This window comes from Phalacrocorax aristotelis, chromosome 8 (assembly GCF_949628215.1).
Source record: "Phalacrocorax aristotelis chromosome 8, bGulAri2.1, whole genome shotgun sequence".
Classification (NCBI taxonomy): Eukaryota; Metazoa; Chordata; class Aves; order Suliformes; family Phalacrocoracidae; genus Phalacrocorax; species Phalacrocorax aristotelis.
This window is the reverse complement of record NC_134283.1, coordinates 24,342,631-24,403,578: the sequence shown is the minus strand read 5'-3', so window position 1 is coordinate 24,403,578 and position 60,948 is coordinate 24,342,631. Positions and strand designations below refer to the sequence as shown.

General features: G+C 48.7%; 1 protein-coding gene across 2 annotated transcripts; it reads right to left on the bottom strand.

The window, feature by feature from the left end:
• Nucleotides 1-7,922: 7,922 nt before the first annotated feature.
• On the bottom strand, nt 7,923-46,048 carry ADRB2 (adrenoceptor beta 2). Of its 2 annotated transcripts, none has more exons than XR_012662077.1 (2): nt 44,473-46,048; nt 7,923-11,517 (listed from the first exon to the last, which is right to left on the bottom strand). XR_012662077.1 is itself a non-coding variant. In XM_075102014.1 (2 exons), the coding sequence occupies exons 1-2, from the start codon at nt 45,865-45,867 to the stop codon at nt 11,483-11,485; spliced, it is 1,209 nt and encodes a 402-aa protein (XP_074958115.1). In that variant the 5' UTR covers nt 45,868-46,048; the 3' UTR covers nt 7,923-11,482. The 2 variants fall into 2 exon arrangements, 1 of the variants encoding a protein (XP_074958115.1); XM_075102014.1 differs by having other exon boundaries at nt 44,694-46,048.
• Between the last annotated feature and the right edge of the window lie 14,900 nt (nt 46,049-60,948).

The following is a 60,948-nucleotide window of genomic DNA, read 5'->3' as shown; positions in this document are numbered from 1 at the left end:
CAGCCTGGGTTCCAGCAGTGGCAGGCATTTTGAGTATAAAATATACTCTATTCAATGTTTCATCTCCAAGTCCAAGTCCTTCTGCAAGTCTTTCTTCTTAAATCTTTTTTCCCATCTCCCTGCTGTCCCAGACATCCCTCAGCTGGTAGGAACAGTTCTCTAACCAAGAGTATACATGCTTTTTTCTCTCTCCCTAGAGATAGTTTCTTTTTTTTGAGATTAATTAAAGTTACCTTATTTTCACGTTGCAGCTGCTTGCCCAGATCAGAGGGAGGAAGCTCAGCATGTCAGGCTGTAGCAGAGCGCCAGACCCTGGGTGTCAGACCATAAACAGGGCATAAGATGAGCAACCAGGGCATGAACCTTCCTTCCTTTGCCTGGGGATGGGGATCCACATTGTTGGCCATACTCAGTGCTGCTCTGCAGAGCACTGCCTGCCAGGCAGGTGGGATAGCAGAACTTTACCTGACTGCACATAAAGGCACCATGGGTTGATTTAAGCAAAGCAGGGGGATTAATGCTGGGGAAGCTAGAAGAGGTGGATGTGTACTGGGGGCCATACAAACCCCATTTTCGGCACTATCCATCAGGCATCTGCTGCTCCAGGACTGAGCAGTGCCAGTATGCCCACAGTCCCCTCAGTGCCAGTCTCCCCATAGGACCACAGCACTCTGCCCCACTGCACCCTGTCTCCACCATCAGCAGAAAGAAACTGCAGCCTGGAGGAAGAACTTGCTCAGAGCAGGTTAAAGTCAGTGTGCACCATGTGTAACAACTTCTCAGGGGAAAAGAAGATGGGCTATTAACACTCTGCATTAGTGCCAGTTCCTCAGGGACACCCAGGGCACCCACATTAATACCCTAGGAGTGCATAAAGATTCATGTGGGCACAAGAGAGTCTGCATCGAATGAATGAATAGTGATGAGGCCATTATTTTATTGGACTTTCTGGAAATGCCAGCATTCCCTATGCAGTATTAGAATAGCCAGCGGCAGTGTTGCAGGCAGGCCACGAGGACTCAGTGAGCTGCTGGGACCTCCAAGTGTCCAAACCTCTGTGGATATAGGCTCCTACAGCCTGAATCCATGCCCAATGGGAGGTAGGACACCACTCTGGTTCTGCTGCGGTACTGCATGAAGGCTCCTCTCTGGACAAGGATGGCTTGCAGGAGAGTAGGACTTGACACTACCTTTGTACTGAGGCCGATATCCTGTCCCTGATGGTGGCACCTGATGTCCATCACCTGATGGGGAATACACAAAGCAAGCAAGCCCAGGCCAAATGCACAAGGTTTTCCTGATCCTCAGCCAAGTTAATAATAGAGCAGGATTCAAACCCAGAGAGCCACGTTGTATTTTAAGCTTATGGCAATTGGTTCAGGGGAGCCATTAGGCTGCACACATCAGGCTGGTTCCATGGCCATGGGAAGGTGGGAAGGCTGCAGAAAGGCTATGCAGGTGGAAGAAAGCCCCCCTTTCATTGCTCTCTGATACCCTCGTCTGGCTGAATCTAGAAGCTCAACCTCCCAAAGGACAGGACAAATCAACCCCAAATGGCTCCTCTTTAGCTTTTATAACAAATGGGTGGAGTTTGGGACCAGGAGTGCCTAAGCTAGGAAGGAAGGGACATGAAATATCCTGGAAACATGCCCATGGATAGATGGAGACTCCATTTCTTCTCACCAGTCATGTAGAAGATTGCAGGGACCAGCACTGAGCTGGAAGGCTCCTTCTGCAGTCTGTGGCAAGCAAATGAGGTGTAGGTAGGCTTTGAGGAAATGCATCCCCTGCTACAAGAAGAGCAAGAAAGCAAAGCAGTTTTATAAAGGGAGGTACTGCTCAGGCAGCTGCTCTATCAGGCAGGTATAGAGTGCTGAGCTAAGGGAAATTCACAGCAAAGAGAAAAAAACATACTTTAAAAACATGTTTGCTTACTCCAAAGTTATCCAGCAAGTGGTTTCCTATTAAAAGTAACCTTGGAGATACAGCCTGCACATTGGCACGGCATCACCCTGATTGGCTCCACAGTCACCAGCTGTGCCATGGTGATGCTGCTCTGGTACATACTGTAATTGTTAATCAGCACTATACAACACGCAACCACCACATGAATCAATGCTTAAATAAGGACAGGGAAGTCTTGGCGGATGAAATGGGTGTTCATTTCCATTCTGGGGACAGGCTTGTTCTGCTATTCCTGAGAAATATCCTGGATTTCTCCATGTGCTGAAGTTGAAGCGTGGCAGTTGTGACTCCCCAGCTCTGCATCTGCTGAAATCTTTCCCATGACACACGTGCAGCAGCATCTTACAGATAAACCTGGCTGCTTCTATCACCCTGCCAGCACTGCATTGCTTCAGAGCTGTGGGGCTCAGGGGTAGCAGGGGTGTTGGCCACTTTTTTTTCTGGGTGCGCATCCATTACAAAAGTATGTTTTACGAAGCAATCACAAAGAGGAAGAAAATGGGGGCAAAACCAGAACCATGCACTTCCCGCGAGGTTTCAGAGCATTTGCCTCAGGGGAGCTGCTTTGCTTTCAGCCTCCTTATGCTAGCTTTATCTCCTTTGCCCAACCCCACTGCCTTTGTCCATCACACTGGTGCCATGTTTTGTCCATCCCTTTTTAGGCAATCCTTTTGGCTGGGAGAAACACACCTCAGCTGCTGGGGAGGCCAAGAGGAGGAGATTGCCCTTATCCACATGTTAAAAAGCACTGATGAGGCTTCAGGGCTTGGCACAAGCATCTTGCAGGCTAATGGTCCCCTCTCCCTCCATGAACCAAAAGAGGGGAAGGTGCAGGCAGAGTCATGGCCTCAGGTGGCAGAAGAAGTGGCATGTTTGTTCGCAGCAGGAAGAAAAAAAATAGTCTTTGAAAGCTTTTCAGGGACTTGCCCTGACAGTGTATATTTATTAAGGGTGCAAGCTTTGGAGCTCCTCTGACATCCATGGGTGCCACCACAAGATCTGGCTCCTATCGACAAGAAAATCCTCTGCTGTGAAGTTCATCTGTTGGTATTTCTCATCTGCGCAATGACTGTCCCTTTTCAGTCAACTTCCTTGATCCTAGAAAAAGCATCTCTTCCTCCTGCTTCCCTCCTTCAAGCACCCATTAGGGTCTCTGCCACTCTCTCATATCCCAGCCCCGTGTAGATGCAGGACACTTTACTCAGCATCACATGGGCAGAGAAGACTTGGCCTCTGGCCGGCACTTTTCAGCCATCCGAGAATTGCTGCAAACTTGCCATTATTGTCCCCATTGCTGTTGGTGGTGAGCTCTGTGCATGTTGCTCTGGACCTGCTCTCTCCATGCCTGAGAAGGTCCAGGTTAGCCCTTCCTGCCCCCAGCTGGGGCAGATCTTGTTGCTGAGCAAATCTGAGCCCTCTCTGTTTATAACAAGCCTGACTCTTTTGCATTTAGGGGCATGCTAATCCTTCCTGCCCTCAAGCATGCTCCAAAAATAGCACTGAGCCTCCAGTGAGCACAACCTCAACAGCAACAGGTGCTGTTCTGGAGCTGCCACAGCTGATTGGGTTGCTCGGAGCCCACCAGCACCCCAGCTGCTGGCAAACACAGGGTAATTTCTCATGCCATTATCCCATGGCTTGCTGCCAGGCACACATGGGATGCATCAGAGGCTGGGATGCAGATGGCTCCACAGGAGGGCAAGCAAGGGCTCCACCTCTTCTACCTGTCCTACCAAAAACCATACTGTGCCTGGCTTCCTGCAGGGTGTGGGATGTCTGTGCAGCACGAGGGCTTGATTGCCAGGTGGGATTCCCAGGCTGTTTGCCAAAACCATCCAGAGTTTGTACAAGGACCAGCATGAAGTACTCAACTACAGCCACAGAATAGAGAGCTGGAAGTGCCATTTAACTCTGGTTAGCCACAATTTGGGAATCAAAGAGTCAGATTCCATTAAAATTATCTTCTTCTCAAAAAAAAAAAAGTAATTTCTGATTACAATTTCTTAGGGCAATCTCTGAAACATGGCAAACTTCATTTTGGATTGACGTATTCATTTTACCTTGGTTTTCATGATAAAAGTGAAATGAAAAATTTAATTTCCTCTTTGTGTTGTCCCTGAATGCACTCATCTAGATGATGCTGAGGGTGTTCTTGTTTATTCCCTCCCATCCTGTTTTTTAAGAAAAGCAGTCACAAAACTTCTCCAGCTGAAGGGGTGTAGGAGAAATTGGAACAGTCTGTGCCACTTAGCATTAGCAAGGCGAAGGGGAAGAATGTGGCAATGGAGATGTGACTTATTTGTTTTTTAAAAAGAAACATCTGAAATGATTTTTCAAAGATGACATATATTCCCTTAAAAAAAAAAACAAAAACAAAACCTTCCCAAAAATCTGCCTTTGGAAGCGTGGTGCTCATTGTCCAATTGCTTTCTGGTTCTACAATTTTTGCATGTTTCTTGCAAGAAGCAGCAGCCAATGCTCCTGCTGGGCTTGCACAGCAGTCAGACATATGTGGGGATGCAAACAGGAATGTGCAGTTCCAAAAAGCAGGGCATTGCTCTATTCCTTGCCATTGGAGGCCTGGCACCAGGGGCAAAATAAACCTCTGCCATAGAGCCTGGTCCCCATTGCTGTACCAGTGCAGGGCCATTGAAAAGGCTGTGGAGAGCAGAGTGAGTGGCCAGGACTTGTCTGATCAAATGTCTCCAGCTGAGCTACTCCAAAACACTTTTGTAATCTTGGTAGAAAAATAGCCCGTCTAGAGAGGCAGCTTATCCTAGAATAGGATAGTCAAAATTTCCTGATGTTTAGCTGACCTCTGCTTAACCAGGGTATACACTTAGATGCTGTTTGCTTCCCCTGGGATGTCTCCTCTGCAGGTCTTTTATTCCCCTACTTACCCCTCCTTGCCTTTTTAGATCTTGAGCTTTGCAGGACCGGACCATTTTCCACATAGCTGGTGCGGTACTCAGAGCTGTGGAGCTCCCTGCTTCGGTTGCCTGGTTGCTATTGTCATTGCAAACACAGCTAATAGTCATCTTCACCCCTGGACACCCATACAACCCTTCCATTGGCTTGGGTAGGCTTTGAATGAGGATTAACTCTGAAAACACACTCCCCATGCAGGCTGCAGTCAAGACTAGCAGCGAATAGTTAATGGTTAACAAAGCATTAAATATTTCTCTACTCTTTCAGTTTCCAGCCACAACAGTATTTAGAGAAGCAGCATGATAAACCAGCCTGGTGTTTGTAATGCCTGGATACATTTTCTATTATTTTTTGTGTTTTAATTACCATAATTTCCATTTCTGTAACAACCCTTCTTCCTGTTTTTAATTTCCTGCTGTCAGATGACAGCCTGGTTTGTGCAGATTCATATTTTCATGATGAATTTCACTGACTGACGTGTACAAAAAGAAAAGCAGACAAGTAACCCATCCCCCATCACCTCCCTAGATGATGAGGCAAAACCATTCCCCTTAGCATCAGGATTCTGCAATCGAAAGGTTACCCCTTCTATCAATTTCCATGGATACCAAAACAGAGCATCTGGGATTTGAACATTCCCCCATAGTAATCAAAACTATGGTAAATTACCAGCATGAAGTTATTTAATCCAACATTTCCTGGGATTTGTGCCTATAGAATTGAAAGCAAATTAGTTTGGAAGACCCAGAAATCACCTTCTGCCTTAGGAAGGCAGAGTGGCGCCAGCTGGGGCTGTCAGAAGATGTTCAGGAATAATATTGTTGTGGTGGCAGCAGCACCTTTCTGGGTGGTGTCAGGCCAGGGAAGCATGACCAGGGAAAGGGACACATCCTCCAGAAGGCATATAAGGCAGGGAAAGTGCCTGCTGCTTATGCCTAACTATGTGATTTTCAAAAGGATGCTAAGAGTTGGAGGACCATTGAATGACGCGATGTGGCTGCAGCTGGGAGGCACCATGGCTCTTGGAACAGTGTGGGAACTGAGCCTCCCTTGAGGGCATGGTCCCCCAAATCCTCCTCCATTCTCCAGGAAAATCCATGCCTAGAAGCAACAGGGCGCTGCAGGAAGGCATCCTACAAGGGTTGCTGGGGACTCGGAGCCCTGCCTGTGTGGCAGCTAACAAAAAGTCCTTCGAAGTTGCAGCTGGAGCAAGCGAACACTTCTTTCCTCCTCTTTTGCTGCTGGCTCTACATGAAAAGCCCGACTTCTCTGTAGCCTCTGCTATTTGCCAGGTAGCATGAAAACTAGCCAGATGTGGACTTTTTAATTAACCTGTTTACATTTGCAGTTATAAGGCATCTCATCTGTTTCATGAGGTGATGGTGCCAGACCCTCAAATAAACAAACAGGTGAGAAAACAAGGAGCAAAGAGTGAATCTGATGCTGGGTGTGGGTGGAAAGGGATCATTTAGTTCCCAGAAGGATTAAACTGACTCGTAAAATAGCCCCATTCAGACAGCAGCATTTGTGAGCACTAAGGTCTTAGCTTAACAATGTTCTTTACCAGCCATTTGAAAAAGTGATTTTACATGCTGCTCTCAAGAGGTTTAAGTTGCCATAATTCATGTTCATACCTCTAACCATGAAAGGATGAAGAAAAGGTCTATTGCAGCTATGTGCTGCAATAATCTCTGTGCAGCTCTTTTCTCTGGATTGCTTTAAAGCTTTAGGAACTTTAGAAAGACACCTGGACAGATCCTGGGATGCTTGGAGGCAGTGGGGTTTTGTGTGCTCTTGGCAAATAAGGCTCACAATTTATCCAGTCCCAAAACCCAGGGCTGACCCCAGAACTCAGTAAATCCAGATACAAAGTCTAGGAGGTGGAGAAAATCCATCCTGTTAGCTTGCTGGAGGCCTGCAGAGGTTAGACAAGCCTCTTTAATGTGTATGGGTAGGTACTCAGGTCTGCACGTGGCTGGCACAGAAGTGCCTGAGCCATAACTGTCTTTGGAAATGTGCTTAGAAAGCAGGGTTGTGTTGCTGAGTTTTTGTAGTTCGCAGTCACACTAAGAAGTGGAGGTACGGCACCATGAAGACCTGCATATATTCATGCAGCAGTTCAAGGCTGTTTCTGTTCCTTAATAAAAGACATACCAAATTCCCATCAGCTCTTCATGCAGGTCCCACCAGAGGACTGGTCCCCAGGCTGTGTGAACCTGCAGCGTGCATGCTGCCTAAAGCTCCATGCTCATGGGCAGCCAGAGAACAGGCTGCTGAGAGACATAGAGCACAACCATTGCCTTGAACCTCTTTATATATTAGGGCCCTCCAGGCCCCCCAATGTTTTAAATTTGGGTGATTAATTTTCTAATCATGAATTCTGTTGGAAGTGTGTAATTTTGATTCTTTCGTTGCTTAGGGACCAAGTTCTTCCCCTGACAATTGCTTCTGAAAAGCTGTAATGTTGTCATTGCCACCCTGTCCCACATCACCGGGCACAACAGCTAGGGATTAAGATGAGGAACTAAGGAGCCTTCTGCTCTATCACTGATTTGAAGTTTAGGCAAAGAACCAGCCCTCAGGACCATACACTGCCATGTAGGAGACTCCAGATTCCTCTGTTGTCATCCTGTGAAACCCTTGTGAGACACAGCTCCCTCTTTCATCTGTCTTTTTTTTCTCCTCCTTGGTTTCTTTGACCTGACCTTCTCCTGCTCTGCAACACAGTGCCTGCGGGACTGGTACTACATGGACTGCCTTGCTGTTGCTCAGCTCCTCTCTAGCCTTGTCCCACAGTGCCTGGACATATTGCAATCCATTACCCATCAGCATCAGCAAGCTTCATGGACATGCCCTGCAACTTGCTCTGCTGCACTTTGTGTTTTGACTTCTCCTGGTTATTCTGCTTCCATTCAACCTCTCCCCCAGGTAGCACTAGCACCTCCCCACCGGCTCCCACCATCCAGGTGCAGTCCCTTTCTTCGGTACCACTCGATGAATAGAATAAAAAAGAAGAATGGGAAGAGGAGGACTTTTCATTCTTTATTTGTAGGAACAATTTGTTCAGTGAGAATAACAGAGCTCTTACAATCACAACGGTGCTCCAGCCAAGTGCTGTACACAAAGGCCCCCCAAGCAAGTGTTCCACATGCACTGAGCCTGCTGAGGCCCCGTGCTGCTCGTGGTGCGCAGGGATCCCTCCATGTGAAGCTGCGGCTCCAGCTCACAAATACGATTTCCAGGCAGGACAGACCACAGCTCCCTGACGCAGCATGGACCTCTGCCCCTGACCAATCCCAGGTACAGCTGCACAGGCAATATTGGAGCATCACCCACCTCCATTGCTCAGTTTGGGCTTTGCTGAGATGGAAATTTTGGTGTGTACTGTCCCTAGCAGGTGTTCACTCCTCGCAGTATATTCTCACTGCCAAGGCTGATGTGCTTTCGGACATATGTCTGTGTCTGCCCCTTTCCTGTGCCCCATGTGCTTTACAATGAGGGGACAGCAGCTCCATAGCTGCTGGGAAGACTGGGCATTGCCAGAGGTTCCAGCTGCTCCACTGGTGGGTATGGATCCCTGACAAACTCTGCATGGTTGAATTAACAGGCTCATTCTGTGCCGAACTACAGGAAGGACAGGGAGCAGCAGCAATCAGGGAGCCAGAGAAGTTCTTAGAGGAGGAAAGAGGAGTGCAGGTCAAGTGGTAGATCCTGACCAGGACATAATGAGCAACAGGTATTTGAAGAGCATCATTAGGAATAACGGAATGAAGTTTTCAGGAGGAAGTGCAGGTGGAATATCAATAGCAGCTCCTGACTTGGACTACAGAGCAATCCTCCAAAGGACAGCACAAAACCCTTCATGTCAGGGCATTTTAAAATAGACCTAGCACACCACCAAGAAATGTAATACATGGAACAAGCCTGAAGGGTCATAGGCAGGTGGGTTGGTAATACATCTCTTCTATCTCCAACTCGTACAACTCTGCAAGGAAGCAATCAGCAAGAAGCAGGTCACTGCTCTTGGGCCATGCTGGCATATTATCAGAACAAGTGTATCCATTTAATTTACTGCAACCTGCTTTTGCACATGAGAGGATTTGTGAGAAAAAGAACTACAACTATCCCATACGTGTCTCTAACCTGAAAACTAATCCCACGGGCAGTGTTTTCAGTACATAATATAACTAGAGCCAGCCAGGAATCTTCTGAGGATCAGGTTTTGGTTGGGAAATATTTCCCTTTGGCAGCCACATGGGTTTGGACAAAGCCTTGGTGGGGCATTTCAGAGGGAAGGGTATGGGAGAAGCCAGGTTTCCCTGGGGCAGCCAAGAGCCCTGCCAATGGATGCCCGGGCACCCTGGCTCCCTCCTGAGTGTGGGAGTGCAGCAGGGCACAAGAGTGCCTCCCTCTCCCAGAGAAACAGCTCCCCTCTGCACTGGGACACACAAGCTTTCCATAAAATGTGATACCTCACCATGAGTGGATGCTGCTGGTGTGCCAGTGTTTTAGCAAAATGGGTAGGAACAGCCAAAGCTGAGCATGAACAGCACAGCTACCACATTGTCTAGAGATGTTCGTGTCTGCTGGTCTCAATTGGCTGTGTTAAATGGGCTGGTACACAGATATATCTTTTGGACAGAGCAGAAAATGCTGCCAGGTGTTAAACCTCTGTGAGCGCACTAGTGGGAACTTGCCTGGCTGGGGATACAGCCGTCTATGAATGTCCAAAGCCAGGATGTACACATAGTAAGTTCATTACACATTTCATTTACGCTTCATTACGCGTTTCTTATTTCTTTTTTCTCATGCACTACATTTCTTCATTTGCTTCAGCGCTGGGAGGACACTATCTGGGCAAGCAACTTGCACAGAGATACATACCCTGCATAAGCACAGTTGCACCAAGAAAATCTGGCTAGAGGGACACTGCAGAGCTTATGCAGCCTACAGCTGTCCTGCTGTCCTTCCCAAAAAAGGTTTGCCCAGATTGTTCTTAATTCTTACAAGATCAAAACTGCACACTCACCCTAGGGGAAAGTATTTCTGGTTTAACTGCAGCCTTTTCCTCCTGCCTCATATGCACCCACCATGTGCATGCCTGACCCAGCCTGCTCAAGGCAAACACCTGCCCCTTTGCCCGCTCCCGTCACACAAACACACAAAATGCACACTCTCTCTCCCTGTCCTCTCTCGGCTGCGGATGTTTGTGGGGAGCGTGCTCTGTTAGCAGCTTTGCATCGAGCAGCAAGAAAATAAATAAATATGATTGCACATGAGGGAAGGGGTTAGCAGCTGGAAGCCTGAGAGAGAAGGTCTGATATGGGGCTCCTGGCACAGTTGAGTACCAGCAGGTTTCACCCAGGCCTCCAAGAGCAGCTTGGTGAACGGACACCTGCAGCTGCCCAGCTGGGCATGACAGTCCGCAGCTGGGACACCACCTGCAATTAAGAGGTGCACATTTTCCTATGGTTTTGAATGAGTTTTCCTACTATTTTCTGCCTGAGTCGCTGTCACTCTCTCCATCTCCTCCTCTGCTTAATGAGTCTTTTACAATCCAGGATGCAGGATCTGAGTATGCAGCAGGCCAGCATGGTAATTTCCACAGCTACAGGAGAGGGATGGATGCTCTGTGTTAAAACTTGGCCACCAGGTGTGGCTGGTTGTGCTAGCATGTGGTTGTTTGCAAGTAGAAGGTTTGCCAGGTTCAAGCCTTTCTCCTGTCTGAAGTCCAGGCATTATGGTTGTAGATTTGTTGGCATAAGGGAAAAAACAAAGACCACATTATATCTGCACTGTGCAATGTTAGCCCCATCTAGCTATGGCACTGCACTGGGCAGCACAGTTGCACACTGAGCAGGATTTGCCCTCTGCTAGTACTTCTGCTTGTTTGTGGGGGTCTGGGCTCCACCTCCACATGCAGTACACATAGGCCTAGAGAGAAAAAGAGGTAGACAGAGAAGACACAAGAAGGAGAAACAAGCACAGAATAAATCAAAGCAATCTTCCACGCTCCTTCTCTCTCAGTCTTGGTCATACTTCTGTTTCGTCTGGACCCCCAGCCAGGGCATGGACAGGCAGCTGTGAGCACGTCCTGCCGGTCTCCTGACCTGACCGTAAGGCAGTGACCTTGCTGTGCCTCTTCCAAACCAGCCACTGGAGACAGCCACGTGGTCCTGATACCCCCTTCCCTTTTGAAAGTGCTTTCCAGGAATGCTGTGCCAGGGAAACACCTTTGCACCTTTTGTGGTGATTTGGACGTTCACCTCCTTCAGTTCACAGGACTCCTGTAGTTTCTTTTCAGAGCTGGTTTTATATGCAGTGACTCCTGCAAAGTGCCTCTCTTAGTGCCGGTCCCCTATCTGTGTCCTCTGAGGCTAGTAAAGCCTTTCCTGGTCCCTAGGTTATCCTTCATCAGCTTCTCCTTCAGGTGATGCATGATGGGCTATGGGTTGGGACGAAGATATTTGCCACACTGCCAATCACTTCCCACAGCATCCCTAGGCTCAGAGAAGCAAGGCCATGCTCCCACTCAATCTCTTCAGAGCCCTCATGAGTTCAGGATGATGAGGAAAAGAGGTCAGCACATTCAGCTCTCAACCATTCCTGGACACCCAGGGATCTCTGTGGAACAGAGAAAGAAAGAAAAAAAGCAACAGTTTAGCACGATAGAGGTTGGGGTAAAGGAGGGATTCAGGTGCTGAAGCCAAGAGAGAGATTACACATTCACTAGGACTTGCTGGTCCTGCCTGGTGTATACCATGTCCACTGGCTCCATCTTGGCCTTCAGGCACCCTCCCCAGCTGCTGTTGAACACCCCCCTGAAGGAGTCAGTGGATAAAAGACGACCAGGAGCAGCCCACCCTCTCCATGCCCAGTGGTGCCCTGCCCATACATGCCACCACATGCCAGTGTGGATCCTCCTCGAGGCGGGTGAGCTTCTTCCCCCATGCTTTGCAGTGATGTTTCCACAATGCTGTTGCATTCCTGAGCTGTGTGAGCAGGATGATTGACCGAGGCATTCAGCAGGGGTTGTATCCCCTGGACAGCTGCGTGCTTTAGTACCCAATTGATGATTTTCCTGCAGTAGCTACCAAAAAGCAAATCTTCTTTGCATGAAATAATTGGAATAAACAGATGCATCTCTACATATACATTCAGGTCAGCTGCCCCAGAGACGGCAACACATTTCCTTCTGGTTTTAATATCTGTGAATCTACAAAAGGGAAGAAACAGGGTTTTTTCTTGATTGTGTAGATACCCGAAGGACAGACATGTTAAATGGAAAAATGGGAAATTAACCTTGAGATAGAGAAAGGAACAAGTACTAGATATGCCTGTGCTTTTATTTATTTGAAAGTGGTATTTTAACAAGTACATATCAAAAATTATGGTCGGGGGGGGGGGGGGGGCGGCGAGAAAGCAGCATTTAAAACAGAATGGATCTGCAGAAAGGAAAGAAACATCTCTGTTCTTTGGGAACACAATGCCTCTCTCAGAATAAATCTGGGTATCCAAAATCAAATTGTATTTCTTGTGCAAATCACAGATGAAGTTCCAACATGAGAGGGATGATTTACAGCAGTGTCAGTTGCCAGCATCTCTTTAAAAAGACTACTCACACTCCATCTGCCCTGCAAAGTGTATCCATCCTTCCTTCCTTCCTTCCTTCCTTCCTTCCTTCCTTCCTTCCTTCCTTCCTTCCTTCCTTCCTTCCTTCCTTCCTTCCTTCCTTCCTTCCTTCCTTCCTTCCTTCCTCACTTCCTTCCTTCCTCACTTCCTTCCTTCCTTCCTCACTTCCTTCCTTCCTCACTTCCTGCCTGCCTGCCTCCCACACAGCCCCAGTCTGTACTTCACTTTATTGCCAGGAAGGATTCTACTTTGCACAAAAGAAGGAAGAAAAGTCTTTCAGTTTTTGTGTTTCCTCCTAAAAAAAAACCTTCTGGCCTGCAATTACTTCTGCTGGTGCAGCCGGTGCAGTGAACTGTGGGCTGGGGCTGGTAATCATTAAACACCAAGCTACGGAGAAACTATTTTGCTAAATCAGCTGGATTTATAGGATTTGCACATGTTAATTGCTACTGTTTAGTTTTACACATAGGGCACTATGGGCTATCAGAATCTAAACACGTCACAACTGTAGCCCAGAAATCTTGCAGATCAGGGGCTCCTCAGAAAATCCCTGAGATTTCCCATGTGGAATAATAGCAGTTCCACAACTCCAGCAATTTCCACAGGCAACAGCCCCACAGTCATGCACTATGGGACAGAAGACTCAGAGTTTAACCAGGGAGAAAAGCTATACCCAAATATGAAATCAGTGACTTTCTGCAATGAGGCATGCTAAGCATGATGGATTTTTTTCCAGAGCAAAACTGGAATCTCTGTGTGATACTTCTCTGCCCTTTTTCATCAGCTTAAAGCCAAAGCTCTTAAAGCTGCTTCTTCGACTATCCTATAGATGGAGCTTGTTAGCTTACAAGGAAACTTGAACCATGCTGTAAGCTCCCAGGGCAAAGCCACTGTTGTAGAGTTCAAATGGGAAGGAGGAGGGAATTCTCTAAACAAACTGCACATCTGCATTCAGTAAAGAGAGCCGTGGGGAAGAGCAAGGTTATGTTTCTGGCTCTGCATCCCTCAGCCACTGTGATTTAATTGTCTCCTTTCCTAATTGGAAAGAGCTTTGCTCTTTGCAGTGGTGCTACTAACCATCCTCATCCCCCACAGGCCAGTCCCTGAGGTCCTGAATTTTTTCTTCCTAGGAACCCAAAAGAAGTCAATGTTTCTTGATATCTTGATATTTTTGACATGGTTATTATAACAGTGACTTTCTGGTATTCCAAATCCAAGCCACGCACATGAATTTTGAAAGAAGACAGAAGTCCAATGTCCTCTTCCTGCTGCCCCATTGGATGAGCTTCACATTCAAGCTCTGGTTTCTATGGCAATAATCACAGTTTTGTTTCATGACTGGTAAACTCTGCTGTTCCCTGCCAGCTAACCCATCAGCTGAGTTATTTACCACTAGACAGAACACAACGGATGGGAAAAGTGGGGCCATGCTCCCTTAGCTCTCTTTGCATCTCCACAGGGCCAATTTCCAGCTGAGTGTGTGAACAAGGAGGTGTGAATGACATACCTCCAGGCTGCCACAGGTCACAGGTCCAGCCTAAACTGCCGAAACCCAAGTCTGGAGCTCAGAGTAGCCATCTCTCCCCATGCCTGTACAGAATGGATATGGGAACCATTTCGTTCACCCAGCTAGGGTTCCTTAGGGCTGGGAGCACGCAGAATGGTTTTATTTGTCCTGTCTTTTGATGATAGCTGTGGATGGACCCTTGGATAAGAAGGGGAAAGGACTGCAATTCTTCTCCGGTTTCCGAGGTTCTCCTGCTGCCTCTCACCTCTGCCAGCACAGGGGAGGCTGAGAGATGGGTAAAGCAGGGTCTCAGCTTTTTTGAAAAAAGAAAGAAGGTGAGGGCTTATTCCCTGGCCCTGTCCAGCTGGTGGTTCACATGGACCCTGTTTTGACTTACTGGCTTTAAAGCAGTTATGCAACACATGGCTGCATTTCACTGTGTGCAAACCAAGCCACTCAGAGCAAATGTGTGCTATTGAAAACAAAGTCACTTATGAACAACTAAGAGATTAGGCAGATGCCAACAGAAAAGGGGCAAGGCCAACAGACTCTGAGGTGACCACTGGGTTCTCTAACTTCTTGAAGAGCAGCCACCAGAAACGCAGGCCCTCCTTGCCAAAGTCTCTTTAAAGAGCAAGGTTGTTTGGGAAGCCCTACAGCTTCAAAAGGAACTATCCACTTCTCGTCTCCTGCTTAAACCCACAGTCTGTGGGCTGAAGCCACAGCAGAGCAGAGAGAGGGGCCAGCGCTCCTTTTACAGCCAGGCTTTCACCTCCAGTCCTTGAGAGACAAGGTGGGAAAATCTACAGAAACAAGTGAGTAAGGATTAACCCCCTGAATGCTGCCAGCACAGAATGCCTACAACAACTGCTTGTGTCCTCTTGGAGGAGAAAAGTGCAGTCAGCTTTCCCACCCCTCCAGACTGGCTCTTAGCATCAGTTACAAGGGCAGCTCCTCCACATGCCTCTCTGTCTTCAGCCAGGACCAGCAGTTCCTCCATAGACTCCTGTCTGGTGTCTAGCAAGATATGAGGGTACTGCTGCCTTGCTCTTCATCATCATCATCATCACAACACAAGCCAAATGGTCAGATTCATCCCTATATGACTCCCCTGGAACAGTGACAGGCAATGAGCCTAATCACTTTACACAGGAGCATTGCTTTATCCTTTCTTTTCATTAATGACTACATGGAGATCTTTGAGACCCAAACTGTGGTGAAGGTACAACTCTTTTCCATCAACTTAATGCCAGTGAAATCCATGGATTTGCTCTCAATCATCACCACTGTACCCCAGAGCAAACCGAGGCCTGCTGTTCAGTAACACAGTGCTAGGACATGCTGAGCCCAACTACTTTTGCTCTTTTCTGGTGTAAATCAGCAGTGACGTTCTGAAGTCAAGGGAGTCTAACTTTACTTTGCACTGCCATTACGGTGCTGACGTCAGTGGAGCGATTTCAGATTTATGCTAGTGTCATTGAGAAAGGAATTAGACCTAATGAATTTATACCACTGTAAAACTGATGTGCAAGGGGAACTGGGTTTGTAGCACACAGCCCTGTCCAGGCACTGATGGAAGACAGGGCTAGCTACCCAAATAATGGCATAATATGAAGAATCCTTATTTATGGTCTCCAAATGTGTGCGCGCACGTAGGAAGGAGGTTTGGAAGATGGCAATTAAAATAAACAGCAGATCACTTATCCTAAACATCTGCCTCGTAAAAGCAGAAAATCAGATGTTGCCCTGGGATGTGTGCTATTTGCTGCTCTGAGCAACACAGAGGGAGCACAGCTTGCCTGACCTCTTCCAACATTTCCTTTGCCCTGAGATTTTAATTCCTCGGGGTTCACAAGTCAAAACATAATATTCAAAACAAAAGTTGACTGAAGAAACCTTGCAGCCTCTGCTCTTGATTGGTGCCTGTTCACCTGTGGGAAGTTTTGATTTGCTCACCAGACAAACATGATGACAGGGATGTACTACCTGCATCCCACAAAGCAAGGGATATGTGGAGACAGGCCACATGCATTCATCTTGCTAACCATGTAGCCAGCTGGATATCACTAATTTACATTCCCTTAATTTGTTTCAGTACAGACCTAGAAGACATGGAAGACTAATGATGAAATCACTTTTGGTCATTACTGATAATACATCCCAGGCTCAAGGTCAGCCATTCTGCAGGGTAAAGATCTGATGAAAAACTAAAAATGACCTTTTCAATCAATGGGAATTGACTATTGCCCACATAGTCACAGTGGGACTTTGAAATACCCCCTAAGGGACACTTCCCAAGGGGTCAAGGAAAGGATGAAGAGGGAAAAAAATCTGGCCCTAGGTTATAGATAGGCAGTCAATTGTCTTAGTGGTTTGCTAAGTGGTTTTGCAAATCTTAGAAGATTTGCTTCACTTAGTTTGTCACATGTACACTGTAGAAATCTCCATCTGAGCTAGTCATCCAGAGAAATGGGCTCCTCTAGGAGCCCAGTCCTCAGACTAATGTAGCTGAGCAGCTCTTCCCCTAAGCATCAACTGGATTCAGGGTGGAGTGACAGCAGATCAAAATGGGGTTTCACTCTATAGCCTTCCAGCAGTCCAGACAAACAAGAGAGTCAGCCTTGCTTTCCACAGTCTTAGCATCTAAATGGGGCTTTTCCAACCTAGTAAAGATTGGCACAGATTGGCTACAGATTCTCCCCTTTCCTTTCCTGCATCTTCAATCTCTCATTGGAAACTCTTGCTCTTTCACCGTGTTTCAACAACATATCATTTACCATTTGCCAACAATTCTTTCTATAACCTTTTATAGAATGATAGAATCGTAGAATCATTAAGGTTGGATAAGACCTCTAGGATCATGAAGCCCAACTGTCAAGCCAACACCACCATGTCTCCTAAACCATGCCCTGAAGTGCCACATCTACACGTCTTTTAAATACCTCCAGGAATGGAGACTCCACCACCTCTCTGGGGAGCCTGTTCCAATGCCTGAACACTCTTTCAGTAAAGACATTTTTCCTAACATCCAATCTAAACCTCCCCTTGAGGCAACTTGAGGCCATTTCCTCTCATTCTATCACTACTGACCTGGGAGAAGAGACCAACACCCACCTCACTACAACCTCCTTTCAGGTAGCTGCAGAGAGCGATAAGGTCTCCCCTCAGCCTCCTCTTCTCCAGGCTAAACCACCCCAGCTCCCTCAGCCACTCCTCATAACACTTGTCTTCCAGACCCTTCACCAGCCTCATTGCCCTTCTCTGGACACGCTCCAGCACCTCAATGTCCATCTTGTACTGAGGGGCTGTGCTGGTTTTGGCTGAGAAGGGGTTAATTCTCCTCACCGTGGGGGGTCGGGGACCCTTCCAGCTGCCGCGTGGCGGGGGGGGGGGGGCTGGGAGGGGCGGGGCCATGGCGGGGGCGGCTGACCCCGGCTGGCCAATGGCAGATTCATTCCATACCACGTGACACCATGACCAGTACATGAAGGGGGGGCAGTTACGGCTCGGGTCGGCGGGCGGTTAACAAGACTGGCCCCAACACTCAGCCCTGGGGAACACTGCTTGTGACCGGACACCAGCTGAATTTAACTCCATTCACCATAGCTCTCTGGGCTCGGCCATCCAGCCAATTTTTTACCCAGTGAAGAGCACACCCATCCCAGCCATGAGCTGCCAGCTTCTCTGGGAGGATGCTGCAGGAGACAGTGTCAAAGGCTTTGCTAAAATCTGGGTAGGTAACATCCACAGCCTTCCCCTCATCCACTAGGTGGGTCACCCTGTCACAGCAGGAGATCAGGTTGGTCAGAGAGGACCTGCCTTTCACGAAGCCATGTTGATTGGGCCTGATCCCCTGGTTGTCCTGCACATGGTTGGTGACCTCACTCAATATGAACCGCTCCATAACCTTCCCTGGTACTGAGGTCAGGCTGACATGCCTGTAGTTCCCCGGATTGTCCATCCAGACCTTCTTGTAGATGGGCGTCACATTGGCAAGCCTCCAGTCATCTGGCGCCTCCTCTGTTAACCAGGACTGCTGGTAAATGATGGAGAGTGGTTTGGCGACCAATTCTGCCAGCTACCTCAGTACTCTCGGGTGGATCCCATCCAGCCCTACAGACTTGTGAGTGTCCAGGTGGAGCAGCAGGTCATAAACTGCTTCCTCCTGGATTATGGGGGGTTTATTCTGCTCCCCGTCCCTGCCTTCCAGCTCAGGAGGCAGAATGCCCTGGGGATAACTGGTCTTACTGTTAAAGACTGAGGCAAAGAAGGCGTTTAGTACCTCAGCCTTTTCCTCATCATCATATGTTAGAAGTACAGGGTATGAAAAGAATCCTAGGGTACAAAATCATGAAATGAACCATCAGTTGCTTCTTCACAGATCAAGGTAAAAGAAAAAATGTGTGATAAGAAGCTGAGGTGTAACATAAGGGCACAAGGAAGCAGAATGCTCACCTTGGTTCTTTGGGTTCAAGGAACACCCAGAGCATACCCATGCCAGAGTTAGGCTACTTTATGACCATACTTACTTAAGAAAGGAAAAAATTACATCTCAGGCCTTTTAGTTTGCTGTAACACAAACCTGTGCCTTAGGGCATCTCTGTACTTGGCTGTACTAGGTGATGTTCTGGGTTATACATGTGGACGTTACTTGTTTTGTTGCAGGGCTGTGATACAGCATCTTCCCTCCACAGAGTTCATCCACAACTGCTAGGTACAAGTCACAGCCTTGGCAATGCCTGGCAGTGCCTTTGACCACTATAATGCATCCGTCGGCTCAGGGGAGGTATTTCTTTCCTGCCATTGTCCCCTGCACCAGTTTGTGCTTATTTTCTACTCCTTCCCTACGAGCTCTCCTATGGGACAGGGATCCAGGAGCTAATGGAACAAAGCCAAACTTTGGCACAACTTCCTAGTTAGTGTCAGTTCTTAGCGCATGTCCAGCTTGCTCCCCACTAGCCAGACACAAATTTAACTCCACATGTCCACTTGTTGGTAGTGGTATCAAACACCCCTGAAGACCTAAGTCCTCTTTGTCCTTTACCAGCAGTTGAAGAACACAGATCTCCCACCACTAGGATATCACTAAAATCTGCCAGGGTCTTGATGAAGATCACTGGCTTTAAAATTGATGCAGATGGCAGTCCCATCACTAAATCCCAAACCTGGATCTTCATTTACTTTGCTGAGAAGTAATGTCCTCATCAAATTCTAGGTTTAAAGGACTTATTTTTCCTGGCAGAGGATCATCAAAGGATCTCTGGAAAGTAGCCAGAATGTGAACAGCTGCAAAGCAACAGGCTTTTAAAAGTTGTGTTATCTTATTTCTCTCTCATTTGCTTGCCCCAGATTTTCTGAGGGGGTTGTTTGTTTCTTTTTATGAATTTTGGGGAAGTGGGAAGGACATTGTTTACTTTGCCTTTTTTTTAATTATTGAACAGATTGAAGGTGGTTCCCAATAGAGCAACAATTCTCTTTGAAACTGTTAAATCAAACTGTAAAATCCTGTAATCCCCCAGCAGGAGCTCTTGACTGTTGGAGATTTGGGAGCCTTGTGTAATGCTTTTCTGAGGTTTTATGTTTTTTGGAAAATAATGGTTTTCCTCCCTGTGTTTTCCTGACAATAGTGCAGTGCTCTAGGGCATGTGCTGCTATTGTGCACTCCACTCTTTGCAGTTGATAGACTTCACTCAAATGTTGCAACTGTGACTATCAGGGCAAGTGGGAGGACTGTAAAAAGGGAAGATACTTTCTGAAGCCTTAATGAAAGAGCTTTACACTGAAACATGAGCTACTGCATGTACACATGATGTAAGTGTAAAATATGTGGGATCTCACTATACTCTTGAGTTACAGAAATATGATTTAATGACTTCACAAAAAACCGCATCTTTGATGCTCTGCAAACCTGAAATTATGACAGAGGTAAGTGTGCTGTTATAACCCTGCATGTCAGATAATGCAGGCAATGCTTTTGCCTTGGTTTGTGGCACACTGTAATTTGGTGTGATGGCAACAGAGTGTAGACTTGTCCTTAAGCTGGGCTTACACCCAGTTTCTTATGCAGTTGTTTCAACTAATACAGACTTCAGACCAAAACAAACAAGTTAACAATGAGAAGAACATCCTTCTCCCTGTAGGAACACCAGAATACCCAAACTACACCCTCTCTCCTCCACCTGTTTCTGTACTCCACACCCTATTGAAGGAAGCTGCTGGGATGGGATTTCAGCTCCCATCCTGCCACAATCAAAGGACATAGCTCTGAGCAACCTGCTCTCACTGACCCTCCTTTGAGCAGGGCATTTGAATGGGATGACCTCCAGAGGTCTCTGTCTGCCCCAACTATGCTGCCATCCTGTGAAATACAGCAGGTAGGAGCGCTGCTGTCTGCCAGGGTCAGAAGGTGGAAACATGGAAAAGGATATACATGAAGACACCACCATCTTTTCTTTCCTGACAGCCAGCTGTGAAGTAACAAAGGCTACCTCCTAATTTTCCTGTGAAATGACTAGTTTGTGCTCAGCTGAGCTTGTGGGGCTGTCAAAAACACATTAGCTGCCAGGCTGGCATGAAGGAGCATTCCAGTGGCAGTTTCCCTAACGGCTCTTGAGGCTCCCAGTGAATTGCAACAGGGAGGACCCTTCAGTTAGGTGTCATTGGCATTTGAGTGGCAAGGTGTTGGCAACAGGGGCACTACCAGCTAAAGCAGACACCTAACACTGGCTTCTTCACAACTGTGTTTTTCCCCATTAATTGAGAAGTTCTTCATTTTCCTGGTACATGGTGATTTGTTGCTGTGTAATCTACTTGCAAATAAACAATCAGAATCAGCCTTTGATGGAAGCTGTTAAGTTGAAGGCAGCCGATGCTCTTACTTGTTTCTCAGGTTTGATAAGGTGGGATCCCACTTAGGGTCAAGTTTTTCCTCAAGGCTCTGCTGGTTTCCGTCTGGCTCAGGAGTATTTGAAGTGACAGGCTGCCAGCCCCAGGAGACAGAGGTGGACCACCACCAAGAGAACCAAATTTAAGGGCCATTGTGACAGAGGTTAAGCCCAGGTGCCTTGCCTACCCTGCTTTTAGATGCAAATCCACATATGAAACTAGCAAACAATGGTCCTTTGGATGAGAAAGGGCCAGGGATCTGACAAACATGACAGAAGTGGGTATCAGCAGGTTATTCAGTGCTTGTCTGTGAATGCCTGGAGGGGGTTCGCACTAAAAAAAGTCCCATGTTTAAGAAAGAAACATTTGTGGACGTTTAGCTTCAAGCAATGAAAATAATTCTCCAGACAGCATCATCCCTTGTGGAATTCTGGGCTGACCTCTGATTTCCTCCGACTGCTTCAAATGCTCCAAGGATTTCTGGGAAACCTTGTAAATGGATTTTGGGTGGTCTGTTTAATTGTTTTATGCAAAATAACCTGGGGTAAGGGGAAAATGCAGAATAATTTTTATTTTAGAAAGTCCAATATTATCAATGGGGGAAGCTCTCTGGTAATGCACCAAGCGCTCTGCCAGGGTTTTGTTTTCTACCACAAAAATCAGGTATATCCTCTCTGTACTGCCTTGTGACATGGGGAAACACTTACATGAGAGGATCCTTCTCAGCTCTGTTGAGGGAATCCACGACTTGGCAGCAGCTGCCAAAACAGTCCAGTGATAAATTTTTCTTAAAGGTCTGAATTGAAAGAGCAAACACAGGGAATAAGGAGTAAAGATGTCAATGCCAGGTGGCTAAACAGAAGCCATCATGAAGCCATTGCAGTGTTCCTCAAAGCAGCATGAATCCACCACAGTGTCCCTCAAAGCCACCTCAGTGCTCTGTTGGTGCAGGGGTCCAACAGGTACCAAGCAGAAACAAATCTGCTCCTTTTCCCTGTAAAAGGCTTCCTCATTACTGAATAAAGTGGGAAGAGTGAGCTTTTCCCATGCCTAGCATATCATTGCTAGTAAAGAGGGACTGAGCCAGAATCAGAGAGCCAATCCACAACAAGCGAGCCAGCTGGAGATAAGGGAATGGGGAAGAAGGTCCAGAGCTCTGCTTGAAATTCAGTGGCAAACATCCAAACCAGTTTTCCTGTGGTCAGTCAGAGCACAGATTCTCTCTTTTTAGAGGAATTTGGTGCATTTCCTAAATGGGTACACCCATAACTGACAGTCACTGCTACCCAGATTGTTCTAATCATATTCTGCCTCCTTGAACCAAGCATTTCCAGGATGAATGTCAGCCTTGAACAAGGGATGGGGACACAGGTGGAATTCAGGCCAGGTGTGTCTCCCCCTTTGGGAACACAGAGACTCAATATCCATATCTGTGCTTTGCTGTAAGCTTTTGTGATGCTGCTGTGGTTCCCTCAAGACTCTTCCCGGGGGGAAGAGGCAGCAAGAAAGTGCAAGACACAGAGGACGTTCTCCCTCCATTGCTCACGTGCAGCTCTGTGGCTGTCTCTTGCAGGCACCGTTCCCATGCAAGGCTCCAGTGCGGATGATCTCTGATCCCAAGGGTATGAGTGGAACAGCCTTGGATGTGGGAAATGGTTTACAACCAAGTCTCTTTTCCTCAGGCAGCCTACGAACCCCACACTAGCCCCAGGGACTAGGCAGAGTGCAGGGAGGCTGAGCAAGACACTTCCACCACACTTACTCATTGCTGTGCCCTGCTGAGCCACCACAGCCTGCTCTATACCCAGCAGCTGCTGGGGTTTCCTTTCCCGCTGGGGAGGAGCGGAGCCTGGCAGAGCCTTGCTGGGGAAGGACACAGGTGGTTTGTGTCTGTCCATCTCCAATGTCTCTGCCGCCCAGCCTGCCTCTGTGCCGCTCTTCTTCCTTGATTAAAGCCAGAGTGTGATGTGCATCGGCTGCTGACCCCACATGATGCCAGAAAGGGTCTCAAGCAAGGCCACACAGAGTAAATGGTTCTTGTGACCCTCCCTGAGAAAGAAGGAAGTGGTCCTGCCTGCAGCCCCGAGCGCTGTGGTGCAGCCAGCAGCTGGCGTTGGATCATGGTCCCACCAGTGGCTGGGAGGAAGGAGGAAGGGAAAGTATTTGCCTGTTTATGTCAACACAGAAGTATTTCCCTCGTTTTCAAAATGGTACATTTCATCTGCTGATCTCAGAGCAGTGGGGAAAGAAGCATTATCTCCCCCCACCCAGCAGATAAGGGGCTGGATCTGACCAAGATTACTTAGCAAGCCAGAGCCACTAGTGATTCCAAATCCCCAATCTTCAGCCAACTCTCTGCACAGCTCTGACATCCCCCGATCAATTTGTGAGCTAACACTAATGCTGGTTTATGACTAAAATGACTAATAAGGTAATGCGGATACTAGTGTAGACTCAGAGACATAGTGGATACCATTTCACCCACAAATAAAATTCTTTATTCAAATAAATCCCCTTAGAAGACCTTACTCTCCAAAACTGCATATTATCCACCTGCTTGCCTTCTTGGGATTGGCGTGTAGCAAACAGAACAAGGGGCAAGGCAGCAGCTGCCTGTGAGAGGTGATTATAGGAGAAAGTCAGTTCTTGTGATTTCAAATCACACTGTCATGTTATACAAATTCGTATTTGGCAAAAGGATCTAAGCCATGGGTCAGCTCAGAAGCAGCAGTTCCTAAATATGACTTTGGTGATGTCTTTTTAAGCATCACCACTTGCGAAGGAAGGAGGAAGAAGTCACCAGTTTCTGTTCTGCTCCCATCCTCCTGCTGGAGGGGAACCTCACCAGAGAGGTGGAAATATTTCAGGGGCTGCCCAGGACAGATCGGGTTTGTTCAGGGGCTCAGAGTGCCTTTTAGCCAGGCTGCGGCAGGTGCACAGGGCAAAAGGGAAGTTTCTCTGATGAATGTGAATCAAAGCAGAAAGAGAAACTGGTGAAATGTTAACACTACAGCAGGGCAGGAAGTGGTCTCCCTTCTCAGGAGTCGGTACAGGGTTTGGAAAGGTCAGGGTTTCATTTTTAGAGTCTTAAGTTTTGACCTGGCAAGGCATTGCTGCTGCCACTGGGAAGTAAGAGATATGCTGGTGCTACTTGGGATAGTCGATGGCAACTTGAAAACTTGACACTGGTATGAATGTTAACGGCTTAGAAGGGAGCAGGCAAAGAGAACAGGGGAAAACAAATGGAAGAGGGAGAAGAAAGAAAAGCCACAGGTTTTTCAGGTTTTCTAAGGCAGACTTTGTGGGCCTGTATGGTTTGTTAACACCTGGGGAAAGGCAGTCACATAAGTGTAAGTGATTCAGCATAAAGAAACCATCCTTCCCCTCTGGTGGCAGTGTCAACTCTGGCTAACAGAATGCATAAATAACACAAAAGCAGTATAAACAGCATGGTCATCCCTGTCACAGCCCTTTCTCCACAGCCATGCTGCACAGTGACTGCCCTGCAGGACACAGGTGGCTCTGGGGAAGGTGGAGGTGGCATTAACTTTCTCCTAAGCTGCGTGGGGCACGGCATAAAGAAGGCCCCCTCCCCCCCCCCCCGTGCTGGGGGCTCTCAGCCTGTTTTCTCCACAGCATCAGTTTCTCACCTCATTTCCTAAGATTAAAGAAAGGCTGGAGACTCCTGAGCAGCAATGTAAGTGGCCTGCTCTCGTCCAGCCAGAGAGCAATGAGGCATCAGAAAAGGAGGTAAATGTGGCAGAGCCATGCAGAACTGCAAAGTGCAGCACTGAAAGCGGACCTGAGGCTGGTGGGTCCCCACAAGATGCTGTCTCCCACCTAAGAACAAGACGGAAAGTCTTATTTCAGAGACTGAGCAGCATGTTATGCCCCTTTGACATTCTCCCTGTAGACTATTTCTGAACTTCTCACATGCTTGACTTCAGTATACAGCATCTATTGGCACTCCTTCCCATTCCCTCCTCACAGTATTTAATCTAATAAAGAATGAACCTATTTTTCACCTTGCACAAGAGTATCCTAAAAGGAAACACATTCCCATCAACCTGTGTATGCTGCAGTCACACAAAAACTTGAAGGAGAATCTAAGTGGCAATCATCTACAATCATGGTTATATCATAGGTGTCTGGAGGACACTGCTCCCGGGAACCCCCATGGCTCTATCATCCCATTAAATCAGTGACAACCATATTAGAAATAGATAACTGTGTGGGCAGGGAGAGAGATGGAGCCCTGGCCATCCTTTACTTTTATTGTGTGCAGTAAATCTCCAGTAACTTTTTCAAAAGCAGCTCTGGAGCTTAAGTCCCATTTTCAAATTTGTCTTGGGTAATATTCCCTTGTAGATGAGTAGATGTTACTTGGTGAGAATAAGTCCAATTCTTTTTCCCTTCTCCTGCTCACCCACATCAAAGGGTGGAGCACAGAGGTTTGTGCCAGGGCTGATAAATACTCCCAGGGTTTACAGGGCTAAACCTGTGCAGAAAGCATTCAGCCTCACCATGGCTGAGTTCACACTAGGCTTTGGTTTCCTTCATCAAAGCAAAGTGAGAGCCGCCCGAGCATCAGCTGGCACGCCAAGATGATGCACATGGCTGATAGTATCGCAGGCAGACACAACATAGTCCTGCAGCAGGCAGCGACTCAGTTCTGCAGTGCAAACAGCATGAAGGCAACAGCCAGGAATCCACAGGTGGAGTGGGCATCGCACCTGGGTAAATACAACTGCAGCAAGAAGGCTTGTTTTCCCAGGGCCTGGCTTTGAGCTGGTAATTGCACCAGAACAGCCCTCAGGGGCTTTTCTGCTTTGCTCTCTGGCAAGCACCTTCTTCAGTGAGTGAGCAAATGGTTGGCATGTGCCACAGAGATATAAAAAGATGGCCCCTGTGAGGTGGAGCTTGGCTTGTTGATGATTTCATGGTTTCAGTCATGGTGACCTGCTGAACTTGCTGGAAGCACCCCTTCCTCCAGTGCCCCTGCCCTTGCCCTCCTCACCACAGGTTGCTTCTGTCTTCAGCTGAGTTTTTCAGCCAGGGAGATTGGGATCACCTAACCCATCCTTTCCAGCACAAATCTTAGCTGCACACAACAGCAAGACCTGTCCTCCTGCCCCCCCAGAAAGGGGGCTAGAAGAAAGACAACCCTTGCAGAAGTTAACCAAAGGAGAGTAAAAGCCCAGCAAAACCTCTCCAGGAACATGCAGAGATGGCAGGGTAGAAAGTTAAAGGAACACCAGGTTCTCGTTTCAGTGATTTATTTACTGTAATTTCCCTGTTCTTTAGGAATGGTCAAATCTTACCTCACAGCATCCTGACCCTGCAGCACTCACAGACTGTGCTGTGAAGCCCAGCTGTAACCTGAAACCCATTTAAAAACGGATGGTCCACCTGCAGGAATGACAGTCCTGGTATTTACAAGGGGTTCAAGCAGCTCACCTACAGCCCTCTGATGGTCTGATATGGAGAGGCTGTCAAGGTTTTTGTATTTTAAATCAGTTGGGTAGTTTTACAACAGCATTGAAATCTGAAGGCTTCCAACTTCTTACAGAGAGCGACCAGCAGCTGTGTAACATTGTCTAGTTCCTCCACATTTCACCCTGCGATACAAGGGCTCACTACAATGGCAAGAGGAGACAGCAGGGCTGAGGATCACAGGAGTTTCTGACTGCGTGCCAAAATGGCCAATAAAGAACCTGTGATGTGCAATGAAAGAGTGGCTTCTGTGGCAGGAAATCCATTCAGAGAGAGACCAGGCGGAAATTGTAGCTGAACTTTACATAAATTACTGGAAGTCAAATGTTAACAACTTCCATGTAAGGAAGATAAAACATGGAGCAGGTGTGATGCACACACATATTCAGCTCTATTACTCTCACCTCAAAAACCAGTCCAGCCAGCCCTTTAATAACTCAGCAGATCTTCTCTAAATTATATCAATTATAAACGATAAAGTGCTTGTTATTTGCATCAACATCCTTTGCAGGAGTTGTGGATGGGGACGAGGACACCTGTGGTGAAAAACATAGCATGGCACAGGCACAGGACAAGCAGTGCAGGCAGGGCCCTGGCATGCCTCTGTTGCCCTCCTTGAACAGAAATGCCCAGGAGGAAGGATTGAAACAGAGTAAGTATGAGCAAAGGGGTAAAACATTGGGGACACAGGCATAGGAAACCATGTGTCCCAGACTTTTCTGTCCAGGGAAGAGGCGGGCACCCCATCGTCTGGTACAGGGCAAACACAGCATGAAAAACTTCCAGGTCACTTCTGAGCATAATATACCCACCCCTATACACTATAGCAGAGGAATCCTCCAGAAATACACAAGATGACCTAACAGGTCTAGTTTCTATTAGTCATTTACTTGTAACAAACAGTAATTGGAACTCCTGGCTAAAATCACTGGGGATTTCCTGAGGCAAAGCGGTAGCTTGGACCTGGCTTTGCTGGTGCTATAATTAGCATGTGTACAGCAATGTTCCATTAGCATCCACCAGACTTCTCTGGCCTGATTTGCACTGATGTCCGTGATGCAACTGCCCCTTTAGTGCAGCTTCTTGATTCTTGTATCACAGACAGAAGAATGTGGCATCCCTGGATAAATCATGCAAGAAGCTGGGGGTGGTGGGGGGATGGAGGGGGGGTGGTGGGAAGGAGGAAGACATTTGGCTGCAAACACAAACTTTTTTTGTCATCAGATGAAGGAAGGAAATTTAATGTGTACTTAGGGTTAATGAAAACAGGAAGCTTTTTCAGGGAGTGCAGTCACTTTTAGATTAGGCAGAATGACTCAAGACTAACTGATAAATATAACACAAAATGGCTTTCTACTGGTACTAGGAAAGGGCTGCCTTCTTGGTGCAAAGGGTTGCATCTTATCCTTTGGGGATCTAGCCCCATTCTCTCACCCTTTCCATGGTGAGGCATAATGACTTAGTGGCAGTTGTCTTACAGACATCCTAACAGCACTCTAGATAAGCCCTGGCAAAGTAGCAAAAGGGTTTAATCGTTAAGTGAACCTGGATCAGGTTGAGGTTCAGATTCTTGCTGAGAAAGCCAAGAAATTACAATATCTGGCAGTTGTGAAGCATCTTCTCTCCAAACTCTCAGACACTGCTTGCAGAGACACTGTTCTTCCAGGCACCACATGCCTGGCAGGCTCCATTTTGCAGGCAAGTGCACTGAGGCACGGATATGGGAGAAGAGTCACCGCAGTGGAGCTCAGACCTCAGTACTCTTAGTTTCTAATCTGGGTCCCGCATTGTAAATGTTTGTCCCTGTGAAACAGGGTGATATTTTCATGCTGCATTTCTTCCTACAACTCAACAAACACCTCACATAAAAGCCTTTGTGCTTCAGAGAGATTATGGCCTTGAGGAATTATGTACAAATCCTGAACAAACATTTCAGCACTACCGAGTCGCATGTGCTTCAGTAACTGCACAATCTCTACCCAGTGGCAGTATAACCCAGACCGCTTTTCAGGGATGGCTACGGACACTGGAGACTGGCAGCACCACCATGTTACTCCAAGGGTGCCTTGCACAGCAGGACAACTCCAGCCCAGATTTGGACCATGGATAGATTTACACCCCTAACACAGCCAGGGTCCTGCATAGGTCCCAGTCCTGCCAGGCTCCCTCCCCCCTCACCACAGGAGGTCTGACTGTCCTTGGGGCATGGTGCAGCTTCAGGCCCCTCCACACATCCCTCGGAGCTGCTCATGGCAAAATCATCTCAGCAAAGCGGTGTTGATGCTAGCCACACAGCAAGCACTGTGTTACTGCAGGCTCTGGAAATAGCATGGCTGCCGCAACGCAGGCCTGTTCGCCCTGCTGACAAGTGTGCATGATGGACATACCAGGAGAGGAGAGCTACACTGACCTGTCCTTTCCAAACCGCAGCTGCTGTCTGGCACATCTTGCATTGTGGAAACACCCCAAGATAATAAATAAAAAGCAAACTAAGAGCAGCAAAACTTCTGGGAGCAATGCTGATACCAAAGCCCAAGCTGCACCCTGGGTGCCACCCAGTACCCAACCCCTTCTGGCAGCTCTCCTCCCAGGAAGACCCTGTCTTCCCACTCACACCTCGCAGCTGCATCTCCTGCTTATTGCCAAGTCCGTTGCCATGCTGGCAGGGAGACGGCTGTCCTTGTTCGTCTCAATACCTGTCAGATACACTCACTGCAAAGGCATGCATGTTTGCAGAATGACAGAAATGCCTGCTCCACGCCTTCCCTAACCACACCTTGGCGGGCAGCAGAGCAGCCTCCAAGAAGGAAGGAAGCTTGCTGTTCATTTTCGAGGAAATCATTGCTCTACACAAAGCTTCAACAACTCAGGAAGGAACCTGGGGGCCGAGAGGAAATTGTAAATTATTGCTTTATATAATCCTGTCTTGTGCCAAGGATTGGGAGGGGACTTCCCAAACGCACAAGCTTGTCTTGGTATCTTCTACAAAGAAGAGGAGGAAAAAGATGATTCAGGAAAAACCGGGCTGCAGGACTCAAATGCCCCAGCTCCAGAAGGGGAGGGATGGAAAATAAGGGAAATAAAGATCGTGTATTAAGGTATGGATATCAGGCTGTCTTCATCTGTAGTCCATCTCTGGTTTTCTTTAGATACTGCTATCTACATGTGGCAGCTCTGAACAGAAAACACTTTAAAAAAGTTTTTCTAAGCCACCTTCTAAACCTTTCAGCACTCATGGACATTGGAAGTTAAAAACCCCAGCTAATGCCAGCCAGAGAACAAGCAGGCACTACCCAAGCATGACTGCCCCAATTTCTAAATCAAGATGATGCTTTCCCCAGCTATAGCTTTTGTTTAAAAAACAATGCATTTGGCAGGGACTCTTCTTGGCCATTTGGTTTGTGGCCCTTTGAGGGATGCTCACAAGCAATTCATCCCATCCATAGGAGCTCTTTCTTAAAAAAATGCAAGGAGAGGTTGCCACATTTTTCACTTGACTCCAGCAGAAGTCTGCTGGAAAAGTCTAATTTTGCCATGAAATAACTCAGCCCTGGGCTTCTGGGTGCTGAATGAAGCCCTGTGAGCTTCATTTCATTCCTACACATCATACAGGGTTGTATGGGTGCCATGGTACCTGGCAGGAGTGCCTGAATCCGAACCCTCCAGAGGTTTTCTTGACCCTGCAGCCCTGAGCAGAGCTAAAGAGCCACAGCAGGCTGCTGGAGAGGGTTCTTTGCTCTGGCTACATGGCTAAAACTGGGTCTGTCCCTTTTTCACCATCAGAGCACCTGCTTAATCAAAGAAACACCCTCCTGACATATCAGGAGAGTTTGGAGAGGCATTTCACCAACAGCAAAGACCCCTTCTGTTCTCAGAGGTTTTATGCTTGGATGCAATGGGCAAAGTTCATTGCCAGCACATGAAAGGTAATGTATTCTGGTCTGCCAGCCATGCAGGCTCCCACATAGGCATCAAGTTGGCAAAATACAGCACATATGCCAAGTCTTCCCTCTGGGTCACTGTTTGGACCAGCAGCTGCCAGCTCCTGGCTCCTCCAGCTCCACATGAGCTCCAGTGTGGATTCCAGCAGTGTGTGTGATATGTGGCTCTCTGCTCCCAGTCGGGGCAGCTCTGTTAGTGCATATCCTTGGGGGTCTCCCAGTGCCCCAAAGACATGGAGGAGAATTGTTGGCAGAGACCAGAGGCAGCTCAGGACAAAGGAGAGGAGGGGATGAAAGGTCTCTCCTTTCCGAGCTGTGATGGCAGGAAGGGAAGGGCTGGGGAGCACATTGGAGGGGTCACAGACAGGGATGCCAGAGGTGCAAGTCCTGTGCAATAGGAGGGTAAGATACAGATACAGGCACCAAAGCACAAACAGAAGAAAGCAGCTGGGAGCAACCAGGGGTTTAGGGACAATGCTGGGCACCAGCATCGTGGCTTAGCTCCGGAGCTGGGAAATCATGCAGGCTGCAGGGCATAGCCAAAGTGCAGAGGCACAGCCACCACTCCCAAGGAGACACAAGGCAAGGAAATGCCTACATAGGGTGATTTCATGTCAACTTGCTCCATTTGCTGGTTTGTTTAAAACCAAACCACAACATTTTTTGCTGTTTGTGAGCTGTGATAGCGTACCCACTGCAGTGATTCATATGAAACCCACTGCAGTTAAAATGACAGTGAGGTCCTGAATGCATCTGCAGCTACTTTGGTTTATATAGCCATCTTCTGCTCTCTCTATCACACACACCACACCAACTCACACAGCTTGTCCCAGGGCTCCAGCAGGGTTAGGTAACCCAAGGTCGGCTTTAGACCACCTCATGAATATCATTGCATTTGCACTGTCTGGGAGACAGGAGAGAGAACTGTTGGGAGCAAGACTGTAATATGCAGTACAGAGCAGGGATACCTCCATGCAAAACCAAGGCAAAGGAGAGTCTTATCCTGTGGGCAATGCTGGAGTGAGGAGCACAAGGCCAGGGACTTCCACTGCGAGGGGACTCCACATGGGGCGAGAGTGCTGTGCAGTGCCCTGCCAGTCAAGATGTGGCACTTTTCCTATGTTGAAGGAAAAGAAACACTAAAGACAGAAACAATCCAGCTGTTTATGGAGCATTTCAGGTTTGCAGTAGGAGTTTCCTCCTGTAAGAAAAATGCCTGGATTTTCTTCCTGCTCCAGCATAGCGAGGGAGTCATAAAGTTGCTTTAATAAGCCTGCTGGAAGTTTTGGATGACATGGAAGAATACCTGAGCAGCACAGCACAGGTGTGACGTGCTCTGTGTCTTCTCCAGCATCGGGCTAGGATGGGACGTGACTAGGGACTGCCTTGATACTGCTGTCTTGTGACCCCTAGCCCTGAGACTGGCAGAGTGAAAAGGTGACACCCAGGGCCAGGCTTTGTTGGATTTTTACTGGACAGAAGGATCAGTTGTCTTTTTTTCATTCCTCTCCAGTGGAAGTCCCCTCCACATCCCTTCATTAGGTCTGAATGCCCTGTCCCAGCTGATTTAGTCAGTCACCAGTAGGAACAGGGCTCTGTTCATGAGCATAATTTGAATGCCTAACTTGGCTCACTTAAATCCTTACTTGCAGTGTGCAGATGCAGAGAGCTTTTCCTTGCATACCAGTTGCTTGCAATGAGCCAGCTGTTCCTCAGCACCTCCCCATCCATTGCACAAGGCATTGGTGACAAGGGAAAGGAGAGTCACTGAGCAGCCTGCCTTCTCTCTGAAATGGTCAGCTTAGGCAGCGCTCAAACACCACTTCCCTTTATCTCTCACTAGCCCTCTCAGTGCTTGTTCTGCTTTGGGTGGAAAAATTCCAGCTCCAATTTGTCACTGGTTCCCTGATGCAGTCCCACTGCACAGCCACCTGGCTCAGCTGGCGGGGTCTGAAGCTACCTGGCATGGTGTGATCTCACTGTGCTCATCACTCAGGTGATTTGAATTTAAACATCACCCTACTGCCCTGTGCAAGACCTGCCTCATCACCTGCCTACTCTCTGTCCGGCTCATCCCAAGGTGCTTGCTTGCAGGACCAGGGCTTACATGACTGGCTCTGTCAGGCAGGAGGGAAGAGTAATAATCTGAGACAAAAATATTTGATGCCACTTACAGGTAAAAGTAGAATATTTTAGTTTGGCTGAGGTTATTTTTCCCGTGCTCTTCTTGAAACTGGAACCCCACTGCAAGAGGTGGCATGGTGCAAGGTGGAGGAAACCATCTTTAATAATAAAACATCACTCCCCTTCCCTGCTCTGGAGCATAAATTAGGCTGGCCACTTGCCTTGGACAACTCCCCCAACACTGGGAACAAACTGTGCATGCACTGCCTCTCTAATGGCCATCCTCTCTCACCCATGGTTCCCCAACATTTCTGTATCACTGAGAAACTGCCACCAGTCCTGCTGCCTTCCTCCTGCCAGATCTGCTAAATCAAACTCATACTGGCTGAAAGCAAATAAGGAAATTACTAATGTAGGTGGGAAGAGGCACAGTCAAGCTGCCTGCACTGAAATGCAAAACCTGCTGTCATGGCATTTTCCAGCCCTGTTTCTTCTCCTTCTGCAATCCCTTTCCATCTTCTCCCTCCTCTTCCACACAGAACCCAGCCTCTTGCTGTCCACCTTGAGTTTCCTGCTGGTGCTTGAGTCATTGTCCCTCCTAGGACCAATTTCTCATCTCCATTTGCTTTTTCATCATCTTTTTACACTCTCCTTGGGCTACATTTCATTCTGCCTCTGTTCTGCAGTTACCTCCATCTGTTCCTTCAACTATTCTCCTTCAAGTTCTTCTCTTTTTCTCTGTACTGTACCAGTCTGTACTGTATTTGAGTTTATTGACAGACTTGATGGAAGCTTCCTTACAGACACAGGCCCTCAGTAAGCTGCAGCTGTCCAAACCTATGCTAAAAAAGTTGGCACTGTCCAGTTTTATCATTATCTTTCCCCTTCTGAGTTTTGCATGTTAAAGGGAATTCTTAGGCAGAGAAAGAAAACATCCCTGAAATCATTCTGATTTTGGCATAAGCCTTTGGTTTTGCAAATCCTAACAGAAAGGAAAATCCCCAAAGCTCTGCCATCTAACTGTAGCAAACTGAAATCCTATCTTCCAGGGAAACAAGTGAGCCCAAGTGTGCTTGCTGCTCAGTGGTGGCTTGCCCCTGGCATGGAGGATTGGTGCCAACCCAGCCTGACAACAAACCTGAGCAGATGCAATATTGGCACCCCCTCTTGGGGTCTCTCTAAGGTCCAGGGGGACACTGGTAGGGAGATCTTGTTGTGCCTCTAGCCAGGACTTCTGTGAAGCCCCACGCTTCACTTCAGACCAAAAATCCTTTCCCCCCTCTCCAATTAATTTCTGTCTCTCCTGGCCAACATCCACAAGTCATGCTTAGAAATCACAGCCCTCCCTGACCTGGCCCTGTTGCCACTGTGTCTGGGTCTGAGGCTAATCACGCCACAGCTCTGTGCCCTGACCTTTCCTTTCTGGGAACAGCACATGACCCTCGCTTCCCATCACTTGACTCTTGCCCATTGCCATGGGAGAGGCAGCCCAGCCAGAGCAGCCCAGCACCCTGCCCCTCTCCCTGCCTCCTCCTGTCCCTGCCAGCCCAGCGTGGCAGCAGCTGGTGTGTCATCACCTCTTGTGCTGGGAAGGGATGCCTGCAACTGTCCCTTACAGTCTGCTAGCAAACGTCAGCTGGGGGCCTGCAAAGGAGGGGCTGCGACTGCAGGAGGAACAGCCTGTACATTGTCCTGCTGCCAGACACAGGAAGATGTTCATTCAGGGCTGGATGACTCTCCTGGAGGGGTTTCCATGCTATAAATAGGTACCCTGAGGATCCCCATTTAAGAAGGGTCTTTCTCAACAGCAGGGAGCCCTGGAGGGATGAGGAACCACAGAGCCACCTTTTAAATGAGCTGAACAAATCATGCTATGCAGTTACTGAGGAATGGCCTTCTTGTTCTGAGCCACAAAATGTCTTTCTGTGGTTCTGCTCCTGCTTTTTCCTCCTCCCATGTGTCTCCCCCATACAGCTCCCCTTTGCCTCAGCTGCTGTGCTGAAGTGATAATGAATTAAATCCAATAGCTGTGGATTGTGCCCCCAGCTTAGTGCCTTCCCTGCTTCCATATCTATAACTGTATAAGCTTGTACTCTGTATCTCTATATTTGTATCTCAGCTGGAGACAAAAGGACCTCCAGGTTTGGGTGGGACTCGCCTTCATTGCCTCTTCACTGCCACCACTACTGATATTGCTCAGGACCCCATCTCCCACAGCCGGGAGTGTGCTAACATTTCAGTTATACAAAACCCTGGCAAGTTCACAAATTGTTGCACTTTCATGAAGCTGAAAAGAAGAAGAGGACAACCTGTGCTTGCCAGAATACAAGGGGAGGGGTGTCTCTAAGCCACAGCACTTCAAAGGGTTGGTCCTGGTTAAAGGCAGGTCCTTACCAGCACCCATCGCAACCCAAAGCAAAATGCCATCCAAGGTAAGACACTGCTTTCATATCTGTGTTAGAAAAATTTGTCATGCTGAGTTACATCTCCCCCTCCAGCTCAGCCATGAAAGCATCTTTCTTCCTCTCCCACCTTCCGCACCAAAGACCTCTGGAATCAGACACTGACCCTGCTACAAGTAGGCTTTCAAGTTTTAATGCAGAGAGTGGATTGAGTCCCTGTCACGACTGATTTCATGAGTTACCTTCCAGCTTACACCACTGTATATGGCACTGCGATCCAGCTTAACAAGAGCACAGGAACAGAGTAACACATATCCCAACAGAAAATCTGTGATCTGATGGTTTACTGTGCAGGTGTCTTTCAAATATGGCAAGCTGGGTGGAAAGAGGTACTTCCTGAACTGGGCTAACTTACACAGAGCCTAGCAAGACACAGGGGCAGGAGAGGCGTCACAGGGCCCAGCACAGCAAATCCCCTGAGAAATCATCCTAAAACCCAGCCTAGAAAGTCAAAATCTCTCCTTATTGAATTCTGGGCTATGATGAGCGTGTTTCTTATCTGAGAATGAGGGAACTGTTTCTTTCTCCTTTTCAGCTACAAATCTGTTTGTACAGTCCTTTGCACTCAGGTGCTCTGAACTCCAGCTTTTGAGCCTAACTTGTCTCTATAAAGAAGATCCCGTCCTCAGCCAGACTCGTGTTGAGGCAGAGTATCACAGTATTATCTGGGTTACAATGAGGTATCACAAAAGACTTACAGTCTAGGGCGATACGGATTTATTTCAGCATCATTCTCTTGTGCGAGGCTGGCCTCCATGCTGACACGCTTCCTCTCTGAAAACACCAACAGCAACGTCCTCTTATTTTGGTGAGACACGGACCTTGGCCAAGGTCCCAAGCAGAGGGCTGGAAAAGGCAGGTGACAGCCTGCCCCTCATCCCACTCATTCCCAAGCAAAACAACCAGGTGAGATGAATGGAGAGTAAGAAAACATCTGAACAGTGAGGAAACATTCTCCAGTGAACAGATACCTACGCAGCTCCTCCACCCTGGTCCCCTGCACATAGATATATCAGGGCTTCCACTACCGCTGTGGCACGCAGACACATTTCGTTTCTCTACTATGTGTGTATCATAAAATCAGCATCTCTGTCACCGAGACATTTGCTTTCCTACAGAAACTTATCTAGGGCTTCTGCTCCAGTTTTTCTCAGGAAAAACGGCCACTCGTTTCCAGACATGAGACCAATACAACAGGATGGGAATTTCAGGCTTTGGACCTGGGACTCTGCAACCCCATGGATATTTTGCACTGTTTTTGAAGGCTGCTTCAAGGCTGACTAACCAATTTGCTATCCACACGCTGCAGCCCATGGGACCTCCATCCAACAGCCACTAAGGAGTATAACAGCCTGACAGGGACCCATCATGGTAGATAGCATTTGATCTGATGCCAGCAGGCTTGGGAGGCAGGAAGAGCAGCATGGCTTTGGGGGCAATAAGAAATTCTTTCTGCAGTGTGGTTCTTGCTTAGGCTGATGGTTGCAAAATATCAAGATGAGGGCAGTCCCCACCCAGGGATGAACAAGCATTTCCTTCAGCCAGGGAGGAAAATAGATTAAGGAGCCATTTTTCACACTCGCGTATACTTAAGAGGAAAAAATATTTACATGATGGAGAAAGTACTTGGCAGGGGCCTCTCAGAGGCTGTTTGCTGTTTATGCATTTCTTGGGACTGGGCTGAGGCTGCGGAGCTCAGCAGTGGAGCCTGAATCTCCCCAAGCTGCCGAGGAGGTGGTGGAGTGGGGAGCTGCATTCTGACTGTCTCTAGGGCTGGTGAGAGATCCTCTTGCCATTGTTCCTGTTGCCTACGCCTACAATGAAGTCATGCCTGTGAGACTGAAGGTAGCTCTGGCAGTGGCCACTGTCGTTTCCTAATGTCTTTCCTTTGGCATCACTGGAAGACTAGTGCCAGGAGCCAAAGTTGCTGTGAAGTAGGGACTGGCTCTAAAGCACCTCTTAGGATCAAGCACCTTTCCATAGGATGGGATATAAAACGTTCCCCAGTCTGAACATCACATTTTAACTGCAGTGGGGGGAGCCAGATAGCAGCTGAAGCTCCCCCCCCAACAGATGCTGAAGGTCTGACTCTGATTCCCTCTTGAGGACCCCTGCAGCCAGCAACAGCTTGTATTTGTAGCTGGTGCTCTCTACCCCTTGAAAGCAGAAAGTTACAAACCCATACATTATTATCATTTAGGCATCTGCCATGTTTTGGAAGAGCCTTCCCATCCAAGCTGCACAATGACTCCCTGCTGTTGTTTCTGGAAAGGAGAAGCCTCAGAATGTGCATGGCACACACAGGCCTCTGCTGCCAAGACTTTCATCATGGTCTTAAGTGGCGTAAGGAATGCAAAATCTTGTCATTGCAACACACTCGGCTGGGATCCTGCTCACATGAACCATAGTCTTTCTTCACCCTCACCTGAAGCAGTAACAGCACCAGGACAAGAGGGCTGGGCAATGGGTAACAGAGAACAGGCCAGGAGACTGGGATAGTTTTCCAAAGATTCCCCCTAGAAGCTTTTCCAATCCTAATTAGGAGATAAAGCAACCTGGGACAGACAGAAGCAACCTACCACACTGTGCTCCTGTTACCCCCATTCCTGCAGGGCAATTCACCCCATTACCAGCCCAAGCTCCAAACCAGCACAGCTGGAGAAGCTGCAGCATGGTGTTTGCACTGTGCTGAGCCAGGACTACAGAGACCTGCTGAGGTGTGTGGTGCTTATCCCAGGTGAGGTAAGACCTTGCTCAGACAGCAGAGAGGGAGCAGAGTCGTTATTCAGTACTGCTGCAAGGCCAGCGTGGGGGCTTGCATCTGGGCTGGAGCAGAGCAGAGACAGAACTAGGCTTTATGGACAAGCCCTGCATACATTTTGCAGTGTTTCACCTTTCCCATCCCAATCGTCTCTGCACTGGACGTCTGTGTTCCCTCCCAGTCCCAGGGAATGCTGGCACCGGTGACCAGCAACAGATGACTGAAGCCCCGAGCTGTACTGGTCCGTGCTTCTGCAGCAGCCCTGCTCTGCCACAGCAGCACAGGAGACATCCAAGACTGCCACTGTTTCAAGTCCAAACAGGCAGAACAACAGGAGAATTTTTAAAAGCGACTTTGCCTGTGAACCCTGACATAACCAGAGAAGTCCTTTTACGGCGAGGTGCTGAGCACCCACAACTTCCTTACTGTTTCCAGGGCTCAAAGCGCTGCATAAGCTAATGTAATTATCATCCACTCGAGGAGGCTGTGTGTGCCTCCCCACCAGCATCAGGCTATTCAGCTGTTGGGTTTTTTTTTTTATGAGCCCTGAAGGATTCACTGGAAGAGACTTGGAGAGTATGGGGAAATAGAGCCAGCAAAACAGCTTTAAGCAAGGACACTTGACTACAAGCATACTATAAAAACTCTTTATTTAAAAACACAATGTCAATCAATAAGACCTGCAATAAATACTTGAACATCTGAACATACAGATCTTCATCTATGCATCTACCTAGCACAACATATCACAGATCTATATATCGCTGTATGTAGATAATGGAGATACATATACACACATATACATACATATATCTAAATATATATGCACCTGTGCAAAAATGACCTTACTAAGGACAGTAAACAAGTAAATAATTCCCAATCAACTGTTGCTGGCACTGGCAATATTGCACCGAAATTCAGTTGTATGCTCCTGCCGTTAGGAAGATGGGAAAACAGGAGAAAAACTGAAATTGCATGCATGGAGAAGCAGCAAATCCACTTTTTTTGGTGATGAATAACATTTGTAGAGGATCAATGCCCCCTGAAATACCCTGCTTGATTCATCACCCTTACACATAGCAATTCCAGCAGATAACCACTGCCAAATCCAGGTGAATCAGGGTTGTGTCCTGCTCTTACAACACTTACCAGGAGAGATAACCTCCTTCCAAGTTCTGTGTAAACTCCAGTTTTGAGTGTGCACTGCTCTGTCTAGACCCAGGTTGTGTCCCTAAGACCACAGGGGAGCATCTGTGCTCCTGACCAAGCTGTCTGTATTTTGTTCTGTGTCAGGCAAACATGAGCCCCAGTCCTTCTGCTGAGGATAGAAGAGGGAGCAGTTGTGCACAGGGTCTGCCAGTGCCACCAGCTGCAGCTTGGGCCCTTGAGGGACAGCTGTAGTACATCTCCCAGGAGGCAGCACTGGGTGAAATATTGCTGCCCTACTCTGTAATATGACAAAAAGCATCTACAGGACCCCATGGATGCCCATGCAGCTGGTCACACCACAGGAATGTCTCTGGTAAGAGGATGTAGCTACCTGAGCTGCCAAATGACAGTAACCTCACAGCCCAGTATGTGTGTTCATTGCAAAATGTTCTCTTTGCCCCTAGGAAGAAAGGTTAGCACTAATGCTTGCTTTCAAAACAGCTCCAATAAAAGAATAAGAGGGAAGAAATGCTCAGGCTGCTGGGTTCAAGTCTCAAAGAGCCAAGCTTTCACACTGAAAGAGACCTTGTTGCACTGGGAGGAGATGCCAGAAGGTAGCTGTGGTCCTGCTCATGGACCTGAGAAACTAAGCACAAGTGTAAAAACAGTGATGAAAGAAACCTTAATTCTTGCAAAACACTAGCCTTGGGGAGCCTGGGGTCACACCACCTCTCTGCTGAGAGCAACATCCAAGGCCAGGGTGGCTTTTCGAAACTGCTCTTGCTCATGTGAACCTGAAGAACCACCAAGGGTACCATGCATGCTGCGAACCTGAAGTGCAGGCACAGATACTGCCTTACAAGTTGGCAAAAAATGTGGGTCAGACGAGGTATGAGGTGCTTCACCAGGGCTGGATCATTCTGCAGAGGCAGCTAGGGAAGGGGAAGACTGGGGTGATGCTGGTGAGAAGACCAGCAGGCACCTTCCCCAGCTCCCCCTTTCCATCCTCACTGCCCAGGGACACAGCCAGGCACTGCCATGGCCAGTCAGGAAATTTTGCTTCACTGCTGCTTTTAGAAATACAGCACTTTCTAACAGCTGACAGAGCAGAGACGGGAACATGCAAGATAGGACATCCTCCCTCCTGCCAGAGAAATTAACATGCTCATAAACCCATCTCCTTGGGAAATGGATTCATCACATCAGTGACAACAAACACTCAGAGGCAGAGGACTGGCAAAGGGAGGGACAAAAGCCCTTTCCTCAGCCAGTGAGGGTGTTTGAGACTCCTGGCAGCCAGGAGCATAGTAATATCAGAAGGGCAGGAGGTGCTGGGAGATAGATCACAGCCTGCTGTTTACTCCTAGCCAGCTCTGTCAATACCCTCCCCTCTACAACAAAAATACGTCCCTTATAGTAAATAAACACATAAATAACCCCTTTGAAAAGCCCAGCATCTGTGACGTGGGAGAGATGAAGAGCACGTTGTGTGCCTGCTCACACATCCGCTCCTGCTCCAGAGGGGCCGAGCTCTCCTTTCTACGCTACTAATCCCTGGCCTATTTTCAAATATTTGGGTGCATTTGGTAACTTAAGTATCTTCCCTCCCTCTCTGCCATACCCACTACCTTGGCAGCGTCCTTAGGCTGGGGTCCCACCTTCCCCTGAACCACAGGGGAGGTCACCAGGTGTGGACCTGGCTCCACAGGTGAGGCCAAGATCCACATGCCCACCCTGACATCCCACAGCAATGTGATATGCACTGATGGGCAATGCTGCATGTTAGGAATTGCTGAACAATGCGGGGTATGAGGCACTTTGGGAATGGCCAGTCCTCAAGAGATGCTCAAGTTGAGCGCCCAGTGGGGATCTGCACCCAGACTGCATCCCCTCTGCCAGCTCCCCTTGTACTTCCACACCTCCCCAGTGCCAGGGCAAGCATCAGGTTATATTTCAACGCCTGGGCTTCCCAGAAAGCAAAAGCTCTCCAGGAATGCTCCCAAGAGGCAAAGGACTGACATAACTCAGCAGCTCTCGACACTCTGCCTGTTTTAGAGGACAGAGCAAAGACAGCCTCTGATGTGGGAACTACAGCAGCCCGAATCACAAGCAGAACCTACAGCAAGGACAGTATTTTGTAACAACCCAAAAGCTGCATTTGTGATGCTCATCTTGACTAAAACTTTAAAAACAATAACAACCTATTTGGCCAAAGTGGCTAAAAGCAGTGAAAATACCACAAAGCTCCAGTTAGCTGTATACACCCTGACCCCGGGAGGTGGTGAGTATCCCACCAGTGCTCTACCCACCTTTGTGGCAGTGGCGTAAGGACCAAACCACAGAAGGTAGCCTGGTGTTTGCAGTAAGAATTTGGTATTTTGTCACAGTGATTTTCCTCAAATGAAGTCACTGCTGCGTTTATCAGATATATTTAACCTGAGCCAACTCTCTGCTAGTGTAAAATCCTAAGTACTATAAAGTCAGTTTAAGCAGTTAGTGTCCTGACATCAATGTTCCATTTTTTAATGCCTTTTTATTACAAAATATTTTTAACAGGCCAACAGATTCCTTTACACAGCTTTTCTTTTTCAGCCATGGAACAGGAAAGGTTTATCAGGTTCAGCTTTGGTGGTGTCATAATATTTTTTCTCCAACATTTCTCTTTTGATTCCAGCTCTTCCCAGAACCACGCAGTTCATATTTCACCAGTTTTACTAATGTTGCCTCAGAGGAAAGATATCAGTTTTTCAACACTTAGACTTCACTGCAAGCCTGAGGTTTCCTAACACTGTAGCAGAGCATTGGAGTACCAAGGTCAACCGCACAGTGCAAACAGCCCAACATCCCCTGTCCCTTTGACATCCATGTACTCTGGATGCTGTAGTGGTTCTGCAATTAGCCACTTGCTCATCTCTCAGCTTTGACTACATACAGCCACAACATCTGAAGCATGAACATAGCCAACCAAATAGAGCAGTTATTTGGACAAAGTCCTGGTCTACCACATGTGCTACTGAAATGCAAATACTTAATAATAGTAAAAATACAGACAGCAACTGGTGTGTGGACACTGGATTTCTTTCTTGTTGGAGGCTCCTGTCCCAAAGCCAGTGGGAGTTTGGCTGCTGAGTCTACTAGAGGCTGGCCTGACCCCGAGTCAGGAGTTGGCTATCACTGTAGGACACCTCTTCCCTCTGTGTCCTTGCTACCTGCTAACCTATGCTGCCTCTGGGTGTTGCAAAATACAGCAGGTGACTGGCAAGATTAAAAATGCAGGAGATATGACACAGGAGGTATTGATCGCTACAACCAAGCGGTTGATTTTCACTTCACCCTGAATGCTACATAATAATTACGGCCCGCACCGAGCTAAAGTGCATCTCTAGCTGGAGTGTGTGTACCTTCACAGCACACCAGCCTCTTGCATTTCAATCGTTGTGCAGTATGAAGCCATCAGCACCTGACTGCCAGTCCTGGTCCCACGTGGGGTCTCCCCCTGCTCAGACAGCCTGTTAATGTTTATCTGAGGACCAAATGTTTTTGCAGAGCTGGGGCCTCACACACCGCACCATGCCATCGCACCCCTCCTTTGCTCACGTAGCTCACACTCAAAGGACTTCAGGAGCTGCTGACAACCCCACCAAGGCAGCGGGTGAGGGCACCGACAGGCACAGGCATCAAAGCAGACAGCAAGAAGCAGGAGAGAAGGGCTCTCCGGCACATTCCCTGTCTCTGCTGTAGTGCTGAGCTGGAAAGGCGGTGAGTGGAGCTGAGCCAGCACCTGTCACAGGGCTAGGGGAGGAGAGTGCTCTTACAGCTGTTTCTCCTTCCCAGCACCCTCTCCAAGCAGAATCAGGACCATTTTGGGAAAGAGAGAAAGGAGTGCTAGGAGCTTCTCCACCCAGACCCACAAAAGCCACGTTGGGCCCACAAGGGGGGTAAGAGCTCAAGGAAGCGTTGGTGGTTGCCCTCCACCTTGCAGCAGCCACAGAAGAGACCAGCAGCAATTCCCCCCCCGCGACCCTACACTGCCGTTCCAGGAGGGGGTCCCCTCCAGCCCTCCCTGGGGCTGCCCCTTTCAGTACCAGCGCTTGGGGCAAGTCCTTCTCGGGGCAGCCAAGAGAGCCGAGACCACACAGGGACTGCAAAGAGGTGTCGGCAGTGAGAAGCGCTGCTCCATTCCCCCTCCCAGCCTCCGTCCTCCCAGCTTCCTTGCAGCACTGCCCCAAACCCCTTCTGCCACCTGCAGCGGGGGGTACCAGCACTGGGGCACCCAGCTCCGGGTCACCCCAGGTAGCTGGTCACCCCACTGCTCTGCAAAGCCAGCTCTGCCGGGGAAGCGCCGATCTCCAAACTGACCGCGACACGTCCCCAGCAGCAGCGCAAGGAAAGCCCCCGAGGCACAGGGCAGGTGCGTGGAACTGGGGGCGGGGGGGGGGGGAGAAGAGCCCGCACACATGCAGTGCCCGAGCATCCGAGCATCCCCCCCCCGGGACACCACGGCCTCACGGAGCGCCCGTACCTCCCGTGAGCACCGTTCGGTCCCACCCCACCCCCCCCGCCCCAGTTCTCCCGACTGTTTCTGAAAACACCCAGTCGCCTCTTCCCTCCGGCTGGGGACTTTCAGAGAGCAACCGCGCGGCAGCAGTGCCACCCTGTCCCCGTCCCTGTCCCCGTCCCGGGTCGTCCCGCAGCCCACACCTGCCTGCCCGTGTCTGCCGCCTCCCTGACAGCCCTCCGCGCCCGCCGCCAGCTCTTGCGACCCGGGAACGAAATGCAAAGCCTGCCGCAAGGCGAAAAATAAATCCAAACCAACCCTCAACAAACAACCAAACAAACCAACCCCCAGCCGTCCCGCGGCCAGAGCTGGGCTTCCAGTCAGCCACAGAAAATAAAATATCTCCTTCCTTCCCACCTCCTCGGCCTCACTGTCATTTAAGACTTGAAGTTAAAACAAACCGGGCAGTTTAAAATGCTTCGGTTGGAGCCTCAACAAAAGGATGGTGTGTGGTTGTAACAGCGTGTCCACAGCGTGTCAGCCAATTTCCCTGTACCACATTCCTGAGTCCCACAGTCACAGTCCCACATTCTAGGCAAATAGTCCATTTATTTCTATTATTATTGTTTCAGCAAAAAGTCCTATAGAGCTTGGCGGAAAATGGGGGGGGGGGGGGGGGGAAGCATTCGACTCTGGGCGTTCTTTAAAGTGTCCCACTGACGGCAGATGCAACCCAGCCCTGCCGAGCCGCGCTCAGCCCCGCTCGGAGCATCCCCTCCCCGGGGAGATTGTCGCAGGGTGCCACCTCCGCACAGTCCCCTGGGCCGGACACCACTGGCACCGCCGCCCGAGGCTGTCCTCCCGGCCCGGGGGGGTGCGTCCCACGGGCAGTGGCTCGGTCATGAGAAGGGAACCGGGGAGACCCCGACCCCGCTCCCGCCGCCCCGACAGCAGCGAGGACATGAGGTAGTTCAACACCGGCCGCGGCCCGGAAGCTCCTCCGGGGACAAGCTTTCTGCACCGCCTTAAATTCCGCTCCCCACCCCCGCTCAAGGGACCCAGGGTTGTGCCCCAAACAGGTAGAGAACAAACAGCCCCGCCCGACCCTGCTCGGGGCAACCCCCCACCTGTTTCCAGAAGGTTTGCCGAGTTTTGGGTTCCTTGCAGCCATTAGATTTTAGGTGTGCTCTAGAAAAGGATCGTTGTTGTTATCACCATTATTATTATTATTATCATTGTTATTATTGTTATTATTACTGGGGGCGTTGTTTTTCCTTAGAGAGAAGGGCTCCTCTTTACCACCAGTGAAAGCCCATCACATCTCGAAGCTACCCGCTAGGCACAGTACCTTTGCAGTGCAAAAAGTCCTCAGGATGAGGGAAGGAGCCCTCCTCACAGAGCAACTCGCAGGTTTTATCTGATGTCGGGGGGTAGCTGTTGTCCTCCTCGTTGTAGTCGCTCTTGCCATTGCTATTTGAGTAGCCATTTGCATACATCTTCAGGGTGGACCTGCGGAGGCACAGGAGCTCCTGGAAGGCATACCTGAAGTCCGGGCTCCGGCAGTAGATCAAAGGGTTGAAGGCAGAGTTGACATAACCCAGCCAGTTCAAGAGGATGTACATGTACTTGGGTATGATGTCGTCCTGGATGACGTGCACAATGTTGACAATAAAGAAGGGCAGCCAGCACAGTGTGAAGGTGCCCATGATGATGCCCAGGGTCTTGAGGGCCTTGTGCTCCTTCAGGAAGAACTTGGAGGAACGGCGGTGCCCAGGTCCCCCTTTCTGCTCCTGCTCCTTGTTCTGGGTGTGAAACCTCCCCTCGCTCCTGTCTATCTTCTGCAACTGCTTCTTGGCCACCTGGAAGACCCTGGCATACACAAATACCATGACCACAAGCGGCAGGTAGAAGGAGATGATGGAGGAGGCAATGGCATAGGCTTGGTTGGTGAAGAAGTCACAACATGTGTCCTTCTCATAGCACAGGATGGCCTCATCACGGTCTGCCCGGTACCAGTGCATTTGGATGGGCAAGAAGGAGGTGAGTGCTGAGACCACCCACACCACGAGGATGACCATTCGTGCCTTGCTCTTGGTCAGCAGACTCTGGTACTTGAAAGGGGAGGTGATAGCAAAGTACCGGTCCACAGCAATGACGCAGAGGGTCTCGATGCTGGCTGTGACGCAGAGCACATCCAGGGAGGTCCAGAACTCGCACCAGAAGTTCCCGAACTTCCACATCTCCATGATGATGTGGCTGGCGCCGAAGGGCACCACGGCCAGCCCCATCACCAGGTCAGCACAGGCCAGCGAGGTGATGAAGTAGTTGGTGACAGTCTGCAGGCGCTGGAACCGGGCAATGGCTGTAATGACCAGCACGTTGCCGAAGACGATGGCCAGCACGATCACCGACATAAGGATCCCCATGCCCACCATCCACACGTCCCGTGAGAGCGTGGGGTCGGTGGCGCTCTGGTTGGCGCTGACATTGCCGCTGGGCAGGTGGGGGTCTTCCACCCCCATGGCGCCCCAGCAGCCCCCCCGGGCCGGCAGCAGAGGCTCAGTTTTGCCTAGGGCTCCTCCGCGGCAACGCTGCACCGGGCGCCGCGCATAAGGGGGGCCGCGGGGGGGTGGGGACCGCGGGGGGGGGGGGGGGGGGGGGGGGGGCTCCCGCTGTGCGTGCCTGGGACCGGTCCCGTCCCGCTCCCCCAACCCGTTAGGCGCCGCCGAGCTTATAGCGACACCCGCCGTGACATCAGCCCGCCGCAGCCAATGGCAGCCCGCGCCGCGCCCCGCGCGCACCTCGCCCCCACCGCCTGCCCCACGCGTGTCCCCGCCCCGCGCAGTCCCGCCGCCCGCGCCTGCTGCGACAGAGCCGCCTCCCCGCGTCCCGCCTGCGCTCCCCGCCCCGCAGCCACCCGTGCTCCGGACGTCCTCCGCCCTCCGCGCCGTGCCCGCGCCCCCTCCCCGCCCGCGTGTTTTCCCCGCCACAGGGTGTCCCTGTGCTTTTCACCCTACGTGCGCCCCCGTGCGCTGCCTGCTGTCTCCCCAGGCTTTCCGCCCACGAGTGCCACGCTCCCTGCTCCAGGGTGTTTCCAGGACACATGGCACCGGGAGAATCCTGAGGCCACTGGTGCTCACAGAGACTTTGTCCCTGGCTGGACACTGGGGTTTGGCTTTCCCAAGAGCCCCCATTCTCACCGGTGACACTTTGCACTGGGATGTCACCCAGGTCCCTGTTCTTCCTGGCCCCCAGCCCAGCACCATCGCTGCAGCTTCACCCAGAGCTCAGCGCCCTGGTGAGCACCCAGGCAGCCAGGGTGGTGGGGTGCATCCGAGTGCTCTGGAGCTGCAGCCCAACCCCGGAGCCGGTCAAGGGCACGGGCACTCCTCAGCTGTCTCAGGAGCACTGCCTGCACCGGGAGGCTGCACGACTGCTGTGCACAGCCATGCTGCAGCCAGCCGTGTGGTTAGCCCTGGACGCTATCACAAATTATTTCCCTCCAAAGCAAACAAATTTGCTAAATAAGGACTAAGGAATCCTGCAAACTTCCTTTTAACCTAACAGGAGATAACACTGCCGCTGGAGTTTCGTTTCTACCCCTTGCTCTGTAGTGACATTGTCCAGCCTCATGCTGCTCTCCTGCAGAGATATGTCACACTGCCTTATGCCCCAGAGGGGGAGAGTAAAAAGTGTTGCTTTTGCCCAGTGCCTGGTTGGGTGCTGCACCATGGCCCTCCTGCAGCAGAGGCAGTGGAGGGATCCTGCCTTTGTTAGCAATTAAACAGTTACTAATATTAAATCTTGTTTGAAACACGTCAGCCACTGGAGTCTGATGGGGCTTCGCGGTTCTGCCTCGTTTTTTACAGGTGGCAAGGCTGTGCTGCGGTGCTGATGGCCAGGCGCTGGCTGCTACAGACGGGCTGCAGCAGGGAGCAGCTTTCGCCCCGCCGGCCCCATGCCGTGGCCCGCTGGGTGTCCATGTCGTGCCCTGGCTGCGCCCAGGCTATTTATAGAGAAGAGCGGGGTGTACAGAGAGGAAGCCTTGTAGCTTAAACCAGAGGGGTAAATGAGGTGCTGGAATCAGGAAATAAGGTGAAGGGAGGTTTCAGTGGTATAATGTTTCTGTCTAGGCAGGAATCTTCTTTAACTAGTGGCTCCCTGCACTGATTCCACACCCCACTTCTGCATCTGCACACTCCAGAGGTTTTAAAAATGAGGAGACAAGAACCAAAGATCCACAGGGTTCCCTTTCCCACTGCAGACGTGCACAGCCTTTGGAAAGCAGGGGCATTTGGAGGAGCCACGTATGCATTGCTAATAACCTTATCTAATTACCTGCAGTTTCTACTGCCCACTGTGGAGATAAATAGGGCCGTACATGTCACACGGGTACCAACAGGTACAACTGTAACCAGCTGGGGTGAGTCTATAGCACTCTGTTGGCTTTCCTAGACTTCACACCAGCTGAGGATCTGGTTCACATGCAGACTCAGGCTCAGTTAGCACTTGCTGGATGCACTAACTGTTCCCCGGCTCCCATGCACACAGGTGCCCCCACACCTTCTTTGCCCGAGGGCCAGCAGCATGCACCTTGTGGGGGTAGTATGGCAAGAAAGTGCTGGAAAAGCAAAGGTACAGACAAGATGCAATAGTGGGAGAGCAGAGCGGAACAGGGAAGGAAAAGCAGAAGGTGTGGAAAAAACACCTTGTCTCAGCTCCCCCTTCTTTTTTTAAGAGCTGATCAGAAAGGTCTAGAAAGTGATCAAAGTAAGTTTCTGGTAATAACCTGGTGAGTTTGCTTTGCTGTTTCCTGTAGGTTAGGCTAACATCTGGGAGTACTCTGACAACAGACTGAAGTGTTCAAAAAGCATTAGGTCCCCTATCCTCATAGATGTACAAATGTTCATCCTTCCGTGAAGCACTGAGTCTTGAAAGGAGGAGAGCAGGTTTGGATACTCAGTGGGAAACACCAGGTCTGGGAAAGTCAAAGCAAAGTTCTCTGATTCATAACAAGTGCTTTATCAAAGACATCCATATGTCCTCCACATCCCTGTTAACAGTCCTACATCCCTCTCCACAGCCTGCTTCAGGACTCTGGAAATCTCTGGCCCAGCGTGCAGAAATCAGCAAGCCCAGATTACATCCAAATATTTTGTCTTTGTTGCACTATATTCAAAGAAGCCTGAACCTCTGCTTTGGTTAACAGGGTGTGGTGGAGGAAGCAGAGAGTCACCGATTTTTCTTCCTTGATTCTGCAGCTCTTGCTTGTGTTGGCAATCCTTGTTTGCCTATGTGAGGTATGTTGGGATGGGCCCATGGCTTGAGCAGATTTTTGCTCTTGGCTGTGCAGCCGTGACCCACACTAAAAGGGACTAGTGACCACAGGTTCAAAATAAAGGCAGGAATTTCCCCTAATAATAAATTCCCCTAAAAATAACTTTCATCACCTAAAGTCTGAGTTGCTTTTGAGGTTTGCATGCCTTTGTCTGTGCTTTTGAGTAGTTTTAGCTTTCCAGCACATTCAAGGCTTCTTATTTTAAAAAATATAACACCTAACCTCAGGGGAGAGGTTATGAAGTTAAGTTTGCACTTCTTACACTGCCTAAGTCCTGGGAAGAGCCCCAGCCCACCCCAAAATGCCACCTTCTGGGTTCCTTGGCCTTGGAGGGTGTCAAGACCAGGCATGCCTTGTTTGTTTGGTGCAGCACCACTGACCCTGCTGCTTTGTCATCACACTAATCTTTCCTCTTTTTATAATTGGATGTGTGCTCCCTCCTTCCTGGGTGGCATTTGAAGAGCAGCCTGTGGGATCAATGGGAAAGACAGGGTTGGTAGAAAGGTAATCACTTCTATTAGCCCAACTGACATAACTGGAAAAAACAGCCAGCCTTTCAGGCATGCAAGACCTTCTTCAGGACTGTGACTAGCTGGGATGCTGGCCTTAACCCTGCTTGCCCAGATGCTGATCCCAAGCTCAAAAACAGGAAGCAGTCTGATATTAAAGAGCTGGCCAAATCAGGCCCTTGGCAAGCACTTGGAAGTGACAGTCTTCAACACAGTGTTTGGCAGGAGAAGAATTTGTAAAATTCTTTTCCTGCAGAGAACTGGTAAGTAACAGTATTTGTCTGGTATGTCACTGCAGGGAGGGCTGTAGAGCAGCAGAAGCAGCATGCAGATAGCATGGAAGCGTTCCTCTTTTCCTGTGGGTGCTGAGTAGCACCAGCCCCTGCTGCAGTTAAGGAGCCCACCCGGGCCTGAGCCACACCGGGCACCCTTTGCACAATCTGGCAGCACTTGCTTGAAGGGGCTTCATTCTGCTTTTCCCCTTTTTTTCTGCTGCATTCATTTGCATGTGCCTGGCTTTGGCAGAGCGAGCAGAGCACTGTGCTGGGGCAGGTCACCAACCCATGGGAAGTGGGAGGGGGACACCTTCTGTGTGTCATCTCTGCCTTCCTCTGGGGCTTTTGGCTTCCTCCTCCTCCTGCTTCAAAGCAGCCCGGCAGGGCTCAGGGAGCTTTCAGCAGGTTAGCTGTAGTCGCAGCACTGCTGGCTCTTGATTTCTCTTCTTCTCTTGCTTTACAAACCATGAGGAGGAGCCACCCATGACTCACAGCTCCCCATTAATCTCTTGTTTATGCTTGTTTGGAACACCAGTGCAATTAGAAATTACGGTTTGAGTGATAAAGTGATTTCTTTTGTTTGCTTGTTTTTCTCTTGGTGTTTCCTGCACTGTCTGGTGGGTGCTCTGGGGTGTCTCCTTGCTCTACAAGCTCACAGCAGCAAGGAGAAGCCCAGGGCTCCCTTTGGCACCAGCCTGCAGCAGGGAGGACACCAGTAGGGACAGAAACACTCCTGCTTCTTTCTGACAGTGGAGATGCTGCCACCTCCACCCTTGGGCAGCTGTCCCCAGCCCCAGCACCCTGGAGGACCACGCTCATCCCACGCTGCACAGGGGGTGAGGTGTTGGAGGGGCTCTGCCCCACTCTGGGGGGTGCAAGATGGCATGAAATGCCTGAGAGCACCGGTCTGACATGGGAGCATCCCTAACGCTTTCACAGGTGCCACTGCTGTTAAAGAGTGCCTGTCCCCACATCCTCCCCTGCGAGGGTGCCATGGAGGTGCGAAGGGAAACTGAACACATGGGAATATCATTCATCTTGCACCAAGGCAGGCAAGATCCCCTCGCCCTCTCTGTGCATCTCCAGGGCACCTGCTGAGTGTGGGAAGACACGGCTATTAACCTTAACCTCTGAAGTGTTGGCATTTGTAGGGAAGCAGTTATTGTCCTTTTTTTTTATTATTATTAGTCTAGACAAAGGAAAAAGGAAACTGCTGAACATGAGCAATGACTCCAGTGAAAAGTGAGGCACTTTATATGGAACATGACACTGGCTGGAACAGCTGAACACCAGAGATTCATTGACTCTGAGCCAAATACTGACCTGCTCGCCTGTAAATCAATACTGATGGTGAGTGCAGGTTACAAATAACACAATGAGGGCAGCAGTGGGAGCATAAGAGAGCATCAGAATAGTCGTTAGAGATAAAAGATTGTTATCAAGATTTTTTTTCTTCTCATTACTGCTTTTCCCATAAGTGAACATCATGAATTTTCATAAGCAGAAGCGATCAGCATCTCTAACCCACACTGCCCTCTCAACTTCTCCCTGGCAGTGACCTCTGAGCCCATGCTGCCAGCAGCCTTTTCTTGTCCACTCCCTGGTATCTTGTTTCCCCACATGGTGCAAAGCCATGATGTGAGGCTGCAGCAGAGGAGTTTGGCACACAATGGAGGTTTTTTGAGTGCAAAATGCACTCCATCCTTCAGGCACATTCAGCACTGAGGTGGCTTCTGCTCCATTACCTCCACCCAGCAGGTCAGAGGAGACATCAGTCAGGTGCAATGGGCACTTGGGGCCACAGAGCAGATGAGGCTACATAAATGTCGTAATTTCACATGAGCTTGGGCTAAAGCCACACTCAATTGCACACTTTATTGAGGCAGACAAGTCTGATTCAAACACAAATGAATCAAACTGTGGCCATGCTGAGATGCCTTGCTTCTCACTTCCAACCTCTTTCTTGCCCTTGCTCTTGCAAGGTGGTCTGTGTTTCTCAGATAATGCTCAGTATCATTAGGCAGGAGGCAAGCTGTATGGCACCTACACTAACCCAATGTAAATCTCTGACTCGCATAAATAATGGGCATGTATTTAGGAGGCGCTCCAGGGAAGCAACAGGGAAAGCACAGGGCCGTCTGTCCTCTTCCCCTCTCCACCATCAATACAGGTCTACTGTACCCCTCAGGTGAATCCTGGCCCTGGGGATAGAGATCCCTGCTTGTTGTAGGGCCAGAACTTCACTTCTCATTCCTAATTTTAGAAGGCTACTTCATAAGCTTGTAGGAAAGGGAACTCTGTGTGCCAGAATATGTGCCCAGTTCTACTGAGTACAAGAGGAAATTTGTTTTCTTCCTTAGAGCTTTCTTATTAAATCTGCTGCATATCAAACCCAAAATAGCTTGTGTGGCTGGTGGTCAGACAAAGCTTTCCCTCAGCTCTGAGGGGTGGTTGAAGAGCTAGAAGAAGATCTGTGAATGCACTGCTGCAGGGTGGCATGGCTATGGTGGGTGGGTGCTGTGTGTGTGCTGTTCATCCGGTGCAAACCCAAGGGATTTTAATTTAGTTTAATCATCTTTTCTGCTGTGGGCAAGGCCCTTGGCATAATCTGAAAGCAGGTACACTGACACGTGGTGGGGCCAAGCCAGCAGCTGGTATCTGGGTGCCTGTGCCTGGCAGGACAGAGCCAGCTGGGGCGCCAAGATATGCATAAGGAGAAGATGACCAGGTGGGGTTGGGGTTGAGCTCTAACCATAGCTCTGTCTTGTATGCGTGGCCAGGAGGATCAACAGCTGCAGTCAGGGTGCAGGAGGAAGGGCTTCAGCAATGCTAAGATTTGAACAGCCGGTGCTGGAGATTATGGCACCCCGTCTAGCTACAATGTGGGTAGGTCAAGTCTGCCATGCCCACACTTCCAGCAAATGTCTGGCCATCCTGTAGGCATCCTTCAAAAGGTATGCATTCGTCTTCTGGGCCCTTTGGCAAGTGCTTCACATTTGCATAGGTGGTGCCAGACCTGGAATATCAATACAGACAAGGAGAAAAGACTGTAGTCCTTGGCACAGGTTCTTAGATCACATAGACCTTTTCAGTCACTGTGCCCTTAGTTTTCCATTTTCCCTCAGTGAGGCAGAATGAATTAATCTTTATTCCTCCACGCATCTGAAGAGGACATCCACTAATGTTTGTCAGGTGTTTTGGAGCATACTTCATAAGATAGTGCTAAAAAGGTTGTTTTATCTGTGGTTACAATGTGTATGGTCCCATTCTTTCCCTAAATACCTTGCTGGAAAAAGGAAATCGCAATTCAGAAGTGGCTTAAGGTAAGCCCAGGCTTTTCTCATTTCTTTGTAATGCATCTGTCTGACTGTAGGCATCAGTCTTCCTGTTTTATACAGAGGCTGGACATTTGCAGTGGGAGTTGTAATGGAGATTTTGTTCTTAACATGCAAGTGTAAAAGGAAGGCAGATTTGGGGGACAGGAGGATCCTTTAGAAGTGAAGGTATTTGAGGAAAATTATCACACTGAGAGTCCTGGGAACAAACATCTCCAGAACGTGCAAAGATACTGCTTTTGCTAGTCACCATCAACAAATTTGCCTAACTGGGGATCATGTCTAGCAGCAAGAAGGATTGTGAGCATTAGGATACCAAGGTGAGGGGTACAACAGAAAAAGGTAGGCAAAGTTCAGTCTCCATAGCTTGCACATTGCTTGCCCCTTCTCAGCCTGGTCATGACATCTGATGTCAACCCTGTTTAACTTATTCCTTAGTTCTGGGAGAAATTTGCAGCACATTTCCAGCTCATATCCCATGTCCCACCCACTATACATCCACAAGTCGTCATTTTGTCTGCCCGTTAATCACCTCGGGCTAAATTCAGAGCAACACATGAAAGTGAAAGACACCGTGTCTCAGGACTAACCAGACTCTACCCACCCCAGTCCACTCTGGAATGTCAGAACAAACATCGTGGGTAGCTCCTTAAACAATATAAGAAATTGCTTTTAGATGGGCTATTGTGTGTGGCATTCATCTAGGAGATGGTATCTGTGAATGGTGTTTTGTGTGTTAGTGCATTTTAATAGCACGTGAGATTACATCTCTGGCTAGTGTTTTTATTTGCTGTATGGCAATTGGGTGATTTTAATCTGTGGTTGATTTTTTTTAAATGTAGCTAGCCCTGAGGGAAATGGTATAAGGCTATTGCTTACTAAAATTAGTCTTGGCAAACTCAAATTCACCCGTTCTGTCAGCTCACTGCAGAACACTTGGGATAAAAAATGGTTGCAAGTCTGACCAGCTAAATAGATAGAACCTGCAAGCCTGGATTTTCTCTCCTACTCAGGCTATTAACTTCTTTGATGGAGGCAACTCCTGCATCCTCTGGAACTCCTCCCCATTCTCCAGTGAACAGACATGCGGTTTTGCGTTTAAAAAAAAAACAATGTTGTGCATGATGCCTAAGGAATTTTTTGATTACATCCCTGTTGATGCTGCTGTAGTGATGGTCCAGTCATCACAGAAAGTAGGGTAGCTCTCCAAGAACCCAGCCTCTGTGCCTGCTCTTCTATCATGCAGTCACCTCTGTCCATCTTTCTGATTCCATGGGGACCTCCATGCTACTAGATGCCCCTGGGAGGAGTTTTCTCCACTTAGATTTACAGTTCTAGAAACATTCTTCCCTGAGAATATCTTTGACTTCCGCACCACAGCTGAGCTGCTCCCCAGGGCACGGCAGAAGGCCAGGGCAGGTAAACCAAGAGTCATAATGAAGATATTAATTTATGACTTGAGCAAAACACAGGCTGGCTCCTTGCCTTCTCCCCAGAATGAAAGTAATTAATACAATGTTCCTGATGTGCCTGTACATACTTATGCAGTGAATTGAGCCCTGCCCAGCCACTGATTTCACACTTCAAAGGTCAAAGCCATTTGGTTTCATAATCACTTGTGTAACCCTCTGATGGAAGTGGAAAGTAGGGAGAGGTGGAGAGACCAGAGACCTGGAGGAGCAGGTGGCACAAGGAGGGAGATCCTGCATTCCTGAAATGCAGAGCCAGATGTAAACACGTTTGGTGTGTGGATTAGGGAGGGGAGAAGGCAGAAAAGCGATTGTCCTCTCATTGGGCAGAGGTCCTCCCTCCAGGCCACCGTGATTTCATCCACAGGTTTCTAGCAGCCCACCTGGCTTCTTTGTCAAGATGCTCATTACCCTGAAAATTGTGCTGAGCTCTTCTGCCTGCTGCTGCCAGGTCCCTCTGAGTCAGAGTTTGAAGGCTCTTGCCAAAAGGTCATGCCTGTTCCTGGCAGCCCTGCTGTGCAGCCAAACAGGAGCAGTATGCATAAACCTCGTGGAGTTGTACATTTTTGTAGGATGCTATAAACAGGGATGCAGTCAAATGAATTGACTTGACCTTTAAAATAAAACAGTCTTGGGGATCTGCATTTTCCTCCAGTGTACCCCAATGCCAGCAGAGAGCTTGTGTGCTGTGTTGTCCTTGTCCCACCTCCTTTGCTCCAGATGAACCAATGTGTTTCCCAGCAGGAGAACAAGGGGCTTTTATTCCAGTTTTTAACCTCTCTGTGAGTCACCACGGTTCCCCACTGTTGCTGTTGTCCCTGTCATTGATGAATTCATTAGTCATCACTGTTTCATTTGTAACGTAACCATGGGTAACCAGCAAGAGAGAGACCTGTGTGCATCCGTGTCGGCACCAGCAGCTCCTTCTGCACAGGATTAGCCGGAAGGGTGATGGGGCAGGAACACGTGGACTTCCCAGCTCCTTGTCAGTGCATGGGGTCTGCCTGGGGAAAGTAGCTGTCCCTTTACCAGCACAGAAGCTGCTTTTGCTTCTCAAGACTGAAGTGTGATTTAGAAGCAGCCTTCACATCCCAGAGTCAACAACACATGGCTGTGCATACTGGGGTGGAGGTACGTTGGTCCAGAAATGAGAACTTTTGCCTGTCACCTGTTTACAAACTCCTTGTTTCTCAACAGATATTTGCAACAGAGCCTTAGTTTCATCTCCTAAACTACTCTTGCACAGCTGAAAGAAACAGACTGAGGAGATAATAGCAACCCAAGAACAATGTCCCCATTAAGACTGGGGGCACAACTTTTGTAGATGGATTTGACACTCAGCTGTAGACTAAGGTGGGTTGGGAGCTGTTGCCACCACCAACTGAATGTAGCATGGCCCTTTCTCCCACAAAAACACGATAGGTGATTGAGGTGAAGGCTTCCTTTCAAAAGTAGCTCACTCCTTCAAGCAGTTTCCATAACAATTTAAATAGCTTCCAACAAGACTGTCTAAAGTTAAAAGCCCAAGGGTGATTTTACAGGCAAAGCAGAGGTGTGGAGGAGACCTGGCGGTTGCTGTATCTGATGTCTGCTGCACCAGCTATAACTGTCCCACACAGCATATCCCAGACTTTTCACCTGGAGAAAAGCCTTGTCCCTTTCCAGATTTAGAGTTTTAGGGAGACTGTGGTTGACAGACCCTGATAAAACAGAAACATTTTATAGGAAGGTAGGCATTCCCTTTCCTTGTAAATCTCAGCTCATTCCTATTGCAGGAGTTAAGGCAGCTGCCAAGTCCAAGTGGGTGCAGTTTTGAAAGGGAAAATCCTTCTTGAAGTCCAAAATAAATAATAATGAATATAGCAATGTGAAAAGTAATTATAAGGCTTTAAATAAGCTAAGCTAAAATAAACAGCACCCCTATCCTTCACATGCTAGCAACTTGACTTCAGCAATTGTATTTCCTAACCAGGGTGGATATGTATAGTTTATTGAAGCAGGTAAAGCAGTCCAGAGCCTATAGAGCAGCTGCTTTTCACTGGTCTCTGGTGCCAAGAGTAGGAACCTTCTCCTTCAGACCAAGTGTGGGACCAGGAGGTTATGGGTCCTGGCTCCATCACTCACTTCACCAGCCAAGTCACCAAACCTTTCTTTTCCCCCAAGATTTTGAAGCTCATTGACTAAACAACCCCCACAGTCTGGGTTATTAGTATCATTATGAATGAAGTCAGCAGCTTTTGTGGGAGGGGTGGAGGAGATTTGCTGGGAGGGGAGATGTCTGGCCCAGCCCCGTGAGAACCAGCTCTTGGCTTTTTCATACCTAGCTGCTGCTTCTCTGAAGCTAAAATACTTCAGAAGGGAGTCAATGTCAGGAAGCAGTTTCCTCATATTGAACACCAGGAAGGCAAAACAGGAGGCAAATTACAACTGAGCACAGAGTCCGAAACCCCTCTGCCATGTTCTTTACCTGGCTGCACCACCTCATTCATAGCCACTTCTCAGGCCCCTTTCCTGCCCATTCAAGACTACAACAGAGTCCTACTACAGGTCTGGGTTTCTTCAAATGCAGACCTTTTCCTGAAGTATTGTTTCAAATTGCACTTTCCATTGATACCATTAGATTAGGCTCAAGAATATAATGCTGCCACATGACTTCCAAACCACCTTCAAACAATTTTAATTCCATTCACAGTGTTTTCTGTATCCTATAAAGGAAAAATCTTAATTTTACTCACCTGCTTTCCACTGACATAATTACTTGGCAAAATAAAAAGTACTTGATAGCTGTTTAGCACTGGCCTTGTTCCTAAATGAAAAACAAACTAATTGCTTAACTATTAATTATGCAAATACAAATTAAAATTAAATAGTCCAACCCTTTAAGAAAAAAAGGTAGCCGAGCAGCAAGAGTGGCCATGCAGTGTGTCTGGGTGAGCCCGGGCCAGGGGAACAGGAGGGCTGGGTGGGGTCTGCGTGGATGTGCTGGGACCCAGTACTGGAGCAAGGTCAAGAGCAGCTGTGCTGCAGAGCAGATCCTTCGTGCTAAACCCAGAAACCACAAAGGGCTTGGAGGTGGGGGACTCAACACACCGCCTGTGCCCAGAATAAAGAAGAGCAGCCACAGAGGAGGGCAAGAAACAAAATATTTCTGAGAGAAGACCTCTGTCAGACAGACATCACAACCAGTGCTAGGAAATGGAATAGGATGGGAACTTAGGATAGGATGTTAATCCCCAGTTCCCTGCTCCTCTGCCACTGACTTTGTCTTCAAAGCTGGTATCAATGCACAGTCTAACAACAGCCAGGGCACCTAGAGAGCTATGGAGCAAGGGCAGAAAAAAGGACTGAAAGGCACCACTGTCAACAGTTATTCCACAGAAGAATAGGGAAAATCCTGGTAGACTCGAAAGCTGCCTTCTAGGCAGGGGGTTCCTTGCATGTTCTGGACTTTCCCATAACTCCTGCTGAATTGATTTTCAGCAAAGCTGGAGAAGGAAAGAGTATTTTCACCTTCTATGAGGACAGTCTTAGAGACCAGGGTGCCTCTGCCTGGCAGTGGCATCAAGCAAGGGGGCACCAGCCCCTCAGCCCTGGGGACACATTATCAGCCCCACAGCATAGTAGCAGCCATGGTCTTGCACCTTCCACCCTATCTCCCATTTGCCATGTCACAAAACTCCCTGGGGCTTAAGGCTCTGCAAAGCTGCAGGGTTCAAGGATGCGAAGAGCAGCGTCTGCCTGCTGACAATGCAGCTGAGCAAGACTGAGGAGCAACAGGCCTATCGTGCAACAAGCCACTTGCAGCCATTTAAAATAAAAACACCTCTGACTTCAGCAATGATGGTGCCATTGCAGGTGATTAAGGCAAAGGCTCAATAATCCAAACTCCTTATTGCTCTGAGCAGCTGGAATACCTGGTAGCCACCTGCCATGACCAGCAGTGCACTGGGACCTGTGGTCTTGCTTAGAAACCCACACACCCAAGACTGGAAAGAAATGGCACATCTGCTATAGTTCCCTCCATCCTACTGGTGGAAGCATTAGTGGATTTCTTGTCTAGGTTGTGGGAACCAAATAATCTGTCCTTCATCTATAAAGGGTCTGTTCATCTCTGGAGCCTCCTATCTCTGCTATTACTGGATAATCGACAGAAGGTATCCACTCCTGCTTCTATGATGGTGGCTAGGGACATGGATGCTTTATATGGTTATTATAGCTAATAGCACAGCTCAAATATAGCTAGCCATGTGCCATGTAATGTATTGATTTGGAATAAGGAATGAAGGAGCCTTACAGGTGTTTTTTTTTACTACTGTGTCCGTCGCTGTTTTCTTACTCACATCTTGACACTGTCAAGAGTCGTCTGGACAGGGTGCTGGGCCATCTTATTTAGACTCTGCTCTTCCTAGAAAGGTTGGGCTAGATGATCCCTGAGGTCCCTTCCAACCTGTGATTCTGTGATTCTGTGATCTACCCACTGATAAAGCTCAAAGGATTTACCTCAATGCAAATGTACTTCATCTGGGAATAGGACAAAGCACTTCTGGGAATGGAGCCTTGCGTCAGTCACTTTTGGACCACTCCCCAACAAATGTTGCTGCTGATAAGGACACAGTATTGTTAGCTTTGGATCCTTCACCCAAGGAGGGAAAATGAGTGTGTAGCTCCTGTTGCAAATTATAAATCATGGGTTTCTTAAAGGCCTATTGGCAGCCAGGGTTCCTCAATGGTCTGAGATGTTGCTGACAGCTCCCATTTGTGCAGTTTTTCAGTGAAGGGTGATTGCTTGTTCTGCTCCGTCTGGAGGCTCTCTTGGGAAAACAAGTGTAGAAAAGAATCTAGCTGCAACTGCAGAGCTGAATCATCAATAGCTCAGCCCATTGCTGCCAGCTCACAGCAGAATATAATAAGCCTGATTTGCTTCTCTCAAAGACTGCTTTCATGGGGCGGGATGGCCTTTAGTTTCAGCAAGACTCATCTGACACACAGTGAGGAGACACTACGAGCCAGTCGTAGGGAGAAGGGCACAATGGCAGCATCCTTTATCTCTGCACAGCAGAAGATCTGATAGCACCTAAGGAAACCTCAGCTTTGGAAACCTCTCTCAAGCTCACTTTCACCTGGCATAGCAGCTTGTAAAGCCAGGGGAGGAGGTAAAGTCCTTTTAGTGTCACTGTGACCAGCACTTGTCAGTTTGTGGCCCAAAGAGCAGAGATTACAACTGTGCAAGGCACTGCCTCTGCAGGGAGGGACACCCGGGGACCATCCACAGGCTCCTGGCAGGCCATGGCAAAGCACAGTGCCAGGTCTCAGCGCTGGCTCCTCACACTGCACAGTGCAAAACAGACAGGTTTCTAAACATCATGCTGATGGCTAGAAGAAAAATAGGATGCATGGAGATGTCTTAGGACCTCCTCAAGCATTAAAGCATGTTTTTAAGTTCTGCCAAGACAGAAGAATTAGGGATGGATTTTTTTAATCTGTTTTTCAAAGATTGCTTTTAGTTGTGGTTTGGCACAACAGCATTGTAGGTCATTGAAGGGTTGAACTGAGTAGGTTGGTGTCCTTCATAAAGTGCCATCATGAACCAGGACTAAGGTCTGGTACAGCAGGGAAAGACAGAGACAAAGGGCAAAGGCATGTGAATGTAATGGGTGTTTTGTTCTTGTGCTGAAGCCTCTTCATGGGGTTTGCCTGGATCATGAGATGAAAACAGATGGTTTTGGTGAAGGCTACTATGAATCTTAGGTACTGCTGGAGGAATTTCCTGAATTCTTGTTCCCCAGCCTTTTTCCCCAGGGAGAAATATTTTCTTCTGTTCTCCCTCTATCTGCTGCTTGTCTACCACCTTGCAAGGGACATGTGGTAGGGGTGCTGTTCACTCACTTCCACAGACAGCTTTCATTGTCAGATTACGAAGGAAAAACCCTGATAAAAAAGGAAGGGCAGCAGGAAGGGAGAGAGCTCCAGGCCAACAACTGGGACTCCTTCCCAGTTCATTCATCCACCACTACTTCATGTCTCAATGCCTTAATATAAGCAAATAAGTATCTGCCTGCACCCAAATTAACATGCGACACCTTAGTGTCTGCTTGCTGTTCCCTGCACCTCTTTTTACACCATCATTACCATAGCTGGGAGATATTGATTAAAACCCCTTTTGCTCATATAGTTCTGGACGGCAGAGGAGAACTAAATAAAGAAGTCAGTCGCCCTAAAGGGCCTTTTTTGGAAGTAATGGCTTTTGGAGTAGCCAGGATCTGGAATGTAAAGAGACAAGGTTTAGGAAAATGAGTAATCCACCCAAGGATGAGCACTAGTTTTATTAATGTAGAGTTCCAGTAATTTGATCTGAAGGAGTGTCGTGGTTCAGCCTCAGTCGGCAACTAAACACCCCGCAGCCGCTCGCTCACTTCCCCCCACCCCTGTGGGATGGGGGAGAGAATCGGAAGGGCAAAAGAACTTGTGGGTTGAGGTAAGCACAGTTTAATAATTACAATAAAATAATAATTATAATAATTATTATAATAATAATGACAATAATGATAATATAATAAAATGGAAAAGAAAAAAAAAACAAACCAGAAACACAAACGAAACAACCGCTCACCACCTGCCAACTGATGCTGCCCATCCCCGAGCTGCGATTGCTGCCTCCCTCCCCCGGCCAGTCCCTC

What these genes read in the sequence shown, in the direction of transcription:
- ADRB2 (XM_075102014.1), bottom strand. Translation starts at nt 45,867, where the DNA reads ATGGGGGTGGAAGACCCCCACCTGCCCAGCGGCAATGTCAGCGCCAAC. An exon ending in GGACTTTTTGCACTGCAAAG is followed by an intron (nt 11,518 to 44,693) that starts GTACTGTGCCTA and finishes TCTGTTCCACAG; the next exon opens with AGATCCCTGGGTGTCCAGGA.